General features: G+C 41.1%; 3 protein-coding genes across 12 annotated transcripts in view; all 3 read left to right on the top strand.

Annotated features, from left to right (window-relative positions):
• Nucleotides 1-5,912, top strand: part of dtnba (dystrobrevin, beta a) — a 25,202-nt gene extending 19,290 nt beyond the window's left edge. For 3 of the 6 annotated variants that reach the window (XM_054748105.2, XM_015947611.3, XM_054748106.2), the window contains 10 exons: nt 31-118; nt 203-282; nt 1,619-1,732; nt 3,535-3,631; nt 3,810-3,830; nt 3,986-4,139; nt 4,526-4,615; nt 4,814-4,861; nt 5,361-5,395; nt 5,686-5,912. In XM_054748105.2, coding sequence (XP_054604080.1) covers nt 31-118; nt 203-282; nt 1,619-1,732; nt 3,535-3,631; nt 3,810-3,830; nt 3,986-4,139; nt 4,526-4,615; nt 4,814-4,861; nt 5,361-5,368 — 700 coding nt within the window. In that variant the 3' untranslated portion in view covers nt 5,369-5,395; nt 5,686-5,912. Of the gene's footprint in view, nt 1-30; nt 119-202; nt 283-1,618; nt 1,733-3,493; nt 3,632-3,809; nt 3,831-3,985; nt 4,140-4,525; nt 4,616-4,813; nt 4,862-5,360; nt 5,396-5,685 lie in introns of those variants that run through there. The other 3 variants (XM_015947616.3, XM_054748108.2, XR_011516189.1) reach the window with 3 other exon arrangements.
• A 4,517-nt stretch (nt 5,913-10,429) lies between these two features.
• On the top strand, nt 10,430-53,351 carry LOC107377776 (DNA (cytosine-5)-methyltransferase 3A). 5 transcript variants are annotated; one of them, XM_015947607.3, is made up of 23 exons: nt 10,430-10,552; nt 15,351-15,597; nt 25,928-26,035; nt 31,045-31,168; nt 31,424-31,464; nt 31,546-31,662; nt 44,769-44,972; nt 46,077-46,235; nt 46,395-46,502; nt 46,844-46,991; nt 48,052-48,195; nt 48,352-48,396; nt 48,831-48,910; nt 49,151-49,263; nt 49,671-49,854; nt 50,796-50,880; nt 51,064-51,209; nt 51,290-51,380; nt 51,675-51,823; nt 51,953-52,038; nt 52,128-52,197; nt 52,464-52,582; nt 53,075-53,351. In XM_015947607.3, exons 2-23 carry the CDS (start codon nt 15,529-15,531, stop codon nt 53,214-53,216), a joined length of 2,532 nt encoding a protein of 843 aa, XP_015803093.1. In that variant the 5' UTR covers nt 10,430-10,552; nt 15,351-15,528; the 3' UTR covers nt 53,217-53,351. The 5 variants fall into 5 exon arrangements, with proteins under 5 accessions (XP_015803093.1, XP_054604079.1, XP_015803092.1 ...); XM_054748104.2 differs by having other exon boundaries at nt 31,546-31,677; nt 52,512-52,582; XM_015947606.3 differs by having other exon boundaries at nt 31,546-31,677.
• A 4,388-nt stretch (nt 53,352-57,739) lies between these two features.
• LOC107377775 (dihydropyrimidinase-related protein 5) lies at nt 57,740-70,657 on the top strand. The gene is made up of 14 exons (XM_015947604.3): nt 57,740-57,861; nt 60,983-61,097; nt 61,962-62,111; nt 65,976-66,134; nt 67,281-67,460; nt 67,550-67,618; nt 67,930-67,974; nt 68,070-68,145; nt 68,223-68,379; nt 68,505-68,646; nt 68,799-68,941; nt 69,236-69,443; nt 69,876-70,053; nt 70,129-70,657. The coding sequence occupies exons 2-14, from the start codon at nt 60,987-60,989 to the stop codon at nt 70,212-70,214; spliced, it is 1,704 nt and encodes a 567-aa protein (XP_015803090.1). The 5' UTR covers nt 57,740-57,861; nt 60,983-60,986; the 3' UTR covers nt 70,215-70,657.
• Nucleotides 70,658-70,869: the final 212 nt, after the last annotated feature.

Here is a 70,869-nt window from a genome sequence, read left to right as displayed (position 1 = left end):
GACCTAAAAAGTTTGTTTTTTGTGCTTCAGTGGTTTGGACAGTCCCAGCAGACAGGATGAGGAGCACAAACTGATTGCTCGCTACACCTCCCGACTGGCTGAGACGGAGAGCACAGGAGTCGGTTAAAAACAAACAAACAACAGTTTAAAACGTATCTAATGTGTTTTTAAATATGTTCTAGTAATGCTGCTTATGCTTCAGGTGATTCCAACACGAAGCATCAACTTTGACGTGAACAAGCAGAAGAGGGAGCTCATTGCTCAGCTGGAGTGCAAAAACAGGTACAGATGCATGCAGATGTTTTAGGCTGATGCTAGCTGGTGGCTTATTTAGCAATCTGTCCTGTCACAATAAGAGCGCACATTCTGCACTGAGAAAAATGATTTTTTATTAACTCATTCACTACCAATGACGACTAAAGTCGTCATTTGCATTTTCTACTGTGTGGGCATCGGAACGAGCCCCCCCCCCCCCCCCCCCCACCGTGAGAACAAACATCAAACATCTCAGCTCTGAAGCCGATCTTCATCCGCATACGTCACACGTCACGTAATCAGGAAGCAGAAAATCCATGTGTTAGGAGATCGTTTTGGGCTGCTGCTGTAAAAAAAATGAGTCGCCAACCGGAAAAGCCTCTGCCGATCACAATTCAACAACGGATTATGAAAGAACGGATAACGCTAGAAACACAAGTATTTTTCCTGATGTAAGAGGTGCGTCTCCACTTTGTTTTGGTTGTTTTGGCGTCGACATCATCCTAGCACACAACGTTCTGTGACTCTTAAAAAAAAACAGTAAAAACGGTGAGAAACGCTGGCAGCGAATGAGTTAAATATCACCCAAAAAATCATCGAAAATGTGACTAAATATATTAGTTAAAGACTGAAATAAAGACAGATGAGTTAATTCTACCTATTTTATTTAATTAACAAATATAACACAATTATAAGGAGTAGAACTGACCTGGAAATACTAGTTCAGCACTGCCGGATTACCAGTTTTTAAGAACAATTGTACATGTTGGCCAGAATATCTGTTTACAGTTCCGTGCTGTATTGGCTTTCCAATTGAAGTGGTTACTGTTACACTTTTGTCAGCATGTCTAAAGGAAATCTTGAGCAACAGTGAATGCAAGTTTAGTTCAGCTTTTGTAAACCAAAATAAGCTGTTTTGTATTGCCTTTGGTTGAATCAGTTCTTATTTATACTAGTGTTGCATTGTGCAGCAGCAGTACAGCAGCTGGTTCGCCAAGCGGAAGGATCCCAGCTTTGACACGTGTGTCCAATTTATATTATTATTTTATAGCTTAGAAAATTGGGTAATATTTTAAGATTTTACCCAATTCCTTTAGGTGTTTCTTAACTTTGAACATAAGGTACTACTTACAAACACATATGGGGTTTAAATTACATAAGCAGAATGTGTGCAAATTGTTCACTCAGTTTTATTGGGTAGTTTCTACAGGTAGCTTTTCACAGTGTGTCTTTAGTTGACATGTGGGCGTAGACATACGGATCTCTTCATAATTCCTATCAACCTGCAGAAGTGTGCGTTCCTACCCTGTTATTTAGTGTATTTATAGCACCTTTGCTGACCCGTGTGCTTTTCATTTCCCAGAGAGATCTCCGCAGAGATCAAACGTCTCCGTGCCGAGTACGACGCGGCGTGCCAGCCCAGTCCGGAAAAGGGCAGCACCAACCCGGCTCTGCTGGCCGAGCTCCGTCAGCTCAGGTAATCACCGACTCCAGTGAGGACACGCAGGGTTTTACTTTTCCACCGTGCCGCCGCATTGGTTAGATTTGGCGGGAAATTTGCTGTGTTGTTCTGCAGCACAGAGGGAGAGATCTTCACAGCAGATGGCAGGGACAGATGGTGGAAAGAAGACGTGTGATTCTGCTTGTTAGTTTAATAACTGATTTATGTGTGAATTATAGTGGGTATAATCTGTATTTTTATTAGTTTTAAAGGCTTCTTAGAGTTACTTTAAAAATAAAATAGTAAAATATATTTAGCTGCTATTTTAGTTGTAACATTTTTTGGTTTTGATTGTAGAAAAATTAAGATTTACTGTTTAAACAATGTTTGGAACGTGATGTCTGCTGCAGTAAAACCACACGGGGGTGCCAAGTCAGAAATTTTTAAACTCAAACAGGAAAGTTACGGCTCACAGCGTCTGGAATAGCGTCGAAAGCCAGGAGAGAACACTAATAAACCTTTAATTAATTCTAAAAAACAAACTAGGAGTAAAAAACCAAAATAATCTAGGTGAGAGGAAATAAAAGCGCTGTATCTTTTAGATTTTTCATTCTCCGGTTGTGATGAAATTCTGTATTCAGCAAGTTTATATCTACATAAGCTAGTTGGATATTTCTACACCTTTCCTACATCATTTGTGATTTTCATCCCAACAGACACTAAACTGTTTCCCAAGCATATGAGTTACAGTGAATGTAAACAATGTGAGATCTAAAAGACGAAAAGTGTTTCACTGGAAGGAAACTTACAATAAATCTTTAACATTATTGATTTAGCTGTCCCATTGGGACTCTGAATCATCGCTTTGGTATCAAATGAACAAAAACCCTTGAGCCAGATCTTGTTTTGTTTATTTATTCTTTTATCTCATGTGAAGAGAAGCCAGGGGAGTAAACCAACAGCTGATGTTATGTTCTAATGTCCCATCCAGACCACATATCGTTTAGAAAAAAGTGGCTGTAAACACCTCTTGTGTGGGCAGCAGTAGCTCTACAGATTGAGCGGGTTGTCCAGTAATCGGAAGGTTGCAGGTTCAATCCCGGCTCCGAACAGAGAATGCTGCTGTTGTGTCCTTGGGCAAGACACTTAATCCACGTTGCCTGCTGGTGGTGGTCGGAGGGACCGGTGGCGCCTGTGCTCAGCAGCCTCGCCTCTGTCAGTGCGCCCCAGGGCAGCTGTGGCTACATCGTAGCTCATCACCACCAGTGTGTGAATGTGTGTGTGTGAATGGATGAATGATACACTGTAGTGTAAAGCGCTTTGGAGTCCTCTAACTCTGAGAGGCGCTATACAAGTGCGGGTCATTCATTCATTCTCTTTAAATCCTCGCTTCCTTCAAGTTCATTAAAATTCCTGCTTGGAGGATTTGATCCCTCCTTATTGCTAGAAGGAGTGTGTTTTGTATCCATCCGTCTGAACTCTTCAGCGTTTCTCTGCTCACCTCTAGCTCTGCAGCCTTTCAGCTCAGGAATTGTCGGATTTCAAGCCCTAATGTTCCCGTCTCCTTTGATCTCCAGTAATCCGTGCCCACATCCAGTGACTCTGGGATTTTATTTTCCTCTGGTAAAGCTCTCCTCCAGGCTTCACTTTGGCGTCATTTGAGGCCTTTTCAGCCACAAAAGTCTCATTTCTTGTTAACAGAGCTCATCAAACTACAAAGGAACCAGAAAAATCACAATGAAGTCTGATTTATTGTGTAATAAATAAACATTTATGACAAATGTGTTGTTTTTCCAGCGTCTGCCCTCCGTGACTCTGGGTTGGCTTGTGTGTTGCAGACAGAGGAAAGATGAACTGGAGCAGAGGATGTCGTGTCTCCAGGAGAGCAGGAGGGAGCTGATGGTACAGCTGGAGGGACTGATGAAGCTGCTCAAGGTGACTCGTCTCTAAATAAAGTCTCAGGATGTTGTGTTGTAGTTTTCCCACTTCCCTACGTATGTTCCAGCCTTTGCTCTAACGCCTTCCTCACAGTCCTTTCCTCTTGTGTGATGTCACCTTTTCACTTTTCCATCCTTCTTCTTTTCCTCCTCCTTTGTTTCTGGCTGCCCTGTAGGATGAGGAGCAGCGACAGGCAGTAAGTTGATGCTCCTGAGATCTAGCCTGGATTATAAACTCTAAATTAGTCCGCTTTTTAAGCGTCAGTTTCTGCTGTTTGCTACAGAAAGTTACAGAAATAATCATTTCTGTTTGCCTTGAGAGCAGCAGTAACAGTAAAAACGTTTCTGATAGGCTCAAGCAGCCGGCTCTTCCCACGCCTCTCCTGCTCGACCGAGTCCTGCAACCGCCCGCAATGTTGGTGCCGGATCTCCTCAGGCTCACATGTACCTTCCTCAGGACTCCCTCGCTGGGGTGGGTGGGGATGTGCAAGAGGCCTTTGCTCAAGGTAGATGTGGAATTTCTGCCTAGCAACACAATAAAAATAAACAAAACGAGAAAATATCTATAAAGAAGCAACAGACTTAAATTCTTACATGTTCCTAAATTCAGAAATGTTTACCCTTGGATAAATGATGCTCAGCTAAAAATGAGCTCTTTTAATGAGGACAGCAACTTAAAAAATACTTTATCTAAGCTGCAACTTTAAGTCCTGGAAATAAACACAAAATTTTACTTTTTTTCCTTTGATTCATCCTTAAATTGTCTTTCCTCAGAGCAACACTCAAAACCTTTGGTATTACATTAAGTCAATATAACACTAGAATAAATTCCTAACACAAATGTAGCCATGTTTATGCTGAATTAAAAACAACAACATTTTGATCTTTTCAGCCCCAAGAAGGAACCTGAGAAATGACCTTCTGGTAGCAGCCGACTCCATCACCAACACCGTGTCCTCACTGGTCAAAGAGCTCCACTCTGGTAAAGAACTTCTCTGAATGCACTTTTGATGATTTCTGCAGCTTCAAACATGAAAAACAAGAAAAAAGTTTTAGTTGAGGTTTTTTTTTCTATTTTTGTGTAAAAAAAACTCAATAAAAGAAGAAAAAGAATCAAGAAATAATGAGATGTTGAGCAGACAAGTACTCACAAGGCAACTCTTTACTCTGTTGTGAACAGATGAAGGTCGGGAGGAGGAGGAGCGGCTGCTGAATGGGAAAGACAGAGGTAAATCAATATCCTTTCTTGTCTTTTTCCATTCATTCATTTTCCTGCCTTTGCCCACACTTCTCTAAGAAACCTAATTCTGCTTTTGAACGGGCGTTTCTGAGGAAAAATAAGTTTAACTCGTTGGTAAAATCACAAAAACCTCTTTTAAAGGGACGTTTTCAAAAACGCCCGTCTGGATAAAAGAGTGCTGCTGGATTTTACTGCTTCTTCTTCTTCAGGCGCTCACTGAGGTTAGCTTTATTAACATCTCATTAGCTGTTGTTTATGGAGCCCCTCCTGCAGAGCTGAGGTGGTGAAACCACTTCCTGGTCTGCTTCCTGCTCCGAGTCGCTCCCATTAAAACATCAACCTGTAGTTAGAATCCTCTGACCTGCAGACAGACAGGAGGTCAGGATTCAGCTATTGCTCTCGTTTTGGCCTCCTTTGCTACCTGTTTTATTATCTGCCTGCTCTGTTTTGTGTCCGTGGCTCATTAAAACCTTCCTTTTCTGTTTAGCAGGTTAAAAGCTGACAACACATCACACAAAAACAGTAAGTAACCGTTATGAGCTCCTGTTTTAAACCCTTAACTCTTATGCAGCATCAAAACACAACCAAACTACTGTTTAACAAACGGGACAAAGCAAAGGATTAATGACTCGACTCGGTGTTTATTATCTCTGAACTTGTTTGGACACGCCGTTCCCAACGCTCGGGTCGGTCTTTGTGTCCCTCAGATCAGGTTTGTGGTTTTTTTTATTGGTGAAAAGTTTCACCCGCTTTTCCTCCAGATCTGCCAACAAGCTCAGGTTAGTTTGTGTTTTTATGCATTTTCCTCTCAGGCTGAGTGGAGATTCTTCATGGCCAAAGACAACTGACCCTCTCAGGACTCATCCGGGGACTGGAGCTCCTCCACCAATCAACCAATCACAATGCTGGACACCCAAAGATTGCTGAGTCTCTACTGTTGATTATCTGTGATTTTGTGTTTTTTCACTGTGGTTTGATCGTTTTGATTTGATCGTGCATAGCCAAACCAAAAAAGGAAAAAAAAAATCTGAAATCTACTGATTTGTACTGTAGCATGAGTGTGTGTGTGTGTGTGTGTGTGTGTGTGTGTGTGTGTGTGTGTGTGTGTGTGTGTGTGTGTGTGTGTTGCTCTTCCTTGTTGGGGTGCAGAGGGGTCACGTAGGTCAGAAAGAGAGAGAGAGAGAGAGAGACGTGTTTGTGGTGGATTTTAGAGCGGGAAAGTTTCAGGATCAGGATGGAAACGAGACAAGTCGGAGCGGGAATCGGAGGAAAAATAAACCGAAAACGAGAAAGATGAGCGGTAACGATTAAGTTTGAGCACTGTGTGCTTCGTATTTATTGCTTAGATTTTTTTTTCCCATTTATTTTTTGTTTGAGTGTTTTTATGTACATGAGGGTGGTCAGATCCTGCTGAGACATTAAGCTTTAATGGGACGTTTCCCACCAAGCTATAAAGATCGGTGATGTAAAAGCTTGTTCGTGATGCTTGGGCGAAGCAGCGCTTCCTCTTAACTGGTTCTGCTGGACGTTTGAGTCGTCCACGTTTATGCTTCTGGAGAGAAACAGAACCTCAGGTGCTGGTGTGGCAGCTCGGGTCGTATTCTGGTACCAGTCAATCTGTGACATTTACTAATGTCTAAGAAAAGAAACATTTACTTATAACCACTTCAGTCAAACTTTATTTCACCCAAAACTACTTAAATCATCTTTAGATGCCAAATTAAATCTTAACCTATATTTTTATCTAATCCTTTATTTATCTAGATTTTGATGTATTAAGTTACATTTCATTGTGAAGCAGCTCGGATGAGAATCAGCTCCTCTAAATCTGAGAACATGGTCTTGATTCGGAAAAGGGTAGAGTGCCTTCTCCGGGTCAGGGATGAGGTCCTGCCTCAAGTGGAGGAGTTTAAGTATCTCGGGGTCTTGTTCACGAGTGAGGGAAAACTGGAGCGTGAGATCGATAGGCGGATTGGTGCTGCATCTGCAGTGATGCGGGCGTTGTACCGGTCTGTCGCAGTGAAGAGAGAGCTGAGTCAGAAGGCGAAGCTCTCGATTTACCGGTCGATCTACGTTCCTACCCTCACCTATGGTCATGAGCTTTGGGTAGTGACCGAAAGAACGAGATCTCGGATACAAGCGGCCGAAATGAGTTTTTTCCTAAGAGTGGCTGGACTCTCCCTTAGGGATAGGGTGAGAAGCTCGGTCATCTGGGAGGAGCTCGGAGTAGACCCGCTGCTCCTCCACACCGAGAGGAGCCAGTTGAGGTGGCTCGGGGATCTAGTCAGGATGCCTCCTGGATTTCTCCCTGGTGAGGTTTTCCGGGCACGTCCAACCGGGAGGAGACCTAAAAGGTAGACCCAGGACACGGTGGAGGGACTATGTCTCTCACCTGGCCAGGGAATGCCTTGGGATTCCCCTGGGGGAGCTGGCCCAAGTGGCTGGGGAGAGGGAAGTCTGGGCCTCTCGCCTTAGGCTACTGCCCCCGCGACCTGACTCCGGACAAGCGGATGAAAATGGATGGATGGATGGATGGAAGTTACATTTCACAGGAATAACCTGGATGTGGTGCTGATTCATGAAGCAGAAACAATGATTTTCCTGCAGCAGATAATCTAAACAGTTTAATCTGAAACGTGTTTTTTTATTGTAGTGTGGGTGAAGAGCTCCACACGAAAAATCTGAATAGCAAGTTTTCTTGTGGGCGATCGAACGTTTTCTTTCTCGCTGCCAAATGCTGAAACTATCTTAACGGCTTTATTTAAACATCTTAATAAAGTCGAGCTGTAGTAAATGTAAACGACGACATTCGTTGATTCGGAGCTAAATAACTTCCAGTTTTGCTTTTGTGGAAACTAGCAACTCAAAATAAAACACCGGCTTTGTAACTCAAGTGTTTTGGTGTCTAAACTCCTAACTCACTTTTTTGTGATTTCTGTAAAATGGTTTCAGTTTGAGCTCTGTGGATTACGAACCACACCCAGAACCCCCTCAAAAGAAACAGACCCTACAAGATCCAAAGATGGTTTTGTGTTTCTTTTCATTTAGAAACGGTTGTGTATTTTTGTCGACAAAAGCCGTTTTCCTGCTCTTCCACTTTTATTTTGAAGCTATTTTATTACGTATCAGTTTTTAACCCACTCTTTGTGTTGTCTGCTGTGACTGGGATGAGCCTATGGGATGATTGGCTGATTGTATAAACGATTTACAATGTTTGAACTTATGTTTCTGTGTGTGTGTGTTTGTGTGTGTGTGTGTGCGTGTGTGTGCGCGCGTGTGCGTGTGTGTGCGTGTGTGTGTGTGTGCGTGCGTGCGTGACTGAGTGGAATAGTGAGAAGGACTTGTCCTGACATGAAACTGTAAACACCTCCAGCTCTGAACCTGCTGGAGCTGACGAGTGAAAAATGTGCATCTTGTGTTTCATCTAATAAATAATATTTATCATGAACTTTCTGAGTTTCTCTGTCTCTGTTGCTGTAGGTTTGGATTTAAAGCTGCTCTGCTACACAAAAACAGCCATGTAACGCACCAGTTTTCTCTCATGACCCATGTGATTCCCTTCTGTGCTGCTCAGGTTTAGCCAAGCAGTCACATCTAATGAAGAAAACCAACGGAACAAGATGGAAACCACATTATGTGATTTGTTCCTGGAAAGCAAACATTTGATGCACAACATTTGTAAACTGAAGCTACAGCAAACCCACAGAATCAGTAGGTGATTTTTGTAGATTCAGAATTCTTATTTTGATGATAATAAATAAAATTCTTCCTTTTTTAATTTAGTTTTAATGTCCTCATTCTCAGGATTCCCATGAGCATCCTTCAGAGGTCAGATGTGGGTTTGTGAGGGTGTAAAGTCATTGTCTAAACAAAGCTGATTGAGGCTGGATTGTTGTTTGTGACCTCCCTGTTAAAGCTATAAATAACCCCCACCTCACACACACACACTCACACACTGCAACCCAGTCTAGTAAAGATCTTTTTTCTTAGAGGTCAAGCTGAGTTTAAACTTCTACAGTGGAGATAAGTTCGGTGTGCCGGTACAGAACAAATTTTAATCTGACTCAACAAATGAAGCAGCAACAAATTAATTCACTAGTAAAGTAAAAATGCATTTATTATTCGATGAGAAACAACATCATTTTAGCATTGCAATACACATTTAAAGATAACATCTTTATTATAATTGGTTAAATTAACTACACAAATCACAACTGCTTGCAGTTAAAATGACTTAGTTTTAAATTTCATTTCTTTTTTTTAACATTTTTAATTAATTCCTTACAAGTTCAGTTTTGACTGTTGAAATAAAACAAAATTAATAAAAAATTTTAACTGATTGAAATAAATTCACAAATGAGTGGGTCAAAAATCTCACACTTAATTTAGAATTTATATTAAAACTGAATCTGGCATGAAAATAGACTTAGATTTAAAAAAGCAACAGCTGCACTTTCGTCATTATTAATGTAGAAGTGAAAAAAAATAGAATACAAACAGCAGATGTTTATTTTAGCTTTTTAAATCTTTTACTGAGGTAATTTCATATTTCTTGCTACCTGTGCTTATGCAATATTTTCAAGTGTCTTCTGTCAAATTAGGGTGTCAACTTGTGTTAGACAGCAGGTTTGAACATGTTTCTGCAGGCCTAACTTTCGCCTATAGCTGTGGAGAAAGTTTGATCCAAATCGAGCGGGAAAACAGGCCAACATGCTCCATTCTTTAGGCTGTGACAAACAGCTGAATAAATAAAATAGAAACTTGTGAATGTTAAGTTTAAACTAAACTAGGAGATTTATGAAGGGGCCAAAGTCGCCACTATTTGAAATTCCAACATCAACTTTTTAATATAAATTGCTTATATTATGATATTATGTGTAAACTGTAAAACAAAGATTAAAAGAAATGTTAAAGCTGTAACTAGAGGCTCATTGCAATCACCATGGTAACCAAAGACAGACAGATAATTCGCAAACCCTCTGGAAGTCATGTCTGAATTTAAAAACGTTTTCTTGTATCATTTGTGGATATTTAGAGTGTAAATATGAGTGAAGTAAAACCAGCGAACTAGATTATAACACAGTGACAGCCATGTCAAATTCTGTTGTATGTGTGTTCTGGGGTTTCTACCTGGAAATGTGAGCTCCAAAATGGGCGGAGCTTTCTCACCTGTTCTACCAAAACTCTCAATGAAGGAAACTGTGTTGACATTGTACAATTGCCTTGTCATGCCACGTGATTTCTGACTGAACTGCATGTTTTGATGTTTACTTTGCATATTTGCATTTTCCTAATTGAAAAACACAAAGAAATGTGATAGAATAGGAAACAGTTATACATGTGCTACCATACGGTCATTGGCACCTTTTAAAATCAACTCCTTTATTTTGCTTCGTTGAAAATAAATTTTTTACAGGGTTGTTTGTTCATTTTATGATGACGCAGATTCATCATTCATTTTAGCCACCATCACCTTGTGCTTCTAGTTTGTTTTGGTCGGCTTTAGGACCCCGCGGAAATGTGCCGCAGACTCTGCGCCTCGTGATAGAGAGCGAGTGCGCGCGAGCCCGCAGCAGCGGGGAGAGAGGACCCGGTAGAACGCGAGGAGGGGGAGACAAGAGGGGGAGAGAAGGAGTGAGCCATCGTCAGGGTCCGGGTGGCTGAGGGAAGGACGATACAGTAAGTATAAACCCCTTACATTGGCTCGTGAACGGACATCGTTGCCTCTTAAGTTAGCTACAGCCTTCTCCTAAAGTCGTCACAGGCGCGCGCTCCAGAGCCAATCCGTTGGTTCCGTTTTAGCAGATGATGTGAGGACCGAGAGGTTCGGGGCGAGTGAACTTGGGGATTTCTCTTCTTTATTTTGTAAGTCTCATTAACCGGTCAGCCGTCCATAACGAATGGATGTTAAATGTCGTCCGGTGCGCTCCCGTTCGCGCAGCCACCTTCCCGTGACACTTGCAGGTTACGTTAAACCGGAGCGCACCGTCTTCTTCACCCACCAGAGGCAGACAGACAGCGCGAGGGACCGTGCGAGCGGGCTCGCGCTTTTACCGGGGTTAACGAGTGCGTTCGGTCTGAAATGCGGCCCCGGGGGTGTTTTTTCTACCTGACCCACTAAAGCTTATCGTCTCTGCACACTCGGACACGTGCCTATCACCGGCAGCCCGCCCCGCACGCAGCCCGGACGGGATTATGCCCATTTATAAAGGGCTGTCCGGTAAAGGCCGCGTGAGGTCGCTCCCAATATTAATTGTCATAAAGCTGTCCTTGATCAAGGTAGCGGAACCTACGAGGACGTTTCCGGGGAGACTTTCAAAGTAAAATTCATATTTACACTATTAAATATAATGTCAAGCGCTTTTCATAGGTTCGAATGGCTGTAAATTACTGTTAAACTACCAAAGTTCTCAGTTTTTATTTTTCATTCACTTAGTAAGATTTTCCAGGGCTAGAACTAAGAAATGCACTTTAGATTGTACAGTAAATGCCATTAGATTATAAAGTGATTTTATTTTATAACTGGCAGTCAGCTGATTATTTTTTTCTAATTAGTCTGTGATCACTAGTTTTCTATGTTTGCTGAAATCTGTCACTTGAATAAAGGTGTAGCTAAATTTACTGTTTATTATTTATTTATTTAAATAAATAACTAATAAATGAAGTTCTTTAGGGGGTTTAGTCAAGATTTATTAGGAAAAAAATGTTATGTTAGAGAGGGTCTCATTGATTGTAAGTATTTCCAAAATCCTGACTTATAGTCAGGACTTACATAGGTCAATAACAAAATGATTTTCTTTTACATTTGATCCGAAAAAAGCTGTTGTAGTTTTGTAATCTTGTGACCATCACAAAATGACATTTATGCAATAATTTTGGTGAGTCCGTCCAGCTTTCTGTATGTAGGCCAAATAACTCCAGATGTTTGCAGTCGAATAAATCAAAAAGTAAACATAAACATATGCTTCAACAAAGCATAAAGGGTCACCATAAATCATGCTTTTATTGTGAAGAGAATAGACATTCCATTTTGCCACCGCCCTGTCACGACATTGACACACCTTCGAAGGGTTTTTTTCCCTGCACATTTGTTTCTCCTCCCACCAGGACAGGCTTCTGCTTGGGCCTGAGACTATGGTTTAATTTGAGCCACTGAAGTCCTAAGTACTGCAACAATTGAAATCGGTGTATAGTAACTTGCTACAAGAGGGTAAAGTGTGCTTCTGTGACCTATATAGTCCAAACTTGTAGCAGTTATTTGGCCAGCAGCCTGGAGACCGAACATGAATCCCCAGGAGGGTTGGGTGGATACTGTACGCTCATTTCTTGTTAAAGTTTCCACTCCCCTCTCCTTTTGTTGGATATACTGGCCCGTCTTTGCAGTAGGTAATGTAAGGTGAAAGTATGAGGAGTGACATACTGTACAATACAATGTGAGCACAGCCAGACATGCTGGCTGCAGCCACACTGCGCTCCGATCCAAATCACTGCTGGGGGTCCAGATTTCTTTTAGCCACATGCAAGCTTTTCTTTTTAGACTCTTTTTTGGCACAAACTGTCCTCAGCATCTGACACTAGTTGTCACCATCATGCTCTGGGTAAATTTGCTCTCTCATTTGCAGCTTAGCTCCAGCTTTGGAAAATCAGCTAATGTGTGCCATGCCATTCATCTGGAACACCACAGTTTAAGAGCAATAGTGGAAAAATCTGTGTGAAAAGGGAAGCTCACCTCATGAAACCGCAGCAGTACCTCTGAGTCGCCGTTTTCTGTCTGACTTGAGTCTCTCACATCATAGTGGAGGAATTTTTGCCCGCTCTTCTTTATCACATTGCTTAAGTTCATCGAGGTTTGCAGATGTCTGCTTCTGTAGAGGTGTCTTAAGATCCCACCATAGCATTTAATTCAGGTTGAGGTTTGGACTCTGGACCATTGCAACACCTGAATTCTCTTTATCAGCCAGTCTGAGGTAGATATGGTGTTATGTTTGGGATCGTTGGTCCAGACTTCCACTATTGACTCTAGAATACTTTGGTCTACACGAAAGGTAGCAGTTGATTTAAGAATGTAAGATGGACAGAACAATCCCAAACCATGAGCCGTCCACCACCGTGTTGACTGAAGGGATATGGTGCTTTAGGGATAAATGACCCCACTTTGATCCTCTGTCCAGAGGACAATTAGGCTTTACAAACCCAAGTCCTGCTGCCAAGTTTTCTCTAGAAAGATGATTTCTCCTGCAACCCTCTCAAAACAAGCCTCTCCTGTCCCCATCTCTAACCTGATGGACCTCCTAGGTTTGTACAATTCTTGGAACATTTCACGGTGACTGCTTTGTCTTTAAATGTACTCCACATGTAATTATGAGCAAGGTTTTCCACTGTAGAGTACTGGGAATGACATTTAACCCTCCCAAGATTGAAGGGCATCCATAGTAAGGGTTGTATCAGCTAGTCGACTTCACTGCTCTGTAGTGACTTTTTATGCCTTTCATTGACTAGTCGCTGTCGCGTGATAATGACCGATAAGATAGAGTCCTCGGAAAAGACAGCAAGTGACGAGTCCCTGCGTGTTGGGAGGTGACGTGCTGTGCCAGAGCGTCAGTATCTGACGCCCGCCGTAAAACAGACATTTGACCAAATCATGACCTTTACTCTTGCAATTTAACCTTCCCCTCACCCCCATCCTCACCTTAACCGGCTTGCGCATGCAAAGCTCTGATCGTTCACGCGCTCCAGGCATCTGCGTCCTGAGCACGGCCACAGTAACATTATCAAATTAGGTGTCGCCACCTCAAAAACAAATTTAACACGCGATCGTTTGTGTCGGCTCATTTCCTTTTATGTTTTCTGTCTTTTATTTGTGCCTGATGTGTGGAGCGGAGCGCATCACCTGTTATGTCCTCCGGTGATGCACCTCACCGGTGCAGCCGACACGGCGTGCACTCCGCTGTTTTTGCGGTCGGTAGATCTTTTAGAACCGCAGCAAGATGCAGAAACTACCCTTGTTAAAAGAGATGTGTTAACTTAGAAAATGTGGGCGCAATTTTAATTGTCAAAAACTCTAGCGAACCAACCCGCTTCAGGTGTATGATGTCATCGACGACTAGTCAAAGACGACTATTTTCATTACTTGACGGTCGAATAAAAAAAATAAAAGTCATGCAGCCCCTAATCCGTAGTTCTCCAATGTCATTAATGATATCTTTACTTGTTGGTGTTGTGCTAACACACACCTGTATGCTCCAGACCAGAAAACTCTCAAAACTCCCATTTTTATAGCTGACACCGATAATAATCACTTCTTTAGTATGTCAGCACCTGGCAAAAATTTCTTTACACACAGCATTTTCATTTTGTTTATATTTGTTCAATAAATAATGACATGTGTGTTTTGAGGTTAAATTAGAATAATTTAAAAATCTTGGGAAGACTAAATCTCTTATTTTTGTTATGTGTTTATAAGTAAAATTTTAAAAATCTACTTCTGAAATATTAATGAGTGTAAAACTGATTAAACCAACCCGCTTGTGGTAGTTAAACATGTCCAAACAAGGGAATACTCAGTTTTGAGTGTAATATTAGGTTTTTGTCATGTGTAGTTTGGAGATCTGTGCCTAACCTGACCTTTGGAAAAAAAAAATTCACAGAGGAAATGTGATGAACCAATTTTAAGAAAGCCCTGCAGCCCCCCCCCCCCCCCCCCCCCCCCCCAAAAAAAAATGCTTCCTAGCAGCTCAATTAGCTCCAGTTTGTCTGCTGGGTGTTGCACATATTTATGTTCACTAAAGAGATTAAAAATCTAAAATAAACTATGCCAGACAAAGGTGTTATGTGTGCTTTGCCAAAAACAGCTGAAAATATAAACAGAGGTTTTCAGTTAGGTGAGAATAGGTTCACCGTCTTTATTTTTATCTCTTCTTATTGTAAAATCACAAATAATAAAAAACAAGCACAACAAACAAGGCTTACAAGGTGACACATCGTTCAATTTGTTTCCTAACAGCTCTCTTAGGAGACGCTCTTCCTCCATGTAAACCATCAGCATTATACAGAGTTTATGACATTAAAAGCCTAATTTGTTCAGCTTCTTAAATGCAAGGAAGTTTATTTTTGAGAGCTAATCTGTGTGTTTAGGAAATAAATCAGGCTAAAGTGATTTATTTAGAATCTGTAATCTTTTTTCTGTTAAATTTGCAAATTTTAGATTTAATCCACAGCCTCATAAGTCTCACTGACAGCTAATCTGACGATCAGTTTCTCCTGATAACACCTGCCTGGATCTGTGGGTGGGTAATACGTTTCAGCTAAGAATTTGAAGCTATGTATTAGCAGTAGACCCCTCCATCAGCTGTAAGTCACTTAGAAAAGGAATGAACGAGGTCAGTCACATGCTGAGGTGGATCTCTCTCAGACCTGATAGTTTTCCTCTTCTCTGTTTGCTCGTGTCCTGATGTTTCTTTCTCTTTCTTTCTTGTAGGAGCCAGGGAGGACAGAGTGGGACAGCAATCGTCCAGCTAGATTGAATGAAGCTGCACCAGGAGTTTCCGAGGGCCGTTCCCATGTTTTGATTTGCTTAGTTTTTATTTTATTTTTTTTTTCTTTCCTTTTTTCTTTTTTTGGGGGGGTGGGGGGGTTGAAGTTGACCGTTTCCCACCATGCCGTCCAACAGTCCTGCAGCCGCCGAGCCACCTGAGACGCCGGAGAACGATGCTTCTAATGATGTGGTGAGACAAAGATGTTCTGTCCATGTCAGCACAGTTCATAGACAGAGGCGATAGGGAGCCTAAGCCACACCCATCTACTTCCAGAGAAGAACAAAAAACGAATACAAGTCCATGGGGTTAAAAACGCTATTTTCTAATTCTGTATGTTATGTGCTATGGATTTCACATATGGTGTCTGTGAATTTTAAAGACACGTTCTGATGCAAAGAAAGTGCTTATTTTCTGACAAATAGCAAAAGTTATTTTAGATTTTATGTGAAAATACGTCCAGGACTACAAATGCGCATCGCCAAATTGACGTTATCAAACCAGACACGAAGAAAACGCTGAGGAAAATCAAAGCTTTATAAATAAAGCTTTGATTTGATTTGATTTGATTTGAAAAATAGCTGTAAGTTCAGTGAATTTAAAAAGAAAAGCCATAAATCTGGCCATGTGGTAAGTAGCAGCTACGCTAGGGGAGAGGAGATTCTGTGGTGACGTCACATATGCGACGTACCAACATCTGCTTTGTAGTCATGCTAATTACGAACATTTACAAGCTAAAATATCTCTAAGTACGTGACTGGCGTGTTTGAAACACATCATTAGTTTTTATTTAAATTGAAGTACAACATATGTGCGATCCAGGGCGTAAGGCAACGCGGATTAGAAAACAGCTCTTTTAGCCCCGTTGACTTGTGTTCGTTTTTCGTTCTTCCAGGGACCCGTGAGCCGACTGGAAAGGGAGGAGACTTAGGCTCCCTATTCAGTGTGCTTTCCAAAAGCAAGAACAGCAAAATCAGCATGACTGCATAATTAAAATACACAATTACTTTTAGATATAGTTAAATACACAACTCAAGATCAGATTAAAAGGCGAAGTTAATGTGACAAAGTGTATTTTCCCTGGCAATAGGGAGCAGTACATACTTAAATCACTGCAAGCAAGCATTGTTTTTGTGTTTCTGTAAGACCTTACCAACGGATGGCCATTAGGGTCAAAAATCCTTGGGAGACCAGCCTCCAGCAAAACAACAAGCACATCAGACTCTCTTTCATCACTGGCAAAAAGCTGAGGGGTAAATATGTAAAACAACTACATTTATGAACGGTGAAAGTTTTGTAACTGCTTGTTACGTATCAGTAAATGTGTTTTGTCCTCACGGGCTCCCATAGAGGGACACATGGCGTCTAATGTGGCATCACTCAGAGACTTAGACACACTCCCATGTGTTTTAGAACCAATTTTTATGGTTGTATGTTAGAAAGCTGCCAATATTTTTCAACAACTGGGCATCATTAAATTCATTTACAACAACACTTGATGCATTTTCCAGCGACTAACAGTAAAAACGACAAATTAGCCATGTTTACATGCGCACATTTAATCGGATTGAACGCCCAATCAGATAAAAAATTCTGCATGTAAACATGTCAGTCGGAATGTTCTGATCCGATTCGTCCCGATCGGAATGAAGTTTCAATCCGATTGAGAGAGGTGGTTTTGTCCGATCATCACTCCGATTGACGTGCATGTGCACAGCCATTCGGATTGCTGGAGTAAAATAACGCCCTCTGCGCATGTGTGCAACAGCTAGCGAGCCTCCCCGCCGTCATTTAGACTACCCGACTTAAAAAATGACGGCCTAATTAACGAGCGTCGGCTTTTAAATATGATGGCAAACCATCCCCGTTTCTGTAATATCTAATCCAGAACTTGCATTTTGTGGAAGTAAAATAAAAATCTGATTATTGCACAAAGCATTCGACAAACGTGTCCAAGTCTGTACTGGAAACACGCAGATTCATTTCAGGTTTGCAGCACAGATCCCTGTTTCTGTGAACGCAGCAGCTGTTTCTGCAGCAGGTGGATGGAGACGTGCTCGTAAAGAAGACCAGGTAACATCGGTTAATCACACCTGGTTTGAGTTTAAGGAGGCTGATGTTGAGTAGAAAAACATCCTCAGTTAAATGTTGTGGATGACTATCTGTGTAAAAGCACGTTAATGCAGCTGAGATGAGATGCGGTTCGTTTATTAACACATGATGAACGCATGATGAACACATGATGAATGCAGGCTTCCAAACTTTCTGAACATCTCCTGTTATTAAGTTTGAACCAATTTTTCTCAACAGATTCAGCTGATTGTCTCATTGTATTTATAATAAACCACAACAGAGCTCAGTAATAACACGAGTCTGACCCCCCACCCCCGCTCCGCGCAGCGCCCAGCCGTCACATCAGACCCGCGGACCAGCTGATCATGAGGCAGAGACAAGGATAACCCTCCCTTATTTTAGTCTTGTTAGCAATAAAACCCAGCAAAGCATAAACCTGCAGTTATTCACTGAAGAAAACATAATTTCTATGAGCAAAATAAAACCTTAAAATGATTAAATTAATCAGGAAAGCAGGAAGTTTTTTTTTCTTTTTTCAGTTTTTACATTTTTCATTTTGTTTCCTGACGTTTGTTTACTTTTTTTTTCCGGGAAAGAAAACTCTGCACACGCTCAACCTATTTTATCTGATTGAATACTTTGTGCATGTAAACTCACGGCATGATCGGATCAAATTCCATTTTTGGTTCTTTTTTAAACACAGACAAGGCTTTTTCTTTACCTTGCTGACGTTTCGTTTGCGACTGCAAACGGCGAAATTTCAGCAAGGTAAAAAAAAAAAAACCTTATCTGTGTTTAAAAAAGAACCAAAAATGGAATTTGAAGACAAACACAGCAAGAACATACAAAAGATGATCGGATAATTTTAGTTAGCGTGCATGTAAACAGAGATTCTGGATTTTCGATCAACCAAGATTTGAATCGGACTGGGGAAATATGGCGCATGTAAACATGGCTATGTCTCTTTAAAAGGCGAGCAGTTACAGTGTGCAGCACAAGAAATTCTAAAATAAGTAATTAAATAACTTTTGCTTTTATTATGATGATATTCTAGAAAGGAATGAATGAAAAAGTGGAGAAAAATTAGAATTTTTTATAATATATATAATGTTTTTGCCTGCACCAATGACTGTGTGCATGCATGTTTGTTTTTAGCAAAATATCTCATAAACTACTAAACCGATTTTAATGAAGTTCTCGTTTTCTTCAACTGACTAACCTTTGCAGTCAGCTACAGTGGTGACCAACAAATGGAAGTATTAAAAGAGTAATTTTAATCTCGTAGGTGCTAACAGATCACACACGACCTTATGTGAGACTGTGTGTATTGTGACTTTGACTAAAACAGCTTCATCGTCGGATCAGAGCTTTGATATGAAAAATAGTGCATTGTATTTTATTGCACATTTAAACTCCTTTATGATGCAAAAATAAGAGTTTTTTAAACTCAAATCATGAAATATTTATGAAATATTCATTAAACCTAATAAGAAGCACCAAATCCATTTTCCACACCACCTCTTTGACCCAGCTAATTCTACTGCAACTTGATGCAGCGCCACTGCTGTTATTTTGGTACCTCAGTTATTATTACAGCCTCCACCTCTTTAACTACAGCTGTCATTAACACCACTGCTTGGCTTCACAGCTCACGTCGAAGGGGTTTGTTTTAGCCCCGACGCAAGTTTGTAATGTTTAAACTCACAGTTATTTATTTACGTTCACCACGGTCCGCTCTGCGTTCCACAAAGTCAACCACATGTAGACATCAGTGCAGGAGTCTCAACACACACACACACACACACACACACACACACACACACACACACACACACACACACACACACACACACACACACACACACACACACACACACACACACGTCAGCGCGCAGCTGGACAGGTGAAAAATGGTTCCTTTCATTGCGGCCCTGAAGCTCGGGGCGGTCCTCGTAAATCAGTGAGAGGTTTGAAGTTCATTCTATAGAACAGCCGCATAAAGAGGCGTCTCACTCGCCTACGTTCACACGCTGGCACAGAGCCAAAACTAAGTTTTCCTTACAGAGCCGTTTCTTTTTTTTTTTTTTTTTTAAACTTCCTGAGATCTTTTAGGAAGAGTCGAGGAAAGCCCGGAGGGAAACCAGAGGGAAGCTGCAGAGTTTGGAGGCGGAGGAAGAAGAGGAGGAGAGGGAGGGAGTTCATGATTCTGTTTACAATCTGGTCCATGTGACAGGAGCTTCTACTCAGACGTTGATGAGGAAAAAAGTAATGTTTTTAAGCACCTTAAATCATTTTCGTTACGTAAGAGGTTTATAGTTGACAGAGAAGCAGGTTTTAAACTCTGATTGTTTTTATTTAATGTTAATAAAACATATATGTTAAGGTGGAAATGCATGTTCTACTTTCCACATCTATGTGGACGCTCTACAGTTTTCACTACAGCCTAATAGGACATGATAAGGTGGTGATTCGTAAACATTTAAAAAATAACAATAAAAATCCGAGTTGGTTAACAGGAGTTACTCGTTCTAATTTGTACCTATTTAGATTTTTCCTTAAGAGAAAACTTATAGCATCTAAATGGTTTGGTTGAAATAAAATTCACTTGTTCGGAACAAAAAAATTTAAAGGTGTGGGACACTCGATTAATCAATATATTTGCAGTGGTCTCTAGTAGGAAGAATGCCTTTGCAGGTCATATTTGGGGGAGGAAAAAAAGCTCATGTGCGCTTGTTTCAGGAACTAACAGATAACCACATCAGAGAGCTTCAGACGGCAGGATTTGGAGTCTTATTTCCTGATATTCTGGACATCTCACCTCGGATAGGATAACAGCAACCTGACTCCACCACTGACTTGCAACGTTAATGTTGTATCTCTACAAATAACTCAAGCCTGGAGGAGTGTAGCCGTGTGGTGAAGTTGCTAATGTTTAGCTTCTACTAGCCGAGACGTTCTCTGCTGTTTCCTGGACGCTAAACGAACCAAAGCTTTCCTTGTCATGAGTCAAGATGGGTGAGTCCATGAATGTTAAAGAGCAAGTCACCCCCAAATCAACTTTTTTTCTGATAAACTATATAAATGTGTGTCTAATCGTGCTGCAGACACGTGTAGTCAATAGTTTTGTACTTAAGTGCATTTTAGTTAAAATTTTAATTTTCTGCCTAAAACTGTCAGTGTTGTGCTGCTGTCAGGTAAAAACTCTGCACTGCATTTGAATCTGCCATCGCTATTGGCTAAGAGGTACCCTAGAACGTTGGCTGGTACCATATGATGTCACAATGTCATTGTGAGCCTGTGTGAGTGTGTATTTGTTAGCGGCTCTGCCCTCTCGGTCTGTTAGGCAACAGCATTTGTTGCATTTTTCAAACAGGAAGTGGGAGTTGAGTAAGAATCTGATAGATCTTTGTCTCCCCTCCCCCTGCCACAACTGATGTGGAGTGCGGTGCCTTGGTCTGCCTGAATGTTCGTGGTTCCCGGGTCAGGGGTTTTAAGATTTTTGGCGTCTGCCTGATCAATCCCGGTGGCTGTCTGGTGGGGTCTGGGTCCCTGGGCTCTGCTGGGTCCCCGGCGGGGGTGGTTGCCCCTGGGTCCCGGGTCGCTGGGTCCCGGGCTCGGCCGGCTAGGGGATGGGAGGCTGCTGGCGGGCCTGTGGGCTTGCCGCTGATATCTCCCGGGACTCTGCTGGCTGCTGGTTGTGGCCCGCCGGGGTGATCCTCTGTGCCTCTCGAGGGGGGCGGGGGCCTTTCTGGTTGCAGTCTCCTTGGGGTTCCTGTGTTCTGGGGCAGTTCCTGGATCTCTGGGACTTGGAGCTCCCTCCGTCTCCTACACATCTTTAGGGGGCGGATGTGTGACCCCTCACACTCTATTGGACGCTTTATAGAGAAACCTTACATAAACAAGCGCGTGTACACACACAGGTGCTCACATGGTGCTCTCATAAGTATAGGCTTGGGCACGTTCAACAAAAGTCTTAAGGCTATGGTGGGCACTTAATGCACTGTGATTTATTATTGTGTGATTGTTCAGTTAAACAATGTTGATTGTATATTTCTTCAAGTTGACGCAGTGATAGCCTGCTCCTGATGTATTGTTGTGAGTCCCATTTTTTTCTCTTTCTCTTTCTGCAGGTCTAGAAGCAGACTCTTGTTCTTTTTTTTTTTGGTGGACCCCCCCCCCCCTCCCCACCTTTTGTCTTTTTCTTTCTCTTTCACCTCTGACTCCGTGTCTAGTCGGAATTACAAAGCATTCAAAACCAATAACAATAAAGTTTTAAGTATCAGGCCTGACATTAAAAGCAGACGCTTTGGTGCTCCACCTGAGAGTAAATCTGTAAGGCTTGTCACCAGCATTCAAACATCAATTCTGTTTGCTTCACAGCCAGACAGGACACGAGGGGAAAAAAAAGCATCTGGTAGGGGGTGACTTGCTCTTTAAGTGACAGTGTGACGTAGATCTGTCAGGCTTTTCTAATCCTAGAGTTTCACCGTCTGTTTTCTATCAAGCTAATGCAGGAGATAGGTGTAGGAGACTATTTTCATGTTCAGCCTGTATGAAAAACTAATCAGAAACAATCATTAAAAATGTTTTTTCAGTGTTCTACACCTTTAAATAGAAACCTTGCTCCAAACTGCACCAGTTACCAGACCTTTTCTCTGGTATTGTACAAACAGATTCCAGCTAAAAAGATTCATTTTACATCTCCATTATAAACCAGATTAAAAATCCCTACTGTTTAACTTTTTTCAGTCCTGCATAAGAGTTGTGCAGTTGTGTTAAAATGCCCAGAAAATAAATGAATATTTTGAGCACACATCATTGGCCAAGTCAGACTAGCTGAAAACTCTGCCGATTCCAGTCGTCTGCCAACAATCAGTGCATCCTTAATGAGGTCTAAATTATGTTGAAGAAGAAAAAACGTGTTGATCAGATATTCTTTTTGATTTTGAAAGTTTTGTTGTGTTTCTTAAATCCAAAGTGTTATAATGCAGCTACCAGGTTTAGAGTAAAAGTTATGAAGGGCAGATCCTTGTTTCTGATGAGCTAGGTGTGTGTGTGTGTGTGTGTGTGTGTGTGTGTGTGTGTGTGTGTGTGTGTGTGTGTGAGTGTTTATTTTCTTACACGAATGGGTTATTTATTGTCCATGTCGGGGTGTCCTCATAGCTTAAAGATCTGGTGTACAATTTTTACATGTCAGATGTTTAAACTTAAGTCTTTATTTAGGCTGAATCGGAATAAAATGTAGTTCATCCTTGTCCTGCTGGCAGATTCATGAGGTGAACAGTTGATTCAAAGCAGGAAAACACAAAAGGATAAAAGGAGATGAGCAGCAGCAAGATGGAGAGATGACATTGAGATTGGGGAAAACAGAGAGAGGACAAACTATCTGCTGCTGATGGGATCCTCCTCTGCCTCCTCTGGTTTTCAGTCTGGTTGCTTAGCAACTGCCTAAAATAACCTGCCAGGAGACAGAAATAGACCAAAGCAGAATGGTCAGTGTTGGTGTTTGTGTGCGTTGACATCATTTTCAGGGGTTTGGTGTTGCTTTCATTTCTATTTCCGGCTCTGCACGCCCATCTTTGACGTACTTTATTGACCCTGTTATTAGTACATCTGTATTTCTGCATCGCTAGATCGTGCACTAACGTGCACATGAGCGTGCATTTTGACACAGGCAGTATGAGCTGCACCCCACATAGACATTCCTTGTTTTAACTGGTTGCTAAGCTGATAATCAGAGAAATGACATCATTGTGTTTAGTCAGCGCCACGACACAGCTGGAGACAGTTGCTAAGCATTTTCTGTGCCCTTGCAATCATGCCGCTGTCACCAAAGTTTGGATAGCCGTGAAGGATATTTAAAGGTACAAAAAAAAATGTTTTTATTTTTCACATTATAATGTGACTTTTATTGAGGTTTATTTTTATTTATTTTATTTTTTATTTATTTCATTTATTATTGAAATAGAAAAAACAATACTAACAAATAAAAGGAGGTTTCTCAAACCAAGAAAATGAAAAGGTAACAGAAAGAAGAAAACTTATGTTATCTGCCCCTGTTTAACTAAAATGACATTTTTATAATGAAATAACAATAATTATAAATTAGCCTATACAAAGTAATTGCTTGACTGGTTAGCTAACTTGAGTTCAATTTGTAAAGAAGAAAGAAACAATTAATAGTAATAATAATTCAAAAATCGACGACGAATAATTCAAAAGCAAAAGGATTTACCTATACATATCCATATAGATATACACACGTATCCACTACATATACACATACACAAGCATACAGACATATTTATACATACACACATGAATATACCTACACACATCTTCTATAGCTTTATTATTTTTTATATAATTGATTTGCACTTATATGATTCCAGTATTTCATTTTTAATTAGTTTTTTGAAAGTAAATATCGTTTTCGCATCCTTGATTGCATTACCTAGCTTATTCCATATTTTAACTCCTTATGTAGAGACACAGCGCTCCTTTATAATTATTCTATGCTTAGGTATTGTAAATAATTCATGTCCTTTTAGTTCATATTTACTCTTGTCTTTTTATAAATCTTCTAAGTAAATTTTTAGGAAGGGTTTTTTGTTTGCATTATACATAAATTTAGAAATATTGTAGTCCACTAGGTCATAGAATTTTAATGTTTTTGTTTTTATGAATGATTCTTATTGCTTTTTTTTGCAATATATAGACAGAATTTGTATAAGTTTTAAATGTTGTGCCCCAGATTTCTATACAATAGTTCAAATATGGTGCAATAAGTGAATTATATAATAAATATAGGGTGTTATCATCCAGTGACCATTTTACTCTATGTAACACTGCAATTGTTTTAGCTATTTTAGTATTCACATTGTTTATATGTGGCTTCCAAGATACATTTTCATCGATTATAACTCCCAAAATTTTTACTTCTTTTACTCTTGTAAAATTAATATAATCTATATTTAATAGACTTGTATCATTTGAGTTACTTTTACTAAATATCACGAAACATGATTTATCAGTGTTTAATGAGAGTTTATTCCCATCAAGCCATAATTTTATTTTTTTCATCTCAGTTTGTACTGTTTCTACCATCTGTTTGATATTATCTCCTGCTTAATAAAAGGTGTCATCTGCAAATAGAATACATTTTAATATATTTGATATAGAGGCAATATCATTTATATACATAATAAATAGTTTCTGACCCAGTACTGACCCTTGTGGTACCCCACAAGTAATATCACGTAGATTTGATTTAATGTCATTTATTTGTACATATTGTTTCCTATCATTCAAATAACTTGTTAACCGTTTTAGAGCCAGAGGTAATGGTCCCTGCACAAAAAAGCGAATAATACTCCTGTTTTTAGCCTTCGATCCTTTAGTCAAAGCTCTGGTTTTAACTTTATACTCTTAACTGTTAAATTTAAAGTTGCCTGCTCTACTTTACCATTACTTTTCTCTGCTATTAGTTCTCAAGGTAGTGTTGCACATAAAGAGAAGCCCTAATAAAAGCAGCCAACCCCCATTCCAGCCAAAGTAAACACCATCTAACTAACACGTATTCTCCCACATGATGATGCATGATTGAAGTTTTGACCGTTTCGTTCAAGGTGGAACAGGTGCAGCTTGTTTTATTTGGCTCATTTACAGGTCGTCTCTTAAAAAGCCCGCTCTCACTGGCTCTCCTCCGTGAGCCAAACTGCCTGAAGCTGATGTAAAAATAGAACATATGAACCTAATTGGACTTTGGTTGAATCCTCTGTATTTTTGAGGGGAGGGAATTGTGTGTTTGCACCAACATTACTGCTGCTTTTAAAGGATCTTGTCAAGTCAAAGCCAATATATCTCGCTGGGCTGCTACTGCTGGCAACAGAAAAAGGGGAATCTGCCAATGACAGCAAAATCATGAGTAAAATTAGATAAAATTAGCAAACAAATGAAGACACTTTGGGACTAAATTGCAACTAGTAATGTAAACAAGTGCACGTTTGCAGAAAATTATTTAGCATAATTCTAATTAAAGTATGTGCAAAATCTTACACTTTTATTATTAATTATTCTCTAAAAGTTGCAGCCCAGTGAGATATAACTCATCTTGTCTGCTTTACTGAACATAAGTCTGCATATAAACCAATTTTCTGTTGTTAATGTTCCATTTTTAGCTTTCAAAGATCTTTATTCAGGCAAATCTCAGCTGAGCTTGTCTTTAAATTGTTCTGTTTTTCAATCAGAATTGTAAAAAGTTTAAGACTTCCAAACATTTTAATAATTTTTTAGGAATCCCACCTTCCCGTCACGACCGAGGAGTGTTTCCCGATCGCAAAGCCTTGCATGTTTGTTGCATTAACGCGGTCTCACAGTCACCAGCGGTGATAAATTCAATGCTTCTCTGCTCAGTTTTTGACGTGGGTGTCTATGTGTGTCTGCTCAGAGCGAAGACAGAGCAGATCAGGACAGTCCCGAGGAGGGGACGCCAGCAAGCCCCCGAAATAAGAGAAGAGTGGGTCGTCCCAGCAGGAAAAGCAAACAGCTGCTTCCTGTGAGTACTGGCATAAAAGTCAACACTTTGTTCCTTGCAGCAAATTTGCTTTCACACAACCAGCTCAGGTTTTTTTTCTCTTAACGCCCAAGAATCTAGACTCACATTAGCAGCTTTACTTAAGTGTCAGTGTGTTTGAGTCACAGTGTGAGGGTGCACTCGCCTCCTGACAGGAGAGCGTGTGGGAGCTTTCTGTCTGCTTCTATCTGATGAAACCTCTTCCACTAATGGCACTTTGACTAAAAACAGGGTTTCCCCACGCTTCAAATCATCAGTGTGTAAACTTTTCTCCACATGCAACGATAACATCATGGCCTCATCGTTATCTGCCCATCCCCCACATTTTCCACTCGCCACGTCAAGTCATAGAGAAAACATAGTTAAAAGTAACTTCTTATGTTAAATTTCATATATGAGACTCTGGAATATTTAAAAACAGACATTACTCTGAATTGGCTCTGATAACTAAGCAATTAACCTAGAGTAATATTTCACATTCTCAAATTAAATTGACACATTTATTTATATGTTTGTTCTCACAAAATATTCTATCATATTAGTTAAGTTGATTATTTCAGCTGAATCCTCGCTGACAGCAAATTCCTTTGCACAACAGATCCCATAAGTAATGATCAAGGTCTATACTTTAACAAATAAACTGTTGAATTTACTTAATAATGTGTTGTGACCAAGCCCCCATAATTCGGGTCTGAAATTGAAGACAACACGGAAGTGACAAAAATTGCAGTTCCACCCTCATCCACTAGGGGCTGGTGTCAGAAGCGAGCAAATCCTCATTGACTCCCATGTTAAAAATACCAATTTCACAGCAGAAATAAACATGTTTACAGCCTGGTACCAAAGCATGTTTTCGGTTTAATAGATCTAGTTTACACTCATAACTCTGAGGGGGGTGAATTTTTTTTGTCACTCTTCTGTTTAAGTGTATTAAATGCCTAAAATTCTGAATAATTAATGAGCATCAGACCCACGTGGCCGCAGAGCTAGCTTCGGGGAAGGGCCTCAGCCTGAGCCTCGGCCTCGCCTGAAAACTGTTTCGCCATTTTCAGTCTCTGAACTTAGACCATTAGTTGTAGCGTTTGTGCATTCTTTTTGGATGTTATTTGTGCAATTGTTGAACAAAATGACTTGCTGTGGTATTAATTGCACTAATAGAGCATCCAATGAGTCTCCACTTCATTTTTGTCGGTAAGTAAAATTATATTTATGTATTTTAGCTCACTGTTGCTCTTGCTCTAGCTGAGCTCAGATTTTAACATGTACTGTTTAACCATGAAACTTAAATGGAATAGAGTAAAACCCAGTGCATTTAACAAAACGCTGCATTTTTGAAAATGGGTTAAAATATAACATGTTGGTGGAGCTGGGTTCTGACTATCGGTATGGTCTCCCTCCCCTTAGCGGCAGCTCTACGCATCTCTGATTGCTGCGGCGCCTGTCTGCTGTGCGGCTGCCGGCTTGTGGAGCTCTCGGGAGACCTCTGTGTTCCACCCGGTTTTACCCAGCGGTCAGCCCGGCTTATCTCTGACTCAGAAGCTCTGGTGTTGTGCACAGTTAACTCCGGTTGTAGCTAGGTAGCTACCTCCGTTAGCTTAGCTCCCACCTCCGCGTTAGCTTTGGGTTAGCTTGTAACTACATCGTTTCAGTTCGACGGGTGTCGCCATTTGATCCCAGCCTTACAGCCCCACCCTCAGCACCACCTCTTGTCCCCTTTTTGTAATTGTCTGGGCTTGACGGAACCTGTGACACGGTCAAAATGGCGGTGGTGGCCACCTCCCATTTTGGCTTAAAAACTTATTATTGGAGCCTATGGAAATGAATTGTCCAGTATATATGTATATATGTTTATATAATGTTCTTGTTTTACAAAGCCCTTCACTTTCATTTGCAATGAGCTGGATGTAGCAGATTCTGCTGCATCTTAATTGTGTTTTTATCTGTGATTGATTTGTTATGTCCTGGCATAGCCAGTTGCCACTATTTTATAAAATTTACAAATATTAGTCAGCTGATTACCAGTCTCTCAGTATTATTTTTTTATTTACTCTACCAAATAATTTAACACAGATTCTGAACTGTGGCGAGAACTTCTGAGAATGCCACAAATGTTCATTTTCACTTTTTCATTAGTTATTTGTGTAATTCTCAAACCTTTGGCTGTGATTTCTTCTGAGTCACGTGATGCGTCACCTCGTCCATGGATAGGTTACAGTTCTAACTGGTGCCTTGAAATTCTTGAAAATGCTTGAGTTGAGGTATTTTCACATTTTTGATAGTTTAACTGAGGTTGCATCACCATTCTGTTTACGTTTTAGCATTTGTGTTGAGCTTGATGTTCTGGTCATGTATGTGGACGTCATCACCAATGTTAGGTGCTGTAGTCTCGCCTTGAAAGTTGATTATTTAGGCTAATCCATCAGGACAAACCTCTTTATTCTAGTCTGGATGTTGTTGTAATCTTTGTTCGATGAGACGTTGTTTTATTAACAGTTAATATGAAAACTCAGAAAAACAAGTAGCTAGATGTATCGTCTTTGACCCCTTCATTATTCTTTTTTCATAACAAAGTGTTGCTTGGTAAACAATTAAGAGCTCTTGCTGCTGTCATAGCAGTTATGTTTTGCTCTATAGTAGGCTGCCTTTATTGCTTATTCTGTTATGACCGGGTGCATTATTGTATCCTGCTCTTTACTCAGCCTCCCTCCTTGGATATCATCAGAGTTTCATCCAACCAAATCCCGCCCATCACTAGGTTACTGTACTCAACTTTGTGTCTGTTTGCTAAAGAGTGGAGTCGGGTACTTTCCATTCTATCTGTAAATCAAGATCAAGGCAGTCTCTGAGAGAAGAGGAAGTTGCAGGTCATCGAGGGGTTTTTATAGAAGGAGAAACGATTTGAACCCAGTGATTTATTTTCTGTTCGTACCCAACAGGTACCTTTGTGGTGAACATTCTTTCTTTCAATCTAAAAGCTGCATTAAGCAATATGCTGCAATAGTTTAATGAAAGCCGCAGTCTGCAGAGTGATATGTCAGATGAACCTCAACTAAAGCACCTGCTCCTGCATAAAGGAAGTGCACAGCCAACTCTGTCTGAAGCCGGCTGCACACTTTCTGTTTAGAGGCGGTAATGCGAAGTGGCTGAAGATCATCTTACTCATAGCAGTTCAAAGACACTTTTCTCTCAAGTGGACCGAACCAGGGCTGAAATGAGTTTACATTCAACATGTTGCCAAAACGATGACTGCGAGTCCAGATTTCTCTGTTGCTGCTGAATGTGTAAGTAGTCAGTTGTTTGCTTCAAAGCTAGCTGTAGGTGGTGATGTGGTGTGAAATTGCTTAATGCAGCTTAAAGATCGTTTTTAAATGTTAACGCTATGTGCTCGTGCGCCGGCCACATGGCGGTTACAGAAGATAGACACCACTTCACTCATTTCCGATATTCATCCCATGATGGTTTTCGGTTTGGAATTGATTTGAGCTAATTTATTTAGCAGAAGTGCATTTTTAAAAGCATTTGCTTGATTTTCTAATAGCGAGTTTTAAACTTTCTTTAACTGCTCAACATTGATTTGATTTATTTAGTTTACACATGTTGTTGTTTCCTCAAAAGCTAAAAGTCTTTATTTTTTTATCATATTGTTTTAAGTCAAGTTGTCGTTTTATCTGTAAATGTCCTGAAGTTCGTGTCAAGCTTTGCTTTTAGCAGCTTATTGTTGTTTATTATTGTTGTTTTGCTATTTTAATATTCTGTTTCTGTAAAATCGGTGCCAGTGTTTTGTACATTTTACCATCAGTAAGAATAAACGTGATTAGGTGTGCTGTCATCAATGAGAAGAAATAAACCCGCGCTGGTTGTTAGTGTCCGAAGAAACAAGTGGCCGTGTTCTAGATGCTCCTCTGTTTTTAAACACGCTCAGAGCATCACACATCGCGTCTTATGGACACAACGAGGCTGTAAACCACTAAAAACACCCCTTCATAACAAACTTTGTTTCTATTTGAGTGTGTGTCTGTCCTGCGGTTGTCATGGTCACCGTTTCTGGCTTTTGCAGGCCTTAGCTGTTTATTACAGCGTTTTAAAGGCTTGATAGCAGTGGATTAATCTACCTGATTAATAATTTATGTTTGTTACTTTTTGGGGGCAGCAATAGCTCAGGGGGTAGAGCGGGTTGCCTCATGATTGGAGGGTCATGGGTTCGATTCCAGCTCCCGCCATGGGTATTCTGCTGTTGTGTCCTTGGGCAAGACACTTCACCCAACTTGCCTGTGTTGGTGGTGGTCAGAGGGGCCAACGGCGCCAAATGGCAGCCTCGCCTCTGTCAGACCGCCCCAGGGTGGCTGTGGCTATGTAGTAGCTTATCATCACTGGCAGTGTGTGAATGTAAGAGTTCACGCAAGCGTCTGTGAGTGTCCTAATAAAGCGCTATATAAGTTTGATTATTATTATTTAGTTATTGGCTGTTCCTGCTTAGACTTTAGCCGACACCTGCTAGCTCACTGCAGCTCACCATTTAGTTCTTTAGGTGTGACTAGTCGTTTCTGTGTGTTTTTATGTGTGGTTTGAATTCTTCAACGTGTTCTTAAATAAGGTCATATTCAAGTTAAGCTATTATGTTATAATTTGGTCAGATGAAAAGAAATCAGCTGATTTATAAAGACAGAAATAGACAGACCCACACGAGTGAGCTTTACTTTGAAATAACAGGTGAAAATCCTTTTACCTGAGTTTACCTTAAGATGTGTTTGTTAATCATTGACTGTTGAGTGTTGCCCCTATCCTGTACGTGTGTGTGTGTGTGTTTACATTATTGTGGGCTGATCTAAACATACCTGCTCCGTTATGCACTAACAGGATTATGTGAACAGGAATGTGCAGGTACAGCTCTGTGGCTGCATCTGTTTGATGTGTGTGTCTGTGTGATGTGCTGCCCTTTAAGTAGTCTAGACAAGGATTTTCAGACCTAGACTTTGCTGTATTTTTCACAGGAGATGGCAACCTCTGACCCCTGTGCAAATGCCTCCCCAACTCCGCCCAAGGAGCCGAATGTTTCCCCCTCCCCTCGCAAGAAGCGTAGGCGCCAGAAACCAGAGCAAACCGAGAAGGATAAGGGTATAGACTTGTTCTGCAGACATTGAAGTTCAAATAATGCTGTTTAGTTTTCATGTGGCAGTTGATCATCATTCTGCTTGAGCACTGCTTACTTTCTGGAAATTTAACAGTCAAATAATTTCCACATTGTTAAGTCTGAAGTCATTTGACTTCAAATATGGAGGCTGGGGCGAGTGATGAAAACCTTGACTTCCCTCATTAAACCTCTTGTTAAATATGTGCAAATAACCCATTTCCTTAACTCTTCTTCTGCAGAAGATCCAGAAATGGACAGGAACTGTGACTCCCCTCGAGAGGTGAGCACTCCAGCAGCTACCGCTCTTGTTGTTTCCTACGGAGAGCAACGAAGCAAAGCGCTGAGATGTTTGTGTTTGCAGGGTGAGACCGGGAGGCTCCGGAGGAGGCCCGTTCCCAGGGTGACTTTCCAGGCTGGAGATCCCTACTACATCAGCAGGAGACAGAAAGAAGAATGGCTCAGCCGCTGGAAGATGGAGGTGGGAGACAAACAGGTCTCTGTCTGTCTGAATTTGCACCTACAACACTTCTTTTTTCTCTTAAGCAACCAGTTAGAGTAAAACTGCTTCTTAACACCTCAGTTTGAAAAGTAAAATGCTCACCAGGTTAGTTCTAACTTTGTAATATATGATGTAAAATAATTTTATAGTACTTTTGAGCATTTTCATATAAGGATGAGGCTTTTTTTTTTACTAGTCTGATTTGAGTGAAGGGGAAATCCCTCAAAACGCTGGGCAGCATCGCTTTGACTGTCACAAGATTTACACGCCCAGGTTTTTACATGAGTTGTTTAATTTAATGTTTCATTTCAAAATAAAACAAGAACAAATTCCTAAGATTTGTTTTGTGCTGTTTAAATATTGACTTAGTTGGCTTCTGTGTCATTTGAAACACTCTGCTAACCAGCCGCCATCAGAGTCGCTGCCTCACTTTCTGCTGCTGCACCATCTGGCCTCCACCTGTAGGCTCTGAATCTTAAAGGGGGGTTATTATATCACTCCCGGCCGCTCTGTTTTGAGTGTGTTAATTTCTGGTAGAACCATAAAATCGAGGCCTCGACTAAAAACACAAATGATGCAAATGTTCTGCCTACACCTAATTGTTTTCATGTGTTTCTGAAATGCTTTAAAACCTACGGCATAGCTTTTAAACTCTTTATAACCCTTTATAGCCTCTGATAAGTTAAAATCCTAACCTCATCCTAAATATTTTAATAAATCTGAATCTCTTGATGACATAAAGTAAATTTTGTAATTGTGTATTGGACAAGAAGGCATGTAAAAGTCTGAATAGGCAAAGAAATATGAAACAAGTAGATTTTTAATTAATTAAAGATTTTCTGCGTAGTTTTGCTGTGATTTCTATGTTTAATGTCCACTCGGTAGTTTGAAGCCAAGGTGTGCCTGCTGTGACAGATGGTGCAACTTTAACTAAAAAACATGTTTTAAGCCTTTACTGTAAGTTTTTATACTTGTAATTAATTTGATTAACTGTTCATTAATTACCAGATCATCTGTTTTCCTAAAAGTTTTTGAAGCTCTTGTGTATTTTATTTATGTTTTTGTGCCATTTTTGACTCGCTGCGTTGCTGTTTGTAGCATAAAAACTCATCCTAGACGTTTACTTTTCAAAGGCGAACAAAACTCTTGTGTTTAGAAGTGGCATCAGATCTTATTCAAAGAGGTTTCTCAGTTTAAATTGGAAAAGAAAAAGCTCAAACCGCTACAAGCTGAAAAAGTGAAGTCTTGTCATCTTTTAACACCAAAAGTAGTCTACCAGGCAGGAAACTGAAAACCTCAAATCTGAAACAAAACATGTCAGAATCAAAACTAAACTCTATATGTAGACAGAAATATGCCTTAAAAAAACAAGACTGGTGATTGACAGTTAAATAAGTGCAACAAATCAGGGAACAGACACAGAGGGAAATTAGAGATTATGTGACAGATGGAGGCAGAAGAGGAAAGACACAAAGGTGGAATAACGTGACTTCCTGTCCACACTTGGCTCTCACTCTGTGACTCATTGTCACCAACTCTAAAACGTAGTTTCATCGTTCTGAGGAGCCGAGGGGAAGAAAACAATGGAGAAAAGATGCACAATTTATTTTTATATTACAATTAACTCGCTAAAGCAGCCAGGACCGAGAAATGTCCTCAATAAACATGAGTGGAATTAAGAAAGCATGTAAAATACGTTTTGAAGGAGAGAGAGAGAGAGGGAGAGGGAGAGGGAGAGAGAGAGAGAGGGAGAGGGAGAGGGAGAGGGAGAGAGAGAGAGAGAGGGAGAGAGAGAGGGAGAGGGAGAGGGAGAGAATGTGTGTTTGACAGAAGTGAGAAAGGAGGCGGGCCAGTAACTGACCCTGGAGTTAACTAGTTCCAGATTCCTACCTGTATGTGGTCATAGATACCCCCCCCCCCCCCCCCCCACACACACACACACCCACCCACCCACCCACACACACACACACACACAATACCCCCTTAATGCCCCAGGTCACTGCTTAGGCAAGGAATCCTTGCAGATCTGCAAAGTTTGTCCTCATATTTGGGTTAAGTCAATTCATATCTGCTATTTAATCCACGTGAAACTCTCATCCCTTCCTGTGTGTGTGTGTGTGCGTGCGTATGTGTGTGCGTGCGTGTGTGTGAGCGTTATTCCCATCTGTTTGGGAGAGGAGCCAGTAAATCACACACTTCTCCACTGGCCAATCAGCAGTGAGTAAAGGAAGCTCGGGGGTGAGCGTAGCCGAGGAGACACAGAAAGGAGAGAGCAGGAGGAAGAGTAGGAGGTGAGGCAGATGAAGAAAATGACCGAGAGGAAGAGAGCCAGAGAGGAAGGGTTTCACTTGGAGAGCTTCCATGTCCGACCCGTAAGTGCTTTCAGATTTTCTTTTCCATGCTGCTGCTGGGAGAAATAGACGCCAAAGTTTCTGTTCAGGAAGAGACTTAAACCTCTCTCGTGTTTAATTCATCATTTATAATTAATGACTTTTTGTCTTTTCCTTGAGTTTAAAAGTTTTACTTGATCTAAACAGATTGTCACATATTTGCCTTGGAAGTTTTGTTTCCCAGGTTTAAGTCGTGTCCCATTGCTGAGAGGACAATGTTAACATAACTCCACCTCCAATCACAGCCGCTCTGCTTAGTCAGCTTAAATAAGGTTTGACAGGTCTAGTCTGTCACGCCGATCGTTTCAGGCACTTTCATTTCAACTTTGTTTTAGTTTCAGCCCAACAAGGACAAAAACCCATAAAAGGATGACAAAAAAACACTAAAACTTTTTTCTGGAGTCATTTCTGAAAACCGCAAATATAAGAGAAAAAGTCGTTTTCATTTCTACTTTTAAAAAGTGTTTAAGAAAACTTTCAACTGTTTAATTGAACTAGGACAGCCTAAATAACAGTTTTCCAGGAAAATGCTATTTTACAAATCTAATTTGTTCATAAATTTATTTAGACAAAGATATTTTTCAAGTTTTTTACGTGCTGAGAGTAAATCTTGTTTACTACAACAGTCATCAGCTGATTTTCATCAAAACAACAGACTTCTGCAGACTTTGGCCCATTTTATTCTGTTTTTTTTAATAAATAATAATGAAATAATCAAGTTTACCTGAATATGTTCACAGTCAGAAAATAGCCTCAGCATTTATTCTTCTAGACGCTAACATTCATATTTGTCATTGCTATGAATTGGTGCAGCACATTGTCCAGTGATGGGACGGTTGCTGGTTCGATCTCGGATCAGTCGTGGTCATTCTGCCGCTGTGCTGCGGAAAACGAAGACCGGGTCAGACACATGATGTCACTGAACGACTGAAAGTGAGCCAGCTGTTGGCTGGAAAGGCTCTCCTCGGATCCATTAGCTGTTATGTGTCTTTGTGCAGGTTTTGTTCAGCAATGTGGAGTTCATCCTGAGGTCAGGGTCAGTCACGCTTATAAACAGGCCGGGCTTTAAGGGATGCCTCATTGCTTGGGTCATGGGGTCAGGTGTCAGAGGTCGGGGGGGGGGGGGGGGGGGGGGGGCTCTAATAGTGAAAACACTGACCGAACCGCGGGGTTTGTCAGAGTTGTAACTGTCAGCTCACAATCCCCCTCTGTCTTTCTTCCTCTTCCTGCTTTTCTTTGCCCTTCGCACTAAAACTCTTCAGTCTCACATTCACTTGTAATGCTGACGGGAGATCACTACGACACAGTTTCACTCTTTGCTTACAAGGTTTTGAGAACAAGTAGAATCATTTGCACTTGATATCTTTTAAAGCCTCATACCATGCCTTCTGATGTTCAGTCCTGCTTTCACCCTTTATAATCTTATTAAATCATAAACTCTCTGAGAAAACAGGCTCCAGAGAGGAAGAAAGTTTATTCCTAATTCAGATCCTGGCAAATGGACATCGTTTCTTATGTTTTAGTGGATTTTTTAAATCTTTATTTGGTCACAGCATCTGTCGTTTAGATTTTAACTGCATCAAACGGTGAAATGGGTGCTCATCCGATGCTCTTATTGTTTTATTTTACACAAAAGTTCTGTTCGCATCCCAAAGAAAATAAAACTTGACACAGAATACTCTTAAAGTGATTGAAAAGAAAAAGCAATGCTGCGTTTATGCATTTACCGGAGCAAATATTTAACTCTGTGCAAATATAAATATGGTTGTAGTCACATCAGCTGGTGTTTGATTGAATGAGACCGACTCAGAAGCTTAAGTAGACAAGTACGCATTAATATGTCACCCGTGACTCATCTTCATCCCTGAATGGAGGAAGATAAAGAAAAAACTTCCTGGTTGAGTGTTCCGCCAGCTGATGTTGCCAGGCAACAAACACAGTTTCATCCCTAGCTGGTCTTTGGCTGATTGCTCTCGGCGACAGGATCCAGAAGCAAAGCCTCTAAGGATTCAACACGAGCAGATTAGCCAACAGCAACAATTTAGTAGTGTAAAAAACTTTATTATTAACACAAATATGTCTCGTGGTGTACAGCATAACTCTTACGTGCTTCAAAATATACGATACTATATAAAATATTTATTTTCTTGTTGATTAAATATAATTTAATCAATCAGATCAGCACAGCTAGACATGTCAGAGACTTTAGAGCCATAACATGAGATTTTATTAAAATATTTATTAAAATATCTGACCTGTTTTGGATGAAGAAATAAGAATATTAAACCAGAAGTTTCTCATAAATTCATGCTTTATAGTTTCTCTCTAAGAGTTAAAGCCTGGATAAAAGACAATAGGCAAACCTGTAATTGAGCATTATTAAATATATACAGTAAATATTACAAAATAACAGTTTTACCCCAATTATTTAGAAAATAGTGACAACATATGGAGATATGCTTACAGTGTGTGTGTGTGTGTGTGTGTGTGTGTGTGTGTGTGTGTGTGTGTGTGTGTGTGTTGTCTAAATACCATATAAAAGGCCGATTAGGATTTTATGAGGTCAGAGGTCAATAGGAGCGTTGAGAAATGACCTCCTCACCTCAGAGTCAAATGGAGGTGAGAAGCAATACAACCCCAAACTCTCACTTTTATGGTTTCCTCTACACGAGTTCACACCTTCAGCTCAGCCCCGTTTCTTTTATCTGATTTACTGATGCAGTAGAGACCGTTTTTGTTGCTGTTCAACTTTTCTCTTCCGACCTACGGCTCAGCAAACGGTTCAGTGTCAAACGTCATCATTAAGCTTCTGAGATGTTCTGGTGGAGTCTTTAGATCTCACATCTCATGAGTTTTTTTTTCTCATTTGTTTCACTTTATTAGGATGATATATATTTATTTAATCTTTAATCTGATGACAACGTTTGATTTTCTGCAGCTGAATAATTATAGTGTTTTTCTCCCAAGTCAAGCCCTGAAAACTGCTTTTGTAATTTTTGTTAAAAGTCGAAACATAATGTTTTCAGATTTTAAATCATTTAAAAAATAAGCCAAACAGCTTTAAAAAAAACAAATCTAAACATATTTGTTTGTAGTTTTAATTGCACATGTATCCACACCTCAGTATTTCTAGACCATGAATGTCTTTTTACTGTGTCAACATGTTAATATCAGGCAAGGCAGCTTTATTTATATAGCACATTTCATACTCAGAGGCAATTCAATGTGCTTTCCATTTGCAAGGATATCAAGAACATTAAAATCAATATCAAGAACATTAAAATCAACGTGACAGAAAATACTAATTAAAAATTTAAAAGAAACAAAGTTAAAGGGTGAGCAAATACAGAGCAGAAGGTGCAGCATAAAAACATTGATTCAAAGGATGATGAAAACATGAAGGTTTTCAATTTTGATGTAAAAGTTTCTAGAGTTGGGGCAAATTTGAGGTCATGAGGAAGCTGATTCCATCTGTGAACAGCATCATGACTCGAGGTAAGTGCCAAACCCAAGACATGCAGAATCATTACTCGTCGGGCAGATTGATAAAGTAAAGTTCTTTATTACAAGACGGGAACAGAAACAGAACAGGGAAGTCCTGTGCGAGTGAGTGGTGCGGCTCAAGTCCGTGTAGCGTTTGGGATGAACGAGAGAGGAGGGGAAGCCGAGGAGAGCGCTGGGCAGAGGGTGAGCGCTCCAGGAGGGGTGAGGTAGCAGAGGGAAACCAAACAGGAACAACGGAGGAGGATGGGACGTGGTGTGTGAAATCCAGAGTACGTAGACAGCGAAGGTGGAGCAGGTGGTGTGAGGATCCTGAGGGGAAGGGAAACAAACACCAGACGTAAGGGGTAATCCAAAACGTAGTCCAGAAAACACCGTCCGAGGTCATTAATCCAATAGTCAAAGAGCGAGTCAAAACATGAATAAACGAGCAAAGCAAGTGGCTGGGGCTACCTAAACTGGTGCTATCATCCGGCACAGTGAGGTGTCTCCAGACTCACCTCTGCCCAGGTACATGACACATAGTAGCTAAAAGCAGCTTCACCCTGTTTGGTTCTGACCCGGTTCTACCAGCTGACCGCTTCCTAAGTATCTCAGAGCCCTGCTGGGCGTAGATACAGGAAGGAGATCTGACATGTATTCTGGCCCCATGCCATTGAGTTATTTATAAACTAGTAGAAGTAGTTTGAAATTGATTCTGTAGTTTACTGCTAACCAGTGTAGAGGTTTAAGAACAGGAGTGATGTGTTTGTTTCTCCTGGTTCTTGTCAAGACTCTAGCAGCAGCATTCTGAATAAGCTGCAGTTGCTTCACAACTTTTATATAGGGAGACCAGTCAAAAGACCACTGCTATAGTCCAGCCTACAGGAGATGAACACATGACTGAGTTTCTCTAGGTCTTGTCTGGACATGAGACCTCTGAGTCGTGCTATTTGATGCAGATGATAAAACACCGACCTAGTTATAGCCTTAATGTGACCAGTGAAGCTCAGGTCTGAATCATTTATGACACCAAGATTTCTAACCTGGGTCTTTGTCTTTATTCCTCTGGAGCCAAGCTGAGCAATAACCTCCATCCTATCCTTCTGATTTCCAAAGACAATAACTTCTGTCTTGTCTTTGTTTAACCGGAGGAAGTTTATTGCATCCAGTCATTAACTCTCTCCAAACACTGATAGAGTGAGTCTAGAGGACTACAGTCACTAGGTGATAGAGCTAGGTAGATCTGGGTGTCATCTACATAACTATGATAGATAATATTGTTAGTGTTTATGACCTGACCCAGGGGGAGCATGTGGAGATTGAAGAGCAGTGGTTCAAGAATTGAGCCTTGGGGGACCCCACGTCATGGTGATCAGTTTTAATTTGTGATCACCAATAGAAACAACATATTCCTTGTCTTCAAGATGAGATTGGAACCAACTATGGACTGTGCCTGAAAGTCCCACCCAGGTTATGAGCCTATCAAGAAGGATGGTGTGGTCCACAGTATCAAAATCTGCAGTGAGATTGAGCATCATCAGGACAGATCTTTTGCCTGATAATTAGACGAATGTCATTTAATATTTTAATAAGTGCAGTCTCCATGCGGTGGTGTTGTCTAAAGCCTGATATTAGCAAGTTTGAAAGTTTGGACACAGTAAAAATAAATTATTAGGTGTCTAATGATTAGCATGCTGTAACGATAATAAGAACACAGCTAAGCTAACTGATTAGCCTAGAAAAAAGACATTTTTATCACAATCCAAACTCTGTTCCATTTAATTTACACCTTCTTAGTGGTCTACTGGTATGCATGTCCACTCTGGGACTGGGAGATCGGGGTTCAAATCCGGATGGGTCATAACAAAGACTTTAAAAATGGGACCCAATGCCTCCCTGCTTGCATTAAGGGGTTCCCGAGCACAGCCTCTACTGCAGCTCATCGCTGAATGGGTCAAATGCGGAGATGTATTTTCAGCAGTGTGCGATGATGACTAATGGGATTTTAAGCTGCTAATAATTTCTGTGTTCTATGTTCGTTACAAAAGCAGGTCAGATTATAACTTTAATAAGGTATTTATTAACTTCTTGTTTGTAGAGCAAAAGTAGAGCTATTGTAATGAAAATCTGGCCTAGCATATCTTCTGTCCTTTTGTGTCGTTCTCAGAAATTGCACTTTCTCTCTGCCTGTAGTGTATTATCCAGATTTATCATATAATCCTATTTACTCACCGACTCTTTGTCTTCTCTCTGCTTTCCAAGCTGAACCCGTTGAACTGTGTTGCCACCGCACCCGTTCTCTACACTCACTTCCTGTTTAGCCAAACAATTAAAGGACTGTAGCTGCTGCTGTAGCCTCCGAAGGCCTTGATCCATAGCAGCCATCAGATTAGTTTGAATTTTGAGTGTTTGACTTCACAATAACAAGGAAAAAATGAGATTCACATGAAATGAGCATTTTGAGATTTTAATAGAAACGATATTTCATTTTAATGAGAATTTTGTGGCTTCATGCCCAAAAATGTCCACATAACTTTTGTTACATTTTCTACTAAAAGATGGGAATTTTTGTGCTCAACAAACTAATAGAAGTTTTCAAAAGAGTCAAGACTTTATTTTTCTTATAAATTAGAGGTACTTTTTAAAAATTATAGAATAAGTTTGATGTTTAATATGTGTTCTAAATACAATGAGACCATTTTAAGTTGTGTTTTTGGATTATTCACAGTTGATTTCTCAATTAACCTTGATGTGGTGGCCTGACTGGCCATAACTGCAAAAGCAGCAGTAGCTCAGAAGGTAGAGCGGGTTGTCCGGTAATCGGAAGGTTTTAGGATCGATCACGACTCCCAGCAGAGAATGCTGCTGTTGTGGCCTTGGGCAAGACACTTAACCCCTCTTGCTTGTTGGTAGTGGTCGGAGGGGCCGGTGGCGCCAGTGTTCGGCAGCCTCGCCTCTGTCAGTGCGCCCCAGGGCAGCTGTGGCTGCATTGTAGCTCATCACCACCTGTGTGTGAATGTGTGTGTGAATGGATGAATGATACACTGTAGTGTAAAGCGCTTTGGAGTCCTCTAACTCTGAAAGGCGCTATACAAGTGCGGGTCATTTATCATTATTATTTATTATAATCTGAAATTGATATTGGCCCACATTAGTGCCGTTTCCACTATCGGAACTCCAAACAACGAAGAATGCTACTCCCCCCCCCCCCCCCCCCCCCCCCCCCCACACACACACACACACACACACACACTGCAAAAAACAACTTCTCTTCTGGGCATTGAACGTGAAATGGGAGCGTGGTAAGATGGCGCCGGTGTGCATGGCTTGCCGTCTGTCACTACCAGTGTTTTGTTTGGTTGTTTTTATTTTATTGACTATTGTAGGAAATGCCAACTCTCTCTTGGTATATGATCGCCTAACCCTACTGGATCTCCGACCTTCTGTCAAAAGCTGGGCAAAATGGAACCAAGCTGGACATAAAACTCTGCCCCCGCTAATATCGGAGATCCCGGCTCACCTGTGCCGTGTTCCAGATCCACCACCCCGGCATAAGTGCCGTCGCCGGGGTCGCCGGGCCGGCTTCCTGGTGAAGATGAAAGCTTCTTTAGGCTATTCTCACAAGCCCTTATTTAGAAAACAAGGAGCGGTGCCAAACATCTGCTTCTCTCGGCGATCGTTGGATCCTGTCTGTGCCTGGCTGGTACCTGTCTTCGGCCTGGATGGGACGTCCCAGCCTCGAAAACCCTGCTCTCCTCGTCCCCGCCGGCGTGGTGTGAATCCGCAAAACCTGCGGCCTCTGTGTCGGGCTTCTATGGCGGCTAGCGACGGGGACCCGCCGCTTACTGCCAGGTTTGGCCTGGTAAATGCTAGGTCGCTAGCGAATAAAACATTTATTTTGAAGGATTTTTTTACATCCCGAGGACTGGATTTTCTCTGTGTCTGCGAGACGTGGCTGAGCGCCGGTGAGTGCAGCATCTTCTCAGATCTTCTACCTGGCGATTGCTGCTATTTTAATGCCCCGCGTTTGTTGGGCCGAGGAGGAGGAATAGCCACTATTTTTAAAAGTCATTTTAGATGTAAACAGCTACCAACCCCGTCGCTTACCAGCTTTGAACTGTCTGTGTTTGAGCTGGGCTGCTCTCACACAGTGTTGTGTGCGGTGGTTTATCGGCCTCCTAAATACAATAAGGACTTTTTGGATGATTTTGCTGATTTTTTGGCTGAATTCATGCCAAAATATGATCGTATTCTTATTGTTGGGGATTTTAATATTCACGTGTGTTGCCCTGATATGCCCATGGCGAGGGGCTTTTTAAACCTTATTGATTCGTTTAATCTGGTGCAATGTGTGGCAGGTCCCACACATGAACGTGGACACACACTTGATCTTGTTTTATCTCATGGCTTCCCTAGTTTTAACATAGAGATTTGTGATGCTGTGTTTTCTGACCACAGTCCTGTGTTGTTTGAAGTTCCTCTTGTATGTGCCTCAGTTAAACCTCGCGCTGTTGCTCAGTGCAGACGTGTTTTTAACTCCTCCACTGCTGAGCACTTTTCAACAGTCTTTAACCAGATTTGTCAGATCCCGGATTTTTTATGCAGCCAGACTGATGATCTGAGCTCTTGGTTTTATTCCACCTGTCGGACTGCTTTGGACACTGTGGCTCCATTAAAAACCAGGCGGCCTAAAACCAAATGTGAGCCCTGGCTGAACGAAATGACCCGAGCTGTCAGACGCGACTGCCGTCGAGCTGAACGCAAATGGAAAAAGGACAAACTACAGGTGTCATTTCAGATGCTGAAGGACTGTTGGCGTCAATATCAAAGAACTGTGAAAGAGGCCAAAAGAAAACACTTTTCGGACATTATTTTGTCTAACTGCCACAACCCGCGAGTGTTATTCAAAACTATTAACTCTGTTCTTAGTGCACCATATGCTGACTCTATTGAGCCCTCATTAGAAGCATGTGAAAATTTGTTACTCTTCTTTATTGAGAAGGTCTCCTCCACAAGGGCTCAAATCTGTCCTTGTGCTCATGACCCCTCAGTCGTTGTTTCCTGCTCTGCTGTCTTTGACAGGTTTGAGCCTGTGACTCTGTCATCTCTACAGGAGACTGTTGGTCATCTTAAGCCTGCAGGGTCTCCAAATGATGCTGTTCCTCCTCGACTTTTAAAAGAGGTGATACCTACAGTTGGTCCTCTGGTTCTTGAGCTGGTAAACCATAGTCTGAGGTCAGGCGTTGTCCCTAAAGATTTTAAACATGCAGTAGTCAAACCCCTGATTAAAAAACCTGCTCTTGATCCGCAGGATCTTGCGAATTACAGGCCTATCTCCAAACTACCGTTTCTTTCTAAAATTCTTGAAAAGGTAGTTCATAGCCAAATATTGGCCTTCCTGGAAAAGCAAAATGTATTAGAGGTTTTCCAATCTGGTTTTAAACCCTTTCACAGCACTGAATCAGCCCTTTTAAAAGTTTTTAATGACATATACTTAGCTACTGATGCTGGGGACTGTGTTGTTCTTGTGCTTTTAGATTTGACAGCTGCTTTTGATACTGTGGATCATGCTGTTTTATTCTCTCGTTTAGAGCACTGGGTGGGCATTAGCGGCACAGCTCTGGAGTGGTTCAGGTCCTATTTGGCGGGGCGAACTTTTTGTGTCAGTCTCGGTGACTATGTGTCGTCCTCCGCTCCGCTCTTGTGTGGTGTCCCGCAGGGCTCAGTTCTAGGCCCCCTCCTCTTCTCTTTGTATCTTCTTCCTCTCGGTTCTATATTGAGAAAGCATGGCATTGCTTTCCACTTGTATGCTGACGACTGTCAGATCTATGTCCCTCTAAAGAAAAAAGGCAGAAACCTCATACAGCCATTACTACAGTGTCTTGACGACATAAAGGCTTGGATGTCTGTGAATTTTTTAAAATTCAATGATAAAAAGACTGAGGTGATGATTTTTGGTAGTCCTACTGAGACACCCAATGTGTTTGTAGATTCCTTGGCCCAGTTTGTTAAACCAACTGTCACCAACTTGGGGGTCAAAGTGGACTGTGATCTGAAGTTTGAACATCAGATTAAGGCGGTGGTAAAATCTGGCTTCTTTCACCTCAGGCAGCTGGCAAAAATAAAGCCAATTCTTTCACGGCAGCACTTTGAGACAGTGATCCACGCCTTTGTAACCACTCGGCTGGATTACTGTAACGCACTCTACATTGGGGTCAGTGCATCATGTATTAGTCAGCTACAGAGAGTGCAAAATGCCGCAGCTCGTCTTTTAACTGGCACTCGAAAGTTTGAGCACATTTCCCCTGTTTTAGCTTCACTTCACTGGCTGCCCATTTCTTTTAGGATTCATTTTAAAATTCTTTTATTTGCTTTTAAAGGTCTTCATGGCCTTGCCCCCTCTTATCTCTCTGATCTGATACAGCCTTACACTCCCTCCCGCTCTCTCAGGTCTGCTGATCAGCTGCTCCTGATTGTACCCAGGACTGAGCGTAAATTTAGAGGAGATCGTGCTTTTGCTGTTGCAGCCCCAAAACTGTGGAACGAACTTCCTTTAGAGATAAGACAGGCCAGTTCCTTATCTGCTTTTAAGGCACTCCTGAAAACACACCTCTTTACCCTGGCTTTTAATACCTTGTGAGATGTTGGTTTCTATTTTTTATTTTATTTTAGCTGTTTTAGGTGATTCAAATGCGGTTTTATCAAGTTTTATCAAGTTTTTATTTTTAATATAGGGCTAGTTTAATTTTATGTATCATGTGTTTTATTTATCTTTGCTGTTTTCTTTCTAGTCAATTGTTTTAATGTACTTTCTGTACAGCACTTTGTTCCTGTGCTGGGTCTTGTAAAGTGCTTTATAAATAAACTGGATTGGATTGGATTGGATTTTACTTCACACGGCCACCCTCTTCGTCCTCCAACTGGATTAGATTACGATGTACCTTGACTGAATAAAACTTTTAGCATTATGAATGTCCGTGGATGCATTCTGGCGTTGATCTGTGACATCACTCACTGTGAAAGCAGTTGCGATATTCTTTACGATGACTTAAGGACATCCTGAAAGGGACGATTTTTTTATCAAGACACAGCAGCTGAGATGAACGAGCCATCGTATCTCCTATAAGACGGCCATTTTAATTTCAGTGCGTCCTTTTTTCTAATGGTAACAAACAGAACATTTGTAATCTCTTTCTGTTTGGTTCTTGGCAGGCGGAGAGACGGGCGTACCGGGAGGCAGAGATTAACATGATGGACGACCTATCGGAGGTCGACTTTCAAAAAGAGGAGGGGCCAGCCAGCCCGGCCCCTCCCCCCTCACAGCAACACACAGATCCCGCCTCTCCAACGGTTGCCGTGACACCAGAGCCTGTTGCAAGGGGAGACCAGGCCATGCCCAGTGAGATCGAGTACCAGGTGAGACAAATCTTTTTCACATTTTTAGAGTCTTAGAGCGCAAAAAGAGGAAAAGGGGACAGCTAACAAGTACATGGTCCTTGTCCTTCCTGTTGTCTTCCTGTTTCTTATCGGTTCTCTAATTCCCCCCCTCTGTTGGTGAGTGTTGTGTTGGGAAGATCTACAGGATTTAAATGTAATATTCACCCATTACTACGAATCCCAGAGCTCATCCAAGGCCCTTGTTTAGATCAAAGTCCAGGAAGTTTATTTTTATTTCTCTTTAAACACGTACCATTTAAAATGAACACCATCCTAAATGCAAAACCACAAGATTTAGTCGTTAATTTATTATTTATAAAACAATTGTGCTAATAGATTAAAAAGCTGCAATTTCAACGGGGAATTAAAAGTTGAAAGCATGATGACAGAGGCTTTAATCTGTAACTAATAAAAATAAACATAGGTTACCGGGTGACTCGGCATGTTTGAAAAGGTGAGATTTTGGGTGACAGCTGAATGTGGGAATTAGCATTTCGGCTCTCAGTCCTGATTGTCTGAAGCCTGGAGGGGGAGGATTTCAGGAGGAGAGGAAGGAGGTCGGAAATTTCCTGAGGGGTGAGAGCATGAAGGGACCTGTCGGTGAGGAGGGCAATCTGATTTTGTACAGCGAAGCCGAGCCAGTAGATGAGAGCAGCAGTCGTGTTGCCACGTTTTAGTGTGGGGGACGTTTGGTCACGCTGCAGCCCGTCCAGAACTTTTCTGTTCACCATTACAGTTCACCAGGTGGGAGGTGATGAATGCGTTGATGAGTATCATGTTCTTTTGGAGCTCTTCGTGGTTGTTTTTGTGTGTTTTTTGGCTTGAACACAAGCTTCCAAAATCTGAAATGTATTAATTAATGAGAAGTTATAACAAAATGTGTTAGAAATGTCCGTAAATTTATAATAAATCATGTAAAACTACAAAGATTTAGTTGTATTTTATCATGACCTCGTCTAATAATCTGTAAAAAAAACCAAAAGTTTAGGTGGTACACATTCAAACGCTGTATTGTTATAATTAAACATTTTCTTTATAATCTTGGGACAAAGTCATTCAGTGGAAAAACATGTTTTGATTCAGGACGGCCGGGGTTTTAGCATCGGGACTCTGGTGTTTGGGAAGCTGCGAGGCTTTTCCTGGTGGCCCGGCAGGATCGTCTCCTGGTGGATGAGCGGCCGGAGTCGAGCTGCAGACGGCACTCGCTGGGTCATGTGGTTCGGTGATGGAAAGTTCTCTGTTGTGAGTAGGATAACAAAAAGTTTGATGTTTTCCCCAATAAAAATAATTGAATTCACACAACTGCCAGGGGTTATTTAATATTTGCTTTGCTCTCAGCAGAATTTAGACTCTGAAGTTGTCTCAAGGAAAATTTTGAATGTGTTTTAATTTATTTTGCAGGTTTGTGTGGAGAAACTGATGCCCCTGAGCTCCTTCTCATCCGCCTTCCACCAACCAACGTACAACAAACAGCCCATGTACCGGAAGGCTATCTTTGAAGCTCTGCAGGTACCAAACCCACTTTTTGTGGTGGACAGACTAATTCCTGGCCCATAAAGTGTGGGGGCTATGAAATGCTGAAAAAACAAAAATATAAATGTGGTGGCTAAAGGTCAGAGAGGTCTTATGCAACCAGTGCCGATTCACGCTGACGCTTGTTGGTATTTTACATTTGTGGAGGTGTGTCCTCCTCCTCTACCCACGTTTTATTTGTGGTAAAATGAATTTTGCGCAGCAATCTATAATTTAGTGGGTGTTTTAGTAGCTAATACAAAATATTTTCCACAGTATGTGCCGTGTCTTAAAACATCTGGCATAGTTTGTGCCCTTTTTATTAATGTTTTGCTCAGGTAGCCAGCGTGCGGGCAGGGAGGCCAGTTCCGTCATGTGACACGAGCGAAGACGCCGAAGCGGTGGAACTTCAGACCAGACAGATGATTGAGTGGGCAATGACCGGCTTCCTGCCCAATGGTCCTCAATCACTGGATCCTCCAGAAGGTCAGCGGTAACACACATCCACACACTAGCCACATCCTTTAGGTAATCACCAACCAGTAGAGACATGAGTAGGTGTGAATCTAACCCCCAAACTGGTTTTAAACTGGTCTGAGCTGAGCCATCAGACCCCAGAGTTGATCTATATCTACTCACTAAAGAAATTTAGCTTTTAGTCTAAATAAAAAAGACTTGTCTGGTTCCAGATTCATGCATATTTGCATTTTTGTGTAGCAACAAACACCTAGAAATGGAACAAATATGGATAAAGGTACCAACATTCAATGTGTGGCAAAAAGTCTCATTAATGCAAAAAAGCTAAGCCAAATAATGCAAAATGATTATGTAATTTAGAGCTTCTGTTAGTTTTTTCCCATTTTGTAAACATTTCTTATTTTATTATATGTGCAAAATCTGGAATAAAAATGACTTGTTCTTGTTCAAACAGTAGCTATGTTTACATGCGCCAAATTTCCCCTATGCGATTCAAATCCTGGTTGATCGTAAATCCCACATTTCTGTTTGACACCATGGACTCACTGAAATGATCCGATCATGCCGTGAGTATATATGCACCAAAAATTCAACCATTAAATAGGCTGAGCACGCGCAGAGTTGTCTTTCCCGGAATAGAATTGTAAACAAACACCATCTTGTCCGCACATCTTTTCCCTCGCATTTTATTTTCTTATTCTCCAGCTTCGTCTGCTGAGTTACGGATTTTTCCCCCATTATGGATCACTTCTGTTTACCTTACTTGTCCTGAGTGGCTGCAATGGCAGAAAGACGTCACGCTGAAGATGCACACATGTGCAGCGGGCGTTATTATAATCCAACAACCCGAATGGATGTGTAGATGGCGATAGGACAAAACCACCTCTCTCCGTCGGAATGAAATGTCATTTCAGTCAGGCTGTATGGGATCAGAATATTCTGACTGACATGTTTAAATGAATAATTTTCAAACTGATAGGGCATTCATTCCGATTACTTGTGCCCATGTAAACAGATCTACTGTTCTGGGTTTAAAATGGTTTATAATTGTACGCCTTTATTCCCACAGAGGAACAAAATCAGTTCAAAGAGGGATACGTAGAAATGTGGCCGGAGCCCGAGGCAGCTTACACACCTCCACCTGCAAAGAAACCACGCAAGAACTCGGCAGAGAAAGCAAAGATCAGAGAGGTGATCGACGAAGGAACCAGAGGTAAACACGCAGTCGCTCTCAGGTCCTGCTTTTTACCCGTGTTTATATACCACAGTCAGAATTTTGTGCTAATGCTAGAAAACACAAACATTTTTTAAACGTGTGAAGTTCCAGCTTTATTAAAGCTGGATCTAACATGTTTTCTATTCTTTCCAGAGAGACTCATACATGAGATCAAGAAGAAAACCAGGAATATTGAAGGTAGTAACAAATAAAAATGGTGTCTTTATCTCTCTCTGGTGTATTTATTCTCCAGAAAATAAAGCAGAATTTATAACCTGATTAATAACCATGTTGTCCCTCCTCTTCTACTAAATATGTCACTTTTTATTCCATTATGATTCACAATCACTGCCTTATAAACCCATCATGAGAATATTACCTTGTAAAGATGCTCATTAAGGTAACTTTGAGTCCGTTTCAAATGTTGTTTTACGAAAAGTTTTCAAGATTTTTGCTCACTTCAGTGTTTTTCCATCTAAAATTGTTTATTTGTGGAGTCAGATGTTGAAATCACAGCTCTTGTTAAGGGATTAAGCTACAAATTTAAAATCTGAAGTTATAACCCAAAGTTTGTCTGTAAAATCCTACAATAGAGATCATGTTCTGATATAAATATGATTGTGTTTTTTTAGACATCTGCATCTCCTGTGGAAGTCTGAACGTCTCTCTGGAGCATCCTCTCTTCATAGGATCAATGTGTCAGGGCTGCAAAGTAAGGAGCCTCCCTGATAAACCCTCTCCTCTCTGAGTCACGTGTGTATACATAAATATAGAATTATACCCGTTTTTGAAAGGCTGCCAGTAAAAAGTGGATAAAAATTGCTAAAATGACACAAATTTGACCAATATCCTTTGTGGAATTTGTTTTTTCAAGCTACTAAGTCCCAGCTAAAACGCTGGTTAACATTCTTAGCTAATAAACAACCAACCGTCTTGTGTTGTTCTTTCACAGAACTCCTTCCTGGAGTGCGCCTACCAGTATGATGATGACGGCTACCAGTCCTACTGCACCATCTGCTGTGGAGGGAGGGAAGTGCTCATGTGTGGCAACAATAACTGCTGCAGGTCAGTGTGAGTTGATCGGTCTGGGATCGGGATTCAGCGGCTTCTTCTTGTGACCAGATGGTTTTGGATTTCACATCCACTGAAACAGTTTGAAAGCGAAATGTCAGAATCTGATTTGTGGCTTTCTCTGTGATCAGCTGAGTCGGCCAGTTCACGTGGAACAGGTTTATTTTTTTCGAGGACGCAGTTTATTTTGGCACGTGAGCTTTAACCTCCTGATTGCATGCAGCAGAGATCAGAGAGGAACGTTTATAAACTCAGAGTCAAAACATCAAAATGTGAGCAGAGTGACACAAAACAATAGGAGGCAAAGATGGTTTGTTTATATTGTGTGTGTGTGTGTGTGTGTGTGTGTGTGTGTGTGTGTGTGTGTGTGTGTGTGTGTGTGTGTGTGTGTGTGTGTGTAGGTGTTTCTGTGTGGAATGTGTGGATCTCTTGGTTGGAGCCGGCTCAGCTGCAGCAGCCATTAAAGAAGACCCCTGGAACTGCTACATGTGCGGACCTCGGAGCACCTATGGGTTGCTGCGACGACGGGACGACTGGCCAATCAGACTACAGCATTTCTTCGCCAACAACCACGAGCAGGAATTCGTACGTTGTTTTTCTCTCTGTGACACTGAAACGGTTTTATCGTATGAAGTAGACTTTAACCATTTCTAATGGCAGAATTATGGGCTCGATGCACGAGAGGCGACATCGCCTCTCCATTCATTTTCAACGAGACATGCGCGACAAAGCGATAATCGCAGGTCTCCCTCCTACTAAGCGAAACGCGAAAAACGTGCATGGGAAATTTTGCGCTCGTGCACGTGTCGTGCACAGGCGACCCAGCAACGCGATCCCAGAAAGTTTAAATATTTTCAACTTTTCGTCGCTGTCGCTCAGACAAGGACCAATCAACGGAGGTTTCGTTCACTGACCAATGAGGGGACAGGATGCTCCGTACATCTCTGAGCAAACATGGAGGAGAAGTTGATACTTGCTGTGAAGGATTTCCCAGAACTGTACAATATTTCTACCAAAGATTATAGAGATATTCACAAAAAGGCCGCGGCATGGGTCCCTCATTAAATTATAGCATTCTCCTTTTCTTTCTCTGGTTTGTAACATGGGATGAACCCATTCTCGGGTTTTTTTGTTTTATATAGTAAAATCAGAAGTAAGATCTCACATAACTCTAGCAGCATCTTGTGAAACATCATTTCTAATGCTTTTTTTAAAACTCTGAACCACTACCAGCCAATCAAAACAACAGAAGAATCGATTTCGCCATGGAACAGAACGCGTCGACAGCTTGTCCGCTGCCGCGGGTCGCCTCCCGTGTGTCAGGTAGTAAAAGCGACAGCGACGAATTTCGCTGATCGCGGTCGTTTGTCACTTCCCGTGTGTCGAGCCCATTAGTGTCAGCACTCTCAGCTTCGTCTTTTAGTCATCCAGACAACTGGATGTATAACTACAATTTATAAATAAAGGAAAATATAGAGTCTTAAGATAAGCTTTTGTGTTCATCCCTGTTATCACTTTTTTCTCAGGAACCAGCCAAATTGTATCCTCCGGTCGCAGCAGAGAAGAGGAAACCGATCAGAGTCCTCTCCCTATTTGATGGCATTGCCACAGGTATTTACCACCTGTAGATGAGTGTTTGTTGTTGGCCTCAAGGGCAACCTGCTGGCTTGATTATCACCTGTAAGTCGCTTTGGACAAAAGCGTCTGCTAAATACATAAACATAATCAAAGATGAGGTTTGTAGTGAAAGACTGTGAAACGTGCCGTGTGATAACACAGTATGATCCATCTCAGGCCTGCTGGTGCTGAAAGATCTGGGCATCCAGGTGGACAAGTACATCGCATCCGAAGTGTGTGAAGATTCCATCACTGTGGGCCTGGTTCGACACCAGGGACGCATCATGTACGTGGGCGATGTACGCAACGTCACTCGCAAACATGTAAGTCACGTCTCCTCATCTTTTCAGCCACGAGGTTGCAGCAGTTATTTAAAGTTATCCGTGTTGGTTTTCTCTGTCAGATTGAAGAGTGGGGACCATTTGACCTGGTTATTGGAGGAAGCCCCTGTAATGACCTCTCTATAGTCAACCCTGCAAGGAAAGGCCTTTATGGTAAGATGTGTTCGGCTGTTTCAAAAGGTGTAAAGGTTATGGCCAGAGAATGGAACTGACAGGATGCTTTAGGACGTAATGGGAGAATAGAGCTGTTAGCTCATCAGTCAACTGATTCTGTAAAATGAGAACATTTAGGAAGACCTCTACAGTGGGTAAAACAGGCATTAGTAATAACTTTTATACAGAAACATGTTTCATAATCCCCCAAAATGCATTTAAAAAGATGTATCTGTTTGTCTAATGAGTTAAAATGTAGCCAAATGTTCTCTTTTATCGGTTTTGTGTTTGCAGAGGGAACTGGGCGGTTGTTTTTTGAGTTTTATCGTCTGCTGCACGAGGCTCGACCAAAACCAGACGACGAGCGGCCGTTCTTCTGGCTCTTCGAGAACGTGGTCGCTATGGGAGTGAGCGACAAGCGGGACATCTCCCGATTTTTAGAGGTGAAACAATCAGACAACACAAACACAGCTCAGAGGTTTGATTAAATGATTTGTGTTTCACAGAAATATCGCGTTATTTAATCCTATATGAGCTTTTTAAGTAGACTTCATTTGCTGTTTTCTCCTCAGTGTAACCCAGTGATGATCGACGCCAAGGAAGTCTCTGCTGCCCACCGCGCTCGCTATTTCTGGGGAAACCTGCCAGGCATGTCCCGGTAAATCTCACAAACACCAAAAGACACATTCTACATTTTTAACAGAAATTCTACTTTAAATTAAAACAATGTGTTTCTGTTTCCTGCAGACCTCTAACGCCGATGGCCAACGACAGGCTGGACTTACAGGAGTGCCTCGAACACGGCCGCACAGCTAAGGTATCCAACTGCTTTCGTGTGTGTGTGTGCGCGTGTGTGAGTTTGAATGCATTCTTTTTATCTTTGTCATTTAAATATCTCATTTCCATCATTTAAGATTGTCTACTAACATTCTGCTGCTCCTGTTTACTATTTAAAGTCTCTTCCTTTTAAAAGCAGCACTGTTGTACCAAAGGAGTTTAGCCGCAGGAATAAAACAGGATGTGTGTGTTTGTTTGCATCTGTTTGTGTTTCTGTGTGTGTCTGGTTCTGGATGCAAATTCCAGTTTGAGAAGTTGCGTACGATAACGACACGCTCCAACTCTGTGAAGCAGGGGAAAGACGAGCATTTTCCCGTCTTCATGGACAACAAGGAGGACATCCTCTGGTGTACGGAGATGGAAAGGTACAGTGATGTTTCTGTGCTTGTAGGTCTCATTTCACCTCAGTAGTTCACATGTTCCGGAAGAAAAGTGACAAAAATAAAAAAAAATTATTGTTTCTGCAAACTAATTGATGTAGAGACAATCATGACCAGAATGCACGAACATTTCTGCAGCAGCACACAGATTTTCTTGGTTAATAAAGTCATCTAGAAGTCTGATGCACGATTACAACCTCGTTTATCGGATATCCCACTTATGTGAGTGTGATTATGATTATTGTGCTCACCAAATTTGAGTCATTAATTAGTTTTCTAATCATTATTTACGAAAGTACATTAAGAACCATTTTGAGTCTTGGAATTTTATTTTCATCTGGGAGCAAAGTGTTTAATTTCTGGGACATTTTAAACTCTGGCAGGCCCTTGAAGCACGGTGACGTTTTGCCTCCTTTAGGCTCAGCTCGTCGCCTCTTTTATCCAGCGGTAAACAATGAAATGTCTGACTCTTTCCAGGGTGTTTGGTTTCCCAGTCCACTACACCGACGTGTCCAACATGAGTCGTCTGGCTAGGCAACGGCTGCTGGGACGTTCCTGGAGCGTCCCCGTCATCAGGCACCTCTTCGCCCCGCTCAAGGAGTACTTTGCCTGCAACTAGTTACAACTTTCTCTAACACACACACACACACACACACACACACACACACACACACCAACTACAAACAGTATATGAAGGTTGGCTAACGCAGAATGACTCAGACCGGTCACACACATAAACACAAACACACACATACATAAAGTAAAGGACTGCTTCTCTACATCCCGTATAGATCACTGGTTGACCTTTGTCCCCCTGGTGCTACCTTGCTGATTTTTAAACACACTGGTGCAGGGTTTCTGTACTGTAACTCTTCATACACACACTTCCTGTTCCAACCTTGAAACTGATGTCTTCTGGCTTTAATGTGCTGCAATAGCTGGAGTTTTAGCCTCCAGGGGGCGCAATACTCACACAAACGCCCCAACTTTGTGTTTTTATTATGTCTCTGAACACATCAACACACTAGTGACTCCTTCTGCCATAAAGCATAACTGAATTCATGTTTAGTGACAGATCTACTGGTGTACTACAGTGAAATGAACACAGGTACATCCACACACACCAATTAATGCTTGTGGTGCTAGTCAGGTAGTGACAGAGTCCAAATGGTGCCATTTCAATACTACATTTTTATAGTTTTTGGTGCTCTTAGAGGCTCAATTCAACCGGACTTTTACAAGCAGGCAGAAGCAAAAAACAGAGAGCAAATGGTTTTTAAAAGTAAAAATTTAAAGTGGATTTTTGTTTCAGAGTGACTTTTACTAAGCTAGGTTTTAAGATTTCATGCTTCTTCAAGGAAGAGCAGCTCTGGTTCCACAATGATCTCAGCATATTGGTTTAAACCTGTTTGTATTTAAATTCAACCAGCTTGATCTAAAATACTGGGATGGATGGTTATTGAATAAATATTAAAGAATACTGCAGCAGTTTAGAAGATTTGATAAAGAAGAGTTTGGATAATAACGTCAATATTTGCTGTTTAGGATAGATTTAGCTGTGCAAAAACACGACTAAACCTTAAAATAACAGAGCATCCTCCTTAGCATTTAGCTAGTGCTGCTCTAGAACATAAACAGTACCTTTGATGAGCAAATATGTGTATGTATCAGTATTTTCATGCTTCATAGAGCCTGTCGCTGTCTGCTACTGGACCAACGGTTAGCATCATGTCCAAAGCTTTGTGGCATTAATCTTTTGAAGTTCCAGCCCGCTTTAACTCACCTTGTGAGATCCTGCAGAGCAGCGCTTCCTACAGAAACTAAACTGAATCATCAAAGGACTTAGATCCTGGCAGCAGCATGTAATGAACCCTCCTCTTGAGATGCATCTTCTCTCGTGCCTCAACTCCAGCGTTGCCCTTTTTTGTCTGGTGAAACCATCCACCAGTCGTTGGCTCCATAGAAATTCACTTTGTGCTTCAGTTCCTGCAAAGCAGCGACATCCACTGGAATCAGAGACAGACTTTTACTGCTGGTTTTCTGCTTTCTACATCTGAAACGGATAACCCTGGATAAATAACCGACAGTTCCTTATATAACACAACTTTTTTATTCTGCCTTCTGCTGACAATAAACTCAGCTGCTGCTCGACTTTAGCAGAGGGGGTGGCTTCTTTTAAGTGAGGCAGTTTCTAATTATCTCACACACACACTTGCACACACACACACACATGCGCGCACACACACACACACACTTGTTAAGAAACACACAGTCACTGATGTGTGTTTTACCTACACAGGGCTGTCTTCTGGTTCATCATTTCAGTCTGGTGCTTGTGGTCTTCAGACGACCATCTTTTCCAGAAAGCCTTCCAATCCTCTGACCGTTCTCAGATACCAGCTTCTAACTTTACTCCTGCTGTCTATGATGACACACACACACACACACACACAGCCTCTCAAGTTAACAATAAACCAGCAGGTTCAAACTTTTCCATCATGTTTACTCACTGTTTCTACAACCAACCTTCAGGTGCTTTTTTAACTGCTCTTTTTTACAGTGCTCTTGCAGGTCGCACACACACACACACACACATATTAGCTGGAAACACAGCTAATAATACCTACTCTGTTATGAAACATCACAATCACACATGCATACACACTGTGTTCTTTACCGGTCGCCTGCTGCCATCAGGCTTCCTACGGCGCTGCAGAGTGTGACATCATCACCCTGCGACGCTTGGTGCTCCCATCCCCACATCCTTCTCTCTGACCCAAATCCCCTCTGAACACCACCATCCCCAGGTGCTGCATGTCAGTCAGTCAGTGTAATCTCTGATTCCATGTTAGATTAGGGAGTAATGATAATAATAATATTATGGTAATAGTAATTACAATAATAATCTGTTATCGTGTTTGTGTACTGTTCCAGGTTGGTGCTCAGTTCAGTTCAGTCTCGGCCTACAGAGGGGAGAGAAGGAGGCTAGAGAAGGCATATATTACAGTTAATGTAGTGACTTGTTCTATTGTATCCAAGAATGACAAAAGAAACTGGAAACAATGAGCTGCACACTGATCTCAGATCAGAAATGAGTTGAAACAGCTGCTGAGATACAAACCACCATCACTGCTGGTGCTTCTGAACCGTGTGCTTTCCAGTCCAGTGCAAAACACTTAGGGTTCTTAAATCTGTTAATTGACTAGAAAAGTAAAGGGTTTTCCCACCTGCGGCGTTTGGTCCCTTTAAATTGAACCTTGGTCGTTTTCTCCCTTGGTTCTGATTGGTTCAGTTGGGCAGGCATGAAAATGACAATCATACCTGAGGAGGTCTCAGTTAGACTTCCTGTATTACCTGAATTACTGTATCCATTTTAACTATATAATTAATCATGGTGCTATTTCTTAAGTTTACTGTGTTTTACTGTTAATTTGACCAAAATCAAATATTTAATCATCACAACTGTTCATCTTTACCTCAGTTATAATGATAACTATATATCGATGAACAAGAGATAGTTTGTTCACAATTTTATTTTTACAAAAAAATCCACATAGACGTGTATGTCCTTGATGAGGGCATTTGTTGTCTTTTACGCTAATGAGGCGGTGCAAACTAGAGTAGGTGTCACCATTTTTAATGAACATGGGATTCAGCAGTTTATGCATTTCTTAGGATGTTTTGTTTTAAAACAGAACTAGTGATAATAAGCTAACTGGTCATTTTATTGACTTGGTTAACAATCATCATGAGAATTAAAAAAAAATCTGTTCTGTATCCATTCACGGGAATTTAAGAGGCTTTAACCAAACAAGAAGTTTTCCGAACATTGGGATCACTGACCGAAATGCACATTCCGGTTGATCTAAAACGGTGCAACTTCCAAACAGTTTGTGCTCTCCAGCAGTTTTGTTTTGACACACTTCTGTCTGAGAGTGAAGCAGGACGAGCGATCGGGAGAGGAGACATTTGGTGACGCAGTGATGGTGTTTCTGTTTGCCTATCAACAGCTTTTAGGCTGAGTGATGTGCTGTTTTAAACACTGATACACTTTCTAAACAAACACGTAAAACACTGCTCTAGACACACAGAGACACACGCAGCACCTACAGATACAATGCTGTGGCGCATGCAGACACTCATCTCATGGACTCAATGAAAGATGAGCATTTAGGAAAAGGAGGACCTGTTGGTGTTTCAAAAGGTGCTAAAATTTTATCTGAAAATAAGAAAAAATATATTGTTAGGAGTATAAATCAAGTTTGTCTTTACAATGACTGTATTTAAGTTTGTTGTAGCTATGAAAAGGCACTATTATTGTTTTACTCTTGTATGAATATGAACTAATTAAAAAACATTTTAACTTTGTACTTGAACTATGTAAAAATGAACCGTGAATAAAAAAAGGACTGTTTCTTGTGATTCTGTTTTTCTGTCTCCTTTTTGTAAATCCTAAATGCTTTCATCCATTATCCTAACTAAACTATAATATTAAGGATGAAAATAACACTTCTAAGTGAAAATTGTTAGCTCATTCATGTCTGTGTCTTTTATGATCACACATGTAATGTCTTTATATTATGGGGGAAATGTTGCATCATAAGAGAATTATATTAAGATTCTAGATCTTTTTCAATTTTTATTTATTTTTTATTCAGTGCTTAATAGGCTTACAGGATACAAATGTGCTGCATGTTTGCTAAAAAATATTGTTGAAATAATTTTAACCTCAGAGTAACTTAAATATATTTTATTCAAATTACTAGCCAACATTTTGTTTTTTTATTTAACCTTCACTCATTTTAGCTCAATATTAAAATCAACATTAAAATTATTTTCAAAATTAAGTGATTGGCATCTAACTGCTGACATTACAGGTTGCTGATTTGATCATTTTGTCCTCAAGATCAATGGAGTGCATTTTATTTAGTAGAGCCACTATTTTGAGCCTTTTTTTAAATCGTAAACTAGCACTTTTGAGATTGATCGCCATTATTCCAACAGCATTTGAATGCAGCACGTCTTCTGAGGCCAAAAATACACGCCCCTTTCTTCTGATTGACAGGAGACCCCTTTTGGGCTCTCTGATAGGACCGTTTTTCTGTTGCTCTGGTTCTAGCGGCTTCTGATTGGCTGCTGCCGTACCGTCAGCCAAGAAGCATCTGCGGCTCGCGCTGTGCCAGCTGTCCTCGCGCACTCTGCTGGTGCTCGCTAACACACACAAGCTTGGCTGGAGGAGGGTGTAGGAATCCGAAAAGGAAAAGGTGAGGAAAAATATCCCAAAATTAAGATGTCACTGTGTGTTTTGTGTTATTAAGCAGCCACTGGCGACGATATCCCGAATTTACCCTCAAATATTCCAGTTTAATTTGCTAAATTGATCGTTAACCGTCGTTTAACGTTAATTACCGCAAGGTTCTTGTTGCTATCTTATATGAAGCTATTATTAGATTTATGACAGAGATTCTTGCTAAATATTTTTACAGTGTTTTTAAATGTTATTAATTTAAAAGATAAATAATGATGGTTAGCCTTTTGGTTTTAAACTAAAAGGGAGTGAAATGAGTGAATTTAGCCATAAATCTGGTTAAAAGCGCAATGTTGCCAGTAGAGACGGCATCTTGTGCCTTTAGGCGACGGAACAGTGGTGAGATGTGGTGCTGCGTGTGTTAGGTGTGTCACATTAATGTATAAACGACTGTTTTGTGTGATTGCATGTAGCATATTATATAAGGCTGTTGATTTTTTTTTTTTTTTGCTGGGTATTCGTTATTCCTGTCAAATATATAGTGAGTCATGGTAAAGATGATGATGATCAGTATGCACGCAAACAAGCCTGCACTATGTTTTGCGTTTGGGCAGCCCTTGGTTATCTGTGTGCAGGGTGTAAACGTGAACAGGTTTTTCTGAATTTCTCTTCTTTGTTGGATATCGATGCTTCTGTGGACCAGGAACTCTGAAAATCTTTAATTATGCGTTATGGAGATTCTTTAAATCTAGAGTGATGAATGCATTAGAAAAGAAAAGGATGTAGCTGCTGACCCGAATTTAATTTTGGATGGTGAAAGCCATTAGTGCAATAAGAATGTTTGATAGCCTGTTTAAAGACCAAACCCCATTCAGATGATTGATGAATTAGCCGATCAAGTAATTACATATTGTCAGTTTTTTTACTAGAACACTATTGTATTTTAATTAGCCATTAATTGTCATAATTAGTGTTGCAAAATGTTCAGAAATGTTTCTCACAGCATTCAAAAGAGAGAATCCCTTCAAACTCCTGGCATTCCGTGTAATTTCTAACTAATGCATATAGCCTTTAAAGAGCTACTTTGCAGGTTTGGCTTGCTTTTAGCACCTCCTAGTGTCCATTAGTGAAAGCAAACGTGAAACTTATCTCCTTGGTGAACATTTGCTTTTTCAACACCTTACCCCTATTTCACACTGGAAGCATCAGTGGCGCAGAAAGTTCGCAGAACGTCGCTGCTTCAAATAGAATCAAGCATATAGTCTATGGGAGTGATTCAAACCAGCTGCAATGCAGAAATTTTCAGGCACATCCCAGAAGCGTCTCACCACGCAGCTAAAGATAAGGTTTTATTCAATGTTTGCCTTGAGCCGCTTCTGCGACACATCAATTTCTGCAGTTAACATAGGGCTAGATAGGAAATCACACATGGTTTCAGTGTAAAAGCCCCAGTAATTTTCAAAATAAAAAGTACTGCAGCAATGCAATTTCATATATATATATATATATATATATATATATATATATATATATATATATATATATATATATTATTATTATTATTACTAATTTCTTCTTAAAATTTACTAGGTGGAGTTTTATCCAATTTAAAATGATTACAATGACCTGCAGCAGAATCAGGATCAGAAGGGCACATTGTTTGATTAATGTCAATGTTTATTTATTCTGTTGATCTCTTTTAGTTGGGGTTCAGATTTCCAGCTCCAGATATTTTCTGGCCTCGTTATTCTGCTCACTGTTCGTTTTCATCCCCTCTTCTCTCTCCTTCTTCTCTCTTTTCTCCTCTACCTCTTTGTGTTGTTTCTGTGGAAGCCATTGTGTCTGGCCATCAACCACATTGCATGTAACCATCCATGCAGAATTCACACACAAAGATGTTTGTATTTTGTTGGTCCCATTAGGTCTAAGTAATTGTGTTTTTATGTTATTTTATGCAGGAGTCTGGGGTACTGCTTACAACATACCTGGGAAGCTTTTTGTGGCTTGTTTTGAATGATTTTAGGAAGCAAATTTATAATTTTTCTTGAACTAATATTATTTACCTATATGAGACAATTTGTCTTAGGACAGTCAGGTTACCAATGAATAAAACGAAATAACTCTTAAGATATTGAAGAATACCCAAAGGAAAGACACCATTGAGTTGTTAGAGAATAACAGCAGCAGATGCACATGTTTTTTCTGTAGTTTACTGTAATTAATCCTGCTGGAGAATGACTAGAATAGTAAAACATAACATGTGTTTACTATTGCCACAAGTAATGATTATGTATGAAACGACTGCAGGAGAAGTGTTAATGCAGCAGAAATGTGAGTTCATGAGTATGTTTGTGGCTCATTGTTTGAAATCTCATGAAATAATTAAATTCACGTTGCTTCAGGGTGTCATGGTGCTGATTAGAGTTGTAACATTTTTTATGCTTTTGATTAGTTGATGTAACACAGAGCAGTTTCCCGCTCTTTTGCCCTGCTGGTTGAAAGTGGATTTACAACTGTCGTAAACAACCTGCTGCAGCCTGCTGTAGCTAGCGCTAACAACGAGCTAACACTAACATGAGCCAACTAATACTAAAATAAACTACAAAGTAAAAAGATCCACAGTTGGACAAAAAATATAATTACTTACAAGTCCAGCAGCAACAAAGCCAGGTCACCATCAGTCAGTGATTTTGTTGCCTCTTTTAGTTCCCTCAAACTAGTGTACGCCGCACCGATGTTCACCCTGGTTTTAGTGATTTTTGCTTCACTTCCAAAGACATTACTCTCTTACTTTAACTTACAGGCTCCGCCATGATGCCAATAGAAAAAGCAAACCATTTTCCTTATTGTTGTGCTTTTTAATGACGATCAGTGAACTGAAAATGCTAACTGCTAGCATAACAGCATAACATTCTCGTTTAAGGCCGTGAAATTGTTAACTGTTGGGGCTCTGTTTGCTTTACTTTTTGTATTTGTACAACAACTCAAACATAGGCTCATTCTTATCTCTGAGATCAGATCCTGGTAAATTTCCATGTGGGTTGGAAATAATGTGTGGTGGTTAATTCAGCAAAACAAATTTGACTCACATTTGTTAAAAACAAGTTACTAATTTCCGACTCTCTATTTCCTTTCAGGACTATGGCTGCTAACATGGGCTCCATGCGTATCCTCATCAAAGGAGGGAAGGTGGTGAACGATGACTTCACACAGGAAGCAGATGTTTACATTGAGAATGGCATCATTCAGCAGGTTAACACACTGCTCATTCAAAAGCCTTTTAACCAAGAGTACGTGATATTATAACAAGACTTGTTTATTCATATAAACCAGGAACCTTTTGTCACCCATCGACTCACAGCTGTCAGAATGAGTCAGTACTATATTAAAAGGGATTTAACCACTCAGTGAGCTCTATAACAATGATTGTGAATGCTGTAATTAGTTCACAGGGTGTTGTCATGGAGATAATTATCACTTTATGTGAAGAGAAAACCTTTGACTTTAAATCTTGTAAACACAGAAAAGTGACTACAATAAGAAACACATTTAATCAGGATTTAGGGGTTTTAATGATTAATAAAGCTTAAAGTTATAGAATTTCAAAAACATTTTAGTTTTTTCTATTATTCAAAAATGAGTAGGAAAACAGCATGGTAATAATCAAAAGTAACTATATCAATTCTGGAATGAATGCATGTGGCCTGCATCCTTTCATGTCAGAACTTTAAAAAAATATCTTCTCATGTTGGGAGTTTGAGCTGTTTTAGTTAAATCTTTAAAGGTGTGGAACACTTGTTTAATCAATACATTTGAAGTGGTCTCCAATAGGAAAGAATACCTTGTGAGTCGTAACAGCGGAAATGGAAGTTTAACCTGTGCAAGGTTAGCACTTTCTAGATTATCTAAATGTTGATCTGGCAGTTCTGTTACAGCCACACAAAGGCTCTTAACACCACAAATGGTGTCAAACAAAACGCCTTCAGTCATTATCAGAAATGCCACAATCGTAAACAGACTGGATTTAAAAAAACGTGATTGGAAAATGCTGATTTGTATTTGTTCGTAAGCCGCGGTACGTGTTTGCCTCGTAGTAATCGTGTGTTTGTGTTGCAGGTGGGGAAGGAGCTGATGATCCCAGGTGGGGCCAAAGTGATTGATGCAACTGGAAAGTTGGTGTTACCTGGAGGGATCGATACCTGCGTGCATCTGCAGGAGACGTTTATGAACGCCAGCATTCAGGATGACTTCTACAGCGGCACCAAGGTACTACACACACTTGTCATTTTTACTGGTCTATTAGTTCATTTACATAAATCCCCTGAAACTCCGATGAGAGGAAAATTTAGTCATTGAGAGGTGGTGGAATGATTGAGTTTTGGCCTCTTTGTGTTTGTTCTTTGTTTCGTTTTGGTTGCTTTAGGCTGAGTCTTTGCGTGGCTGACATTTAGCACATTTCATTTAAAAACAGGCAAGTTATTTTAAAACAATTTTCTCTTGATTTTGGAGCTTTAGCAGGGTTTCCCCCAGCGCTTTATAAGCCTGGTGGGCCGCCAGGCTTTGCTTGGCCACCCGCCAGGCTAAGCATCATGCCCCGCCCTGCCTCCCTCCCCGACCCTACCGTGTCCGCTGACACAAATGGTGCAACCAAACTAGAGCCCTCCATCAGCTGATACCGGTGAGACACAGCAGCGGAAGGTGTGCAACCCCCCACCCCCCCTCTTATTGAGGATTGCTGCGGGACAGAGCTCCCCCCCACCCCCCACCCCCCACCCCCGATGAATAATACAATTAATAGTTATGTTTTGGTTAGAGTTGTTGTGAGTTCGGGGGGGGGGGGGGGGGATTCCAGAAAGTAAGTTTAGAACATCAGGGATCTCCTGATAAGTCCCCGCTTGTTTTGCCGGCTCCACGAACAATTCTCAGGTGGAGTCAATCCGCTATAATCCAAGCGAGGAGCTTCAGTCGAGGCTCACGCACGTCCATAATCCACCACCTCGAAGCCGCCAGTCACCGACAAGAAAAAGGTGACGTCACTTGCCTCGTCCAATCATATTCACAAAGCGTCAGTAAGCCTAGCTGTTAGCCTGCCACAGAGCAGGTTTGTTCTCTAGCATGTGTTACCATGGTGAATGGGTGGGGTTTCAGGCTAGCCACGTTGGTGAAAACGATTTAGGGGCGGTTAAACCGGGAATCTCTACAGAAAGCCTGGTTTGGGGAAAATCTCGCTTTCTGGAATACTCCTCTGGTTCCGTTTTTTTCTGCTTCCTGTTTGAGCTACAGGTCACACCTGAGATCTGTCATGTTGATTATCTGTGTTTGTTTTTAAGATCCATGATTGAATTGTTGCTCTTAAGCTCAGTTCTTTAGTTACATAAGTCTGAGTTTTGGGTCTCCCATCCTGTCTTATTCCTGTCAAAATAAGTAGTTGTAATATATGAGGTAGGACCAAAGTTGTGACCAAACAAACATCTGACTGATATCAAGCTTTATGTTAAACACACCACTAGGTTAAGTGAAGGAAGTTCAATTCACTTGCTGCACTGTTTCTCAGTGACTTGAACTCCAGGATTAATTTCGTGTTGGGAGGAAGCCTGAATTGTCCGTATGCCAGCCTCCCCCCTGCAATCCTACCCACCTCCCTCGCTGCCGTGGCAACAGCCTTCCCTCTCCCCCAGTCAGGAAGTGTATGGGAATATGTGCACACATGACCCCAGTGGCATTGTGTTGTCACTATGCTGATCATGTCACCATGGCAACAGCTCATGTGCATTCTTGATGAACCCCCCCAAAACTTTTTTTTCCCCTACTCCTCTAACAGTCTGACCCTCTCCTCCTTCCCTTCTGCAGTGGGTCAGTTTATGTAACTGGGTTTAATGGTTATATGTAGGAAGGAACATTTCTTTGGTGTGACATTAAACCTCATCCATCAGATTAGAATACAAACGGGATTTTGTCCTGACATTTCCAGAGCAGGAATCCATTTAGTTGGTCTCCAGTTTGAGGAAAGGAGAGGTACTCCTCTGTAATGTGGGGTGTGATGGAGTCTGATCAGAGTAATCTGTCTGACTCTAGTAGCCTCACATCACCTCTCAAACACTGGGAACGTGCTGTTTGTTTCCTCTGGATTATTTTTCTCAGTTGGGGGTGGGGGGGTGTGGGGGGGTGGGGGGGGGGTCGAGGGTGTGTCATCGTTCTAATTAATGCTCATTTTTAATAACGTGGAATAAAACAACATAATGTCTATTTGGTCTCTGCTGCTAAATTAGAGAATTAACAGTTGCTCTTGCATAACACCACTGGTCTACTCCAGCTGCAAGAAAATCCAAGTAGAAATGTGAAGGAAATGATTATAAATAGTAAAATACCTACTCATGTTCTTTTGTTTGTTGGAAAGCATTATTTATATACATTGTCTTATAGACAATAAATATTAATTCAGACCCATAATAATTTAATAAATTACTAAATAAAGGTATTTATGTTCATTTAGATAAATAACTTTATTATTAGCATTATTAGTGCTGTAGTAATCACCTGATATTTTATTTTGTCCTTCATTTATGAAAGTACGAGTTCATTAGAAAAACAAACAAACAGATAAGCAGCTATTTTTATTTAATGATTGTCTATTTTGGCTTGTTTTGTACATATTGTTGTTGAAGTTGTGGGACTTTATGAATATGTTCACAAAGCCTGTAATGATAGAACTGGGCTGAAATAGGATGAAACGTTAAATGATGAAGTTTATAATCTAAAATCACTTGAAGTATTCACATTTCACAGCATCCTCTCGCTGTTCCTGGTGTTTCTTCTCATTTCTGACAGGCTAAATTTGGATGTTTCCATGGAAACAGGTTTTAAACGTCTAAAATAGAACATCAGCAGCACAAAACTATTTCACCAACCAGAAAGTTTCTTTTTTCTCGTTTAATGAAGAAATATTTAATAATCTCACTGATAATGGAAATGTCTTTCAATCATTTATATGTATTTGAGTGTATTGCTTTTTAGCTGATTATATATGTGTGTGTGTGCCTTGATATTTATGGGCTGTGCTGACATTTTATCCGCAACGGATAAATAAAGTGAATTTGAATAGAATTGGATTGGATTGGATTGGATTGGATTGAATTGGATAAACTTGCACAAAGAGACAAAAGCATCAATGAGATAAAATAACAATTTGTTTTGTTTTTGTTGTTTCTCTGCTCTTTGGCTCACTCTCACTGCCAGTTTTCTTATAGACAACAAATATTAGTTCAGACCCAAGCAGACAGCCCAAATCCCATGAGCCCTGATCTTACACACACACACACACACACACACACACACAGACAGTGATCAATGACACCACTCTTCATGCACATATATGCTGACATACACACTGCTGACACTGCAGATGTTCTTACTGGTTTCTATGGTGACAGAATACCTGAAAGCTTATTGGCAGGTTGAGCTGTCACTCAAACCCTGCTGGCCCCGCCCCTGTCTGTGACACGTCTGAGTCTGGTGCAGCGCCTCAGTCCTGACACAGAAAATGTTAATTCTGATTTAATTCAGCTGAAATGGACTAAGTTGTGCTTTATGCTGCAGGAGAACAGGAACAGAGAATATAAGTAAAAATAATCCTAATCTCCATTTTTGGATTATTATGTGTGTTGGTGTCTCTTCTATACTCTATATTGAATGGGGACTTGGGGAGAGATGAGGAGGAGGAAGAAAAGGGTGGGGACATGCGACAGACACAGGAAAGCAGTCTCTGTTGTCATGGTTACACAAAAGCTCATTTAGCGTTTGTACAGTCAGACACGTGCCTCTATTCACATCCTTACTGTTCTAGTCTGTCACACTTGCTGTTTCTCATCCTTATTGTGCAGCTCCTTTCTCTCCCCTGCTTCTCTGCTGCTGAAAGATGTGTTTGACTTTATCGTAAATGTGATGTGTGAGTCAGTGTGTACAGTCAGTAAATAATGGGCTGCTGATGGTGAGGCAGCAGCTGATCCGAAAGGTTCATTGTTAAAAGGAGTCTACGTTTATTACAGTGGAGTCACTGTTCTTTGTTTTTAACCAGGCTGTCTTTATTCTGCCCTTTGTCACCCCCCTCACCCGTTGTCTCTCTTCACCCAGGCGGCCCTGATGGGTGGTACTACCATGGTAATGGCACTGGTTCTCCCTGAACAACACTGCTCCCTGCTGGACGCCTATGAGAAGTGCAGAGCTAAGGCAGACGCTAAGGCGTGCTGTGATTACGCTCTGCATGTCGGGGTGACCTGGTGGGGACCAAAGGTGAGCCTCAGTCAGGAACCGAGGTGTATCAAAACTAATTTTAGTCCTTACTTTTATCCAAACAGCTTGGATTTGTTGTGAATGAAGCGTTTGTATCCATGGGTGAAGTGTGTGTTGACCTAGATTAAACCTTACTGTATCTGGGTTAATACACATGCTCAGTGGGCACATTAGGCTGATTCTATGACTTAACCTGCCTGTCCAGCCTCCGGCTGCAGCGTCTGCGCTGGATCATCTGCTAGCAGTCTGCATGCGTCGTGTCTCATCATATTCAGGAAAACGTTTAATGTCAGCATGCCGACTTCTCTTCTCGTCATGATATCATGGAGCTAAAGCTGGAAACAAGATGGTTTTACATTCATGTTTGTAAAATCTGACAAATGTTCACAATAGAATCATTTAGATAAGGATTTTTAGCCACTATTTGAAAATATTTCTATTTACTGGTAGAATTTTCTATAAAGATGGAAGGAAATTACTTTTCTATAATTAATTTAATTAGTTATATCATGATTATAAGCAATTTATATGATAATGGGTTTGATTGACCGGTCCTGATTTCTTCCCACAGTTTGAATTTGTGTGTTTATTTATTTTTTTACAGAGCCTTTTTAAAAGTGATAAATGTTGACTTTAATCCAGAAATGTGTGTAATCTGGATGTTTTAATCAGCTTTTGGCAAAGAAGTGTAATCTGTGACTTCTCTTGTTAAAAATCTATAATCTAAAGCATTTTGTACACATGAAGCGCTTCATACATCACTTAAACCAGAGGTTTAGTTTCCCAAATAATCATATTTATGTAAACTAGGATCTGCTGTCTTCTGCTGATTGTGAGGACATAGATTTTTATATTTTTATGTCATTATGTACTGAATATTTTCCTTTACTTTTACTTACTAAATTATTTTTTGTGTGGTGAACATCCCTGTGTGATGATCAAGGATGTAAATCCAGAGTGATCTCACTATGGCTGCTCTCCAAGCTCATTTCATGCCCCATATAACACACACACACACGTGTCTCCATGGTTACATTCATACAATCTCATGCACTTCATCCACTGACAAACCAAACTATAGCTCCAGAGCTCACCTGCTCACACCATAACATGTGACCTCTGACGTCTGGTCTCACCTTTCATCAGGTACATAATGAAATGGAGAGCCTGGTGAGGGAGCATGGAGTGAACTCTTTCCAGATGTTTATGGCCTACAAAGACCTGATGATGCTGCGGGACTCGGAGCTCTACCAGGTGCTGCAGACCTGCAAAGACATTGGGGCCATCGCACGCGTCCACGCTGAGAACGGAGAGCTGGTGTCGGAGGTGCTCTGAAATAACCGCTTATAGTGACCATTTATAAAACTATCTCGTGTATTTAAAGTGAGCTAACGGCTTTATTTTTTGTGTTTTAGGGTGCCAAAGAGGCTCTTGATTTGGGAATCAGTGGACCAGAGGGGATAGAGATCAGTCGACCAGAGGAGGTAAATTTACAGCTGAGCTCCCAGCGATCAGGCCTTACCCTAGTAATACAACTGAGAATCACCAGATGAGATAGTTTCTGCATCTGATGTGCAAAAGAAGACAAAAGGCTTTTATATAAATACATTTAATCACAAATAACTCAGTAAAACCTCATTTATGCTACGAGGTCTTCTATGTGACGCACACATATCCGTGTAAAAATCCCAGAAGGATGGATTTGAATATGACAACAAATCAGTTTCATCTTTACTGCATGAAAGTTGCTGATAAAACCAAAATGACATCATCACCTTTGTTTTGTTGCTCATAGCTGGAGTCTGAAGCTACTCACAGGGCAATCACAATCGCCAACCGGGTAAAAAAGATCCATTTTTATTATTCTGTCTTTGTAATAGAATTATTAGCAGGTGTAATCTTCATGACAGAAGAATTTATTGGTTGTGTTTTCAGGCCCGCTGCCCCATCTACCTTGTGAATGTGTCCAGTATGTCTGCTGGAGACATGATCGCTGCAGCCAAGATGCAGGGTGGGTGTTTGGTCAAGAGAAAAGAAGGAAAGTCATTTTGATCCAAACGAACAATTACTTTGTTTTTATCCACGCAGGTAAGGTGATCCATGCCGAGACCACAGTGGCCCACGCTGTTCTGAACGGGCTGCAGTATTACCATCAGGACTGGGCTCATGCTGCCGCTCACGTCCTCGTCCCGCCTCTACGCCTGGACCCGAACACACCCAGCTACCTCATGGGCCTGCTGGGAAAGTACGTATACCATACTCGTTCTTAGGCTCCCAGCTCAGTGCTTAGAGAGTGTTAAAGCAGGCCGTGGAGAAAAGTGCTGAAACTGTGTATTTGTTTGTTAAAGTTTGTGATTATTCTGTTTTCAGTGACACTCTGAGTGTCGTGGCTTCAGAGCACCGTCCATTTCTCACCAAGCAGAGAGCTCTGGGCAAAGAAGATTTCACTAAGATCCCTCATGGGGTGGTTGGAGTCCAGGACAGGATGAGCGTCATCTGGGAAAGAGGAGTGGTACGTACACACACACACACACACACACACACACACACACACACACACACACACTGCTGTGGCAGTGTCTGAAGCAACAGCATCATGAGAAATAAAGAGTGTGCTTTCAGTTTTTAAAGTTGGACCTTTTTCTCTGTTTTCTACATTTTCAGGTGACGGGAAAAATGGACGAGAACCGTTTTGTAGCCGTGACCAGCTCCAATGCTGCAAAGATTTACAATCTGTATCCTCGTAAGGGACGTATCGTCCCTGGAGCTGACGCTGACGTGGTGGTCTGGGACCCCGATGCAACAAGGTTTACATTCAGACCTAATCATCCAGTTATTAGAACCTTCACTGTCTTGTACATAGCAGCCGTTTCTCTAAATATTGCCACTTTATATTATTATTTTATTATGATTATATTCTTACTTCCTATATTTTCTGATCTCTTATTTTTATCTTCCTTTTTTGCACCAAGTACTGCAGCAGTTTCCTAATGTTGTGATTCTCGCACATATGGCAATGAAACCCTTCTGATTCTGATTCAAGGTTACTTTTACGTGACCTGGTTCAACGTTTACCCATGATGGGTTTTGTTTGTGTGCAGGACGATCTCTGTGAGCACTCAGGTGCAGGGCGGGGACTTTAACCTGTACGAGGGGATGCGCTGCCACGGCGTGCCTCTAGTCGTCATCAGCCGAGGTCGTCTGGTTTGTGAGAATGACGTGTTCATGTGTGCCGAAGGGTCAGGGAAGTTCTACCCACAGCGCACCTTCCCGGACTTCCTCTATAAGAAGATGGTCCAGCGAGAAAAGGTGCGTTCACATTTCTTCTGTGTTTCTGGTCCCTTCTGCTGTGTCAGCTGGCAGCAAAGTGCTGCACACACTCGGCAGGTCCGATTGTGTCTGACTCGACTGAGCTGACAGCCCATTTGGAGGACTTAAGGCGATGCTCTCTGGATGCTGACTCAGTGTTTCTGCCGCTGTTGTCTGCAAAGGTTTCCTTCACCTTAGCCTCTACTGTTTTAATTGATACTCGGTACAGTTACTGTATTATATGCATGGTAGTTATGTAAAGTTTTAGTTTTATAGTAGTTTCTATGGGGAAAGATGAGTCAGAAACTTCTCTAGCAACTTCGCATTGTAAAAAGTACTTTTAGATTGCTTGTGCTTTACTATCAAGCTAACATTAGCTTCCCTATTGTGGTCAACAGATGTATTCCTTACCTTTTGTCTCTTTTAATTCAGAATCAAGCTTATAAAGGAGTAGACAGGGACCCCTACTCTGGAGATGTGGCCAAGGTTGCAAACACGATGAAGAAAGAGCTCTGTTTGGGCCCTATAGACGGAGATGCAGCCAACAAACTGGGTGGTCGGGTTCACCAGGGGGTCCGAGACCTGCACGAGTCCTCCTTTAGCCTCTCAGGTGGTGTAAAACAACAAACACTTGTGATTTTTGTGAGTTTTTTAAGTCTTATTTGAACCCCCCCCTCCCCCCCAGGCTCTCAAGTGGACGACCATATCCCGAAGAGGTCCTCGGCTCGGATCCTGGCCCCCCCTGGCGGCCGCTCCAGTGGGATTTGGTAATCGGTGGTGCTGAAACTCCAGCGCTCCGAGCCTCTGTGTTTTATTTTATTTTTAAGCAACCAGGAAAAACTGCACTGATTTTCAACCACAGAATCTGAGTTTAATGAAGAAAATGAATTCAAGCATGAGTCCGGAAATCAGCGGTTTGCAAACGTTACGTTTTGGTTTAATTGGTGAGAACAAAAGCGAAGGAGCCATCTATAGATATAAAACGTTTCTCCAAACTCAAGCTAACCTTACTAAAATGGATCTGCTTTTCTTACACAGACACAAACCTGTGAAAGATCAAAACCAGTACAGTTTTTGATGGTTTAAACTGAAGTGATGTTGACTGAAATATTTTTTAAAAAAGTAGGTGGATTCTGTGAAAAACCATTCAAACCTGTTCACACACAGCTCACTGTAAACACCATTAGCTTTATTCTGTTTGTGTTTAAACCACCTACTTCCTGCCGCGACACTGAGAGAGAGGGGTTTGGTTTCCAGCGGACCAACGGTGGTGTGGTGATGAAATCCAACTGCTTCGAACACCATGTGATCGTAGAGCTCCGTCTTGACTCTGACACAGATCCTATGAACACCCTGCCTGACCTGAAACGTAGCGAGCTCTTGGCTTTTCTGGAATCTGAGGTTTAGTCTCAGTTATGATTTCACT

This window comes from Nothobranchius furzeri, chromosome 2 (genome assembly GCF_043380555.1).
Source record: "Nothobranchius furzeri strain GRZ-AD chromosome 2, NfurGRZ-RIMD1, whole genome shotgun sequence".
Taxonomy (NCBI): Eukaryota; Metazoa; Chordata; class Actinopteri; order Cyprinodontiformes; family Nothobranchiidae; genus Nothobranchius; species Nothobranchius furzeri.
This window is presented reverse-complemented; position numbering and strand designations above follow the sequence as displayed.

Excerpts from the sequence above, each read along its gene's own strand:
- LOC107377775 (XM_015947604.3), top strand. The coding sequence starts at position 60,987 with ATGGCTGCTAACATGGGCTCCATGCGTATCCTCATCAAAGGAGGGAAG. Across the intron at positions 67,461-67,549 it reads ACGGAGAGCTGGTGTCGGAG|GGTGCCAAAGAGGCTCTTGA; the intron begins GTGCTCTGAAAT and ends TTTGTGTTTTAG. Across the intron at positions 67,975-68,069 it reads CAATCACAATCGCCAACCGG|GCCCGCTGCCCCATCTACCT; the intron begins GTAAAAAAGATC and ends TTGTGTTTTCAG.
- LOC107377776 (XM_015947606.3), top strand. The coding sequence starts at position 15,529 with ATGCCGTCCAACAGTCCTGCAGCCGCCGAGCCACCTGAGACGCCGGAG. Across the intron at positions 44,973-46,076 it reads CCAGTGAGATCGAGTACCAG|GACGGCCGGGGTTTTAGCAT; the intron begins GTGAGACAAATC and ends GTTTTGATTCAG. Across the intron at positions 52,039-52,127 it reads AACCTGCCAGGCATGTCCCG|ACCTCTAACGCCGATGGCCA; the intron begins GTAAATCTCACA and ends TGTTTCCTGCAG.